We start from the raw sequence: 72089 nt of genomic DNA, 5'->3' as shown, positions 1-72089 counted from the left end.
AACTGCAGTGAAATCACTGAGAGATGTGCCGTTTTTAACTCGTGGGTACACAGTACGGACTTCGCAATTAACCGGCGAGTCCGGGCTCGAGAGTGCGAAGATCTATCGTTTTTGAAGAGAGCACGCGCTGGCCGAAGTTCGGTGGGATCAAATTCCTCGCTGAGAGCGTGTATCGAGCACGGTTTATAGAGGTCCTACCAAATTCAAGACACGCAGGAGTCTTTCGGATCACGATGGTTAACTTGGGGATTGGATTTCAAGAGCCTTGGACTCGTCACGAGAAGATGAGCAGAGGCCCTTCGATCTTCCCAATCCTTTTCCCTACTTATCTAGGAAGATCGAAGAGACTCTGCTTGCAGGGTAGAAGATGAGCCTTTTCTCTTCGATTCCCCAAGATCACGGGGGATATATAAATTCCAGCTGACTGGAAAGTGATCTGAAAGTGAGAGAATGTCATGCTATGCTTTTCTTTGCGAACCTGTTTGACCCGAAAATGGCTGTTAAGCCCCGTGCAAACGGACCCAACATTGTTGGATGTTACATGTTGCGTCCGTTTGCACACCCTGTTGCATGTTGTTGGATGTTGTTGCGTAAAGCATGAACCGGTCAGTTTTTTCAGCCAACAACTCCCAACATTTCTTTTGTTCCGTGATTGCCGAAGCGTAGCGCAACAATGTTGGATCCGTTTGCACAGCTCTTCCAACATTGTTGGGGCCAAGCACGCTCATTACGCATGGTTTACAAAGACTTATGGGTAGTATCCTTCCCACGATGCACTGCAGGTCCCAACATTGTTGCGAGTTGTTGCATCCGTTTGCACAGCACTGCCAACACGCACGCAACAACTCCCAACATTGTTGGCGCAACAATGTTGGGAGTTTTTGCGTCCGTTTGCACGCAGCTTCATGGAGCACTTTAGGTTTCCGGGAAACTGCCCACCTATCGCTCCCCTAAGCCAACAATTTGGCCTAAGTGAGAGGTAGGTGTTAATCTTAGCTTAAGGGAGGGGTAGGTGGGCAGTTTCCCAGAAACCTAAATTGATCTGATGTTATTTATTGACTATTAGCTTCAAAACAACAGCGGAAATCGAGATAAGAAAACACGCATTTTTTGCCGACTTCGCAAACGAGTTGTATCGGCTTTGTATGGCATATGTTCTTTCATTGCCATGAAATGCGCTTACGTTGTTTTTTTCTTTTTTACTGTCAATAGCCCGTTTCAATCGGTTAATACGGCTCCATCAGCTTTAAACGGCGTTTGCCGGCGGAAGTTCCACGGAAAAGGCATTAAATTAAAGAACCAAAGACAACTGCAAAGCTGATGAGAACAACGTGTTTTGTTTTTTCATAAAAATATTTTGGCTGGCCATATACCAGCCTTCTTTAGGTTTGCAGATGTTACTAAATTTATGATAGGAATTACAATATTACATATATAGAGGATGTCGCAATAAAAATTGTTTAGACGGGAGAGGCGGAAATAACGTACAACACAAAAAACTGAAAAAGACAAATAATAAGTATGGGGATTACAATAATTCGTCACGGCGGTTTAGGCCTTTAGGTTTAAGAGTCATGGCCTTGTGACTGTCTCGCCTTACGAACTGAGTCACGTGAAGAATGAATTTTCTCTAGTGAGATTAACTGCATGTCAGTATGAGAATGGTCAGAGTGAGAAAGAAAGTGTTCTGAAAAAATGTTACTTTTGTCGACTGGACGTCTATGTTCGTTAAGGGCCTGTTTACATGGAGGTGGGGGACCCCAGGTAGGTGAGGTAAAATATGGCGGGTCACCCCAGCTATCTTGTAAACGTGATCAATTTAAAATGAGAGATTATATGGACAAACGGGTTACCCCATTTAAGGGGGTTACCTCACCTACCTGGGGTTCCCCACCTCCATGTAAACAGGCCCTAAATCTGTCCTTGAGGCGTCGCTTAGTTACACCTATATATTGTAAATTACAACAGATGACAACGGTTACATTCAACCATGTAGATCACGTTTTTAATGTTACAAGTAATGTGTGAAGTGATGAAGCGTGTTTCACTCGTAGAATAAAAAGTATAACTTGTAAGACCGTGTATGGACAAGTGGCACAATTTTAATTGTCCACAGCGGAAGAAGCCTGGCGAAAAATGATTGTTAGAGATAACGGTTAATTGTGCTTTAACTAAAAGGTCACGAAGATTAGGGCTACTTCTGTAAGCAACAAAAGGCGGTTGCTTAAAGACGTCTTTGCTACGGTTAGAGAAGTGTAAGATGTTAAAATGTTTGGGTAAGATATTAGAAATGCGTGGAAGTGCTGGAAGAGCAAAGAGGCCGCGCACTGTGGACGTTTTAGGGCAATGGGAACTTAATTTTCAAAAAAGACGGCGTCCGGAAGCGTCCGGAAGGCATCGTTGATTTTCACCTGTTAAGTTTTTCATCTACTTTGTAAAGTTAGTAGCGATTATAGGTGGATAAATTCTAACTAAATCCAGAAATAAAACAAAACAAAACAAAACTATTCTGCTATTACAGTCCATGTATTTCAGTCTATGCTGTAAAACCAACCCGCTAAAAGTCTATCCCAATTTATTTCTTGACTTTTCTGCAGATTTGAAGTACGAAGTCGCTAGAAAGGTAGAAAATCTATTATGTTTTTTTTCACAGCAAACACATGCATCCACCGGGTCCCTATTTTCCAGCAAAGAGCATGGAGGCCGCGTATTGAGGACGTTTTAGCATTAGGGCACTGGTAACTAAACTTAACTGAAAAAATGATGGCGCACGGAGGGGTCCGGAAAGCATGGTTGATTTTCTCCTGTTAATTTTTTCATCTACTTTGCAAGGTTAGTAGCGATTATAGGTGCATAAAAAAGTAAGAAATGTATTATTTATCTTTCCCAACAGTTTTATAATTGCTTGTGATAGTGGTTTACTTTGCATTTGGTAAGATCTTTACCCTCACCCTCGAAGCTCATTATGCTTAAAATAAGCTTAATATTGCTTATCAGGCTAGATATGCGCAACTCTTTCAATAGTTCAATTTCCCGCTCGGAACGTTTTCAACGCTTTGATTTTTAACGGCAGTTCGGTGCGTTTCCAACGGCGTATGAAGGTTTTATTTGCCAATTGGCCTTTACTTAATTACAGTCTTATTATTCACCATTGATGTGAGGGCCATTCCATTTAATATCCAGCCCCCCGCCCCCTATTGATGAGATTGACCCCTTCAGAAAATCTCATCTATGGAGGGGGTGGCGGGGGGTTGGATATAAGTAGGGGGTGGAGGTAAGTATCATCGAACAAGGACCTTTAGCGAGGCTAAGACAGGAATTTGCCTTTGATGCCATCTTTAATAGGCATGGTACAGGAACAGAAGCATATAAACCTTGCTTCTGATGGTTGAACTGGAATGTAGGCCATTTTACCGTTATAAATAGAAACAAAACTGGAGTTGACCTTGTTTTGATGCAACAAACCCTTCCTGCTTTCTTATGTAAATCATATTGTTCTTATACAATCTAGTATTTTTTAAGCATAATTTTTATAAGAAAACAAAAGGGGTTTGTACCAAAACAAGGTCAACCTCAGCCTCACACTCACTCAAAGGCAAGGCTACTAAGTGCACAACTGTTAAATGGTCTGTAGGATATGTACATATTTAGATCTACCGTCCCCATCCCCCATGTCTGAATGATCGAGCAGCGCTCTGACTTTATTGCATGTGTTATGATGATTAGAATACACTAGTCTTGTGTGCAAGAGTTGGCAATGGTGTGTGTTAGTAGTTATATCCTGGTTAAATCCGAATCATCCTTGGTTAAATCCTTAAAGACACTACATTTTGGCGATGAGGATGGTCCTTTGCAGAATTTTATTTGAGCTGTCAAGTGTATATATTTAAGCAATGCACAAGGATTAAAGCCCTTTGACTGTTCAGAAACTGCTGGTGTTTCAGTATGCTGGGAAAGATGGCTTTGCACTTTTGAACTGTTTGCAATGGGAAAAGGGGTTGAAAATGTCGACCAGAATAAGGCTTTATTGCTGCATACTGTGGGATTAAATGTTCAAGATAATTTAGTTCACGTTGACTGTAGAAGGAGGATCAGATAGCTACCTGTAGCAGCTGACCTATTGGGTCCATTGCCGGCTGGCAATTATGTTTTTGTTGTGGTGGACTATTACATCTGATTCTTTTAGATGGAATTTACCAAATCTATACTACTTCTGAGTGGATTGTATCAATGCTGTCCAAGATTTTCATCACTCATGGCCTTCCTTTGTGCTTAAGAACCGACAATTGACCATAGTTTAGCAGTGAATGTTTTATGAATTACTTGGAGGAAGCACAGAATTGAACACAGACAAACCCCTCCCTTATGGCCACAGGCCAATGGTGAAATCAAAAGGCAAAACTGTATCCTGAAGCACCTGCATATCACTCAAGCAGAGGGTCGCCACTGGAAATCAGAGATAGACAACTTCTTAATGATTTTGATAGTATCCAACATTTTACTACTGGGTTTAGCCCACCAGAACTGTTGTTTGGAAAACGCATCAGGACCAAACTACCCATCTCCAAGAGTTCAGCATCCAAGATGAGGTGTGAGATCATGACAGTGAGAGAAAAGAAAAAGGGAAGGTGTATGCAGACTGCCAAAGGGATACATGTGAAGGCAAAATTCAAGAAGGTGATAAGGTGTTGAGACTGGAGAAAGAAAACAAACTGTAAAGTCGCCATACAAACAGCAAGGCAAATGGAATTTAGTCTCCCATTTAGTACAGAACTTGTGTACCTGAATTACATGTTTTTACGAATTGAATGTAATGATGATTGTTGCAACACTTGCATGTACATTCACGTGATTACCGTGACATCAGACGGACCTTAAACTCATCACTAGGGCCTTCGCGGCCACATACTATGCATATTAGTTGGTACAACATAGGCATCCCAAGAATGTGGACAGATTCGAGAAAAATCTCGCTATGCAGTTTATAGGGTGTCACTGACCAAGAATAGGCTGTGCGCTCCTCTTGTTGCCTGCAATTCTGGTATGCAAAAATAACTCAACTGTGAATATCTAGTTGTCAAATGAGTCTGGCTGTGATGCACGTATTCTAGTTGTTTTTCTCGCACTGTTTTTCTTTTGTTTTCACAAGAAAGCTAAAGTGAAGGCAATATAAAAAAGTTCAAATGCTGTCATCCATTAATTTGAAGGAAGAAAGTTGCAACTATGTGTGCTGAGTTATATAAAATCCAGCATAAATCATTCTATTCAAGCCATTGTGAAATTAATAGGGCTGGAAAACTATGAAGAAATGTGGCGACTCTTTGCAACTTGCATGTAATGTTTGTATCAGAAAAATTTTAACACTTTGCCAACTCTTTGAATTTCTGTTGAGATGAATTGGATCCAGTGAAGCATGCAAAAAAACAGTTGTAGCGGGGAAAGAAGAGCTGAACCTCCAATATCTGCAAAAAGGCTGCAATTAATTACTAAATTATAAGCTCCTGGTAGTTTTGTAACCTGCAAGAAGATTAAATTCTCAAACCGAAAATCGCTAAGGTTTATACATTGCTTCATCTTCAACAATATGGTTGTTGATGATGCTGGTCAAACAGCAGATAACAAGCACACAGGCAGAAACTCACTTCCTGCCCGCACTTCACGCTCATTCCCATCATCCCCCTTTAGTGCTTCTTGCTTGTCTCCAGCTCTCACAAATCGCATGTTCCCCACTGAGCCTTGGGAAAGCCTGCAGAGGTGGCAGAAAAGATGCTACAGTCTCAAAATTAGCAGTTCATGGGATATGACGCACTGATAATTAATCAGAGTTACCATCAACTGACGTGATACAACTCACTTTGACTCTGAAGATGACTACCGCACAGGTTGTCGAAACATCAGTCACTGTTAACAGCAACAGTCCTATTTAGCACTAGGTTCACCTGGACAATCAAACTCAACCTACCTCTTGAAATGACTCCTGGGTTCAGACCTTTCACAGTTTTAATAACAGTTTGGTAGTTATAATAGTGGCTTTTTAGTCGAGCTTGCTTTAGCAGAGCGAGACTCTAAAAATGCAGGCGTGTCTTTTTTTCTTTTTTTGTTGTTGTTGGGACCTAGTTTGTAGGCCACGCATTCCTAGTGGAGACCGTGGAATCTGGGACTAAGAATCATTGCGTGATCGAAGCCATGCATGTTTTTGGAAGAAAACTTAGTAAAGGTTAAATTTAGAGCTTTTCCGAAACGTGTTGGTCCACGACTTCTATCACTTGAAATAGACGATTACTATGGAACAAGTGAACACTACTGAGTGGTTGAAAAAAAAAATCTTAATCAGCGAAACTGCTATGGTCAGGTTTTGTAAACTTTCATTGTATGCAAATGGTCTTGTGATGTGCATGTGATTTATTTTCGGCGATGATTGAAATGACACGTCATGTAAATCACTTTTTTGATCTCCGGCAATGATGTAATTTCTCTGGAATCGAGGCCCTTGAAGTTTTGTGTATTTATACATGTGTATAGCCTACAAGCGCAGACGTATTTCTGGTCGTCGCTAACACACGTACTAAATCAATTCAGAAACAAGTAAGAAGTGTCATCGTCGATAAAGTAGGAATAAAAAACTTTTAGCGAGTAAATCCTGTTTCTTGTAGAATTAATCACCTCCTCATTTCTCAATCTAATCTAGTCCAAGCAAGCGAGACTGGAGGCCACTGTAAGCGCCTTCTTGTTATAAATAAAATTCAACCACATTACACCTAAAAAAAAAGAATTTGTCTGGGACTCAATATTGAAATATACCCTAAATGTAGAATTAAGTGACTGTGCATGTGTTATAGTCTTAATATGCCACGTTAATTCTTATTTTGCCATTTAAGCTTTGGCAAGTATTGAAAGTGCCGGATAGTATGAACCCTTGCTAGCATGCACTGGCATGCTATACTGGTTCATAAAATATTAAAGGTAAAAGTTAAGGGTAAAGATTAAGTCCTCTTTTACGGCATTAGCTTGAAAGCAGTCATCTGATAAACGAACCTGAGTCTGACGGTGTGCTCATTTTATCCAGTCTCTCCATCAGTGCTCTGTTTTATGAGTATTTATATCTACTTAAAGCTGCAATGAAAGGAAAGAAGTTGAAAGAGGGATTTGTGGATACACCTGGCAATCAAACTTGGGACTTTCCGCACAAAGACTGCACACTAAACAACTGTGCTAATCCTTTATCTTGCCCCAACTATCAAGACTCGTTGTACACTGTATAATAGTTTTGTTACAATATTTTACAAAAATGTTGTTCTTGTTGTTGTTTATTGAAACCAACCACTCTTTTATAATATACTAACAATAATTAGACCAACCATACCCCATAGATTTTAGTATCTCTGTTCTAAGAGCTGTTACTGAAACCAAATCAAACACTAACTTAATGGGTCATTTGAAATGTCAAAAAGAAAGTTAAGCCCCTTTTAAAACTTGTTTCATTAATAATTATTGATTAAATTAACCTTCAAGTAGTTTTCAACAAATTTGCCCAATGTAGGATGATAATTGACAAATAATACACCTTTGGATCTAATTAACCTAGTGTGGACCAAATTGACCTAGGTTGAAAACAGATTGACCTAAGAAACAAATTAATCTACAACATATATAATATGATTGTGTGACTGTGTGACTAATAGACTTATTGACTGACTGGCTGGCTCATTGACTTTATTAACTTGACTGGCTGGCTGACGTACTGAGATTCATGCTAAGGAAAGAAATGAATTTTAATACCTTCTGTTGCGTGATTCATTACTGATTGCTGATGAAAATGATCAATTTCTCATTTCAGATCACAGGTGTCACGACTTCAACAGCCGCTGGATTTAGTACTGTAAGTGCTGTGATATTGCTTTTTAATCCAGCTCTTGATCGGGTGAACCAGATAAACTAACTGATGGTACAGCTTGCTAAAGTAAGATTGAGATGGTCAGTTTTGTTCGATTTTTAGTGGCCATACCTGTCCTAATTTAACAAAAAATACAAAACTATTCCAAATTAAAGTAAAATTTTGTAAAATGAGAGATACACTTCACACCCTCAATGTGAGGCCTATCTCTCTCACATGCCAGCTCGCTAAAGTGCTGGAGGGCTTCACATTAGCTAGAGTATAGCCATCTTGGGGTGAAAAACTCAGTAGGGTAGGGAAGGGAGTCACAGACAAATACATTGTGTTTCGTTTTGGCACAAAATTAACCATTTAGAGGGAAAAATGGACTTGCTGGAGTAAAATGACAACCATCTGTTATAAAAATCTAATGGGCTATTAGCTTTGCATAGCGGTGTGATGGAGGGAGTTAGTGTGTGTGTGTGTGTGGGGTGTTTTCAGCGATACAGGTGTATTGGGTATGAATTCTTTTCCAAGACTATTACTGTGATCATATTTGATTCATAATTTTCTCTTTTTGTTTTAAAATCAGTTAAGTATAGATTTTTTTGGTTTTACGTAATAAAGAGGGAGTCTTCACTTTTAGCCTTGGCTAAATCTATATCTTATTTTGTGTTTTAAAATGGAAAGGTATGTCCATTAAAAAGCCTGAAGAAGTTTCTTATCACTGGGAATTCCTCTTGGATACATGAAAAGAATCAAATTCATTTTGAAATTAATTTTGTATCATTGACTGATAGCATTAAGCACTTTGAGTGTTTTTTTTCTCATGCTTTTAGGTTCAAATCATTTCATGCAGTTAAAATCAAATCTTTGAACTGACAAATGGTATTTTGTCCTAATGCAGTAGACACAAGCTGTACCACAATGATAGTTAAATGTCAAGTTCTGCTTTTAATCATAAGGATAGTTCTGCAATCTACATGATACCATTTAAGTGGACTGATTTATTGACTGATTGACAGTTTCCTCATGTGGTCCTTACGCTGTAGCTGATTGACCAACTAACTAAATGAGTGACTAACTGACTATAATTGGCTGATTGTTTGACTGATTTCCTGACTAACTTACTGATTAACTGACTGTCTGTCTGACTAACAGACCATCTGATTTTATTACTGGCTAACTGACTGATTAACTTCAGGACTGATTGACTGATGAACCGACTGACTGCATGACCCATTGTCTGATGAATGGCTGACTTGTTGTTGACTGTTGACTGTTGACTGATTAACTGACTTGTAGTTGGCTGACCAACCATCAGACCAATTGATAGTTTAGCTGACTTTAATACTGACTGACTGACTGGCTGGCTGGGTCGCTGGCTTGCTGACTGAGTGGCTGCCCTTGTAGAATCATGTATCTGACTTCCTGGCTGAATAACCTGCTGATCTAGATCTGCTGACTGACTTACCTATTGGTTAACTGACTGACTGGCTGACTTGCTGACTAACTGACTCATTGACTGACTTAATTGCAGACTTGTTGACTGACGACTGATTTACTCACTCACTAATTACTGTAGGACTACCTGACATACTCAGACTCGTTGACTGACTGAATGACCGACTTACAGTTGACCGACAAACCTGCCAGACTAATTGACTGATTAGCTGACTTGCTTTACCAAGTGACTGACTGACTGGTTGTCTTGCTGACTGAGTGGCTGAATATCTGACTGACTTACTGATGGACCAACTGTTTGGCTGGCTGACTGACTGACTGACTGACTGACTTGCTGACTGATGGACTCATTGACTTACTAAATTGCTGACTTGTTTGCTATGACCGACTTATCAACCTACTGACTAATTAACGGACTGACTGACTGACTGACTCATTGACTGAGTGGCACACTGACTGACTGGCTGACTTGCTGACTTTTGAATGAATTCAGTAGTTACGTTTCATGTGACTAATAGTTTTATTGCCTTACAAGAAGACTACATTGTAACTATTTGTTGAAATCAACTAGTTGATTAGATAACTGTCTTATGACTGAATGATTGACAAGATAAATGGCTGCTTGTTGACCAACTGATATAATATATTATGTGCTGTCTTACAATACAACTGACAGCTTCAAAAGGTGATGGACTACTTGTTGACCAGTGGAATTTGATAATATTGTGTTATGACTGACTGCTTCAAATTTTTTACGTTGACCAACTGAGTGATTAGATACATGTGACTGCATTACAGGTTTACACACTACTGGTTGATCAACTGATTGATTACTAGATAACTGTCTCATGGCTGGATGCAAGCCAACATAACTCACTACTTTATGACCAGTGTTACAGAATGAAAGACTGCCTCAGTCTGATAAACTGATAGAGTGACTCTCAAGGATTGATTGACTCTCTGACTGACTCATTGACTGTCTAAATGACTGACTTGTTGACTAACTGTTTGACTGACTGTCTTACTAACTGACATGACGGGCTTTGCTCACCAAAAAAAATTATGCAAATTAGGCTAAGGGTAGATTGAATCTACCCATGGCTTATGATTAACTGAAACAGGAGATCACAATTCGCACCTTCATACGACTGAGGTGTTACTCTGGAATCCTCGGTAATTACTTTTTTCGCACTTGCCGGCATCCACAAACACTCGGCGTGAGAATCACGAGACGTGTAAATAAGACATTTCTTGACATAATAAATAGGTTTTCCAGATACGGACACGCATTTGGTGGCTTTACTCGCGTAGAGACACGTCAACTGTTACTTCTCACGCGAAATAGTATTCAAGGCATGGCTCTACTGCAAAAAAAACCCCGCTCTTTATTGATCGCACAACCATAATTATAAAAGCCGATAACAAGAGAAATAATTATCACTCGAATGGGATAATCGAAGATCAAGAACCAAACCTTAACGAGAGCGGGGTTTATATCTTATTGAAAATGAAACATAAACTCTTTGCCGACTCAGAAAATATTACGAGAAGCTAAAGTTTACCACCCGAGAAACATTTTAATGACAGTCTAAAATCTATTCTTACGGGAGGAATGAAATTATTTGCAATTTTGTCGATCGAACGGTATACTCTATTCTGTCTATTACTGTGTAGTCGGCAGGAACATTACAGAAAGCGGCGTCAGCAACGAGGTTCGATGTGATAAATTAAGTACATTTACTTACCTGCCATAAATTAATGTTTACTCAATGAGAATGATTTAATCCCTGAGAAATTAAGATTCCCGAAACAGGAACATTTGGAATTCTTGGACATCAGTAACTACAACCGACTTATAACAGCTTCATTTTAATAGCGACTTGATTCTGAAATAATAAATCGTGAGATCTAACGCAAAGCTCAAAGGGCACGGCGAAGGGAAGGCAACCAGAGGGTTTGAAGTAATCTGGTGGCCCAATCTTTTCTCCGGCGCTAGCCACGGGAAGTTAACCCTAAGATTTTATTTTGCTAAAGTAATGCTTTGATTTATTTAACGTACGATAATTGACTCGGTTGTGTTTTACAAACACATTTTTTGCAACCCAAGCTTCTTAATTAAGCCACAGAAAGGAAATTTTTGTCGTCGATTTTCATTGACAAAATCATTTGTAAGAACTAATAGACATGTGAGTGTTATAACTTTTCATTTGACGTTTTACAGTACGGATAATAACAAGCGGCAAGATAATTTCATTTTTACATACATATATTGGCATCGTTTGAAACTAACAAAATTTAATAATACTAATAATAAAAAGGTTTTGATTGTGTTATCATGATTTTGGTTAAAACAATTTTGTCACACTGTGTCGCTGAAAGTTTATCTCAGTACCCAAGCAATAATTGTAACTAAAGTAAATTCTATGTGAATTTCTGAAAGAAAACTAAAGCAAATCAGTGTACACTCCATCACCTGCTGCATGTAGCCCTGTGTCAAAGAAAAATAATTATAAAACACTCAATAACGGTGATGTTGATAATAATAGTAATAATAATAATAATAATAATCCATCATCAGATAGCTATAGCCCATAAATGAACTGACTACCCAAGAGAAACAGAACCAGTTAGTGCTACAAAATAATAATGATAAAAATTAGGTTCTGTCATCAGATAACAACAGCCCATAAATGAACTGACGACCCAAGAGAAACAGAACCAGTTAGTACAAAATAATAATGATAAAAATTAGGTTTTGCCATCAGATAACAAGAGCCCATAAATGAACTGACTACCCAAGAGAAACAGAACCAGTTAGTACAAAATGAAAATGATAAAATTAGGTCCTCCCATCAGATAACAACAGCCCATAAATGAACTGACCACCCAAGAGAAACAGAACCATGCAGTTAGTACAAAATGAAAATGATAAAATTAGGTCCTCCCATCAGATAACAACAGCCCGTAAATGAACTGACTACCCAAGAGAAACAGAACCAGTTAGTACAAAATGAAAATGATAAAATTAGGTCCTGCCATCAGATAACAACAGCCCGTAAATGAACTGATTACCCAAGAGAAACAGAACCAGTTAGTACAAAATGAAAATGATAAAATTAGGTCCTGCCATCAGATAACAACAGCCCATACATGAACTGACTACCCAAGAGAAACAGAACCAGTTAGTACAAAATGAAAATGATAAAATTAGGTCCTGCCATCAGATAACCACAGCCCATAAATGAACTGACTACCCAAGAGAAACAGAACCAGTTAGTACAAAATGAAAATGATGAAAATTAGGTCCTGCCATCAGATAACCACAGCCCGTAAATGAACTGACTATACCCAAGAGAAACAGAACCAGTTAGTACAAAATGAAAATGATGAAAATTAGGTCCTGCCATCAGATAACAACAGCCCATACATGAACTGACTACCCAAGAGAAACAGAACCAATTAGTACAAAATGAAAATGATAAAATTAGGTCCTGCCATCAGATAACAACAGCCTGTAAATGAACTGACTACCCAAGAGAAACAGAACCAGTTAGTACAAAATGAAAATGATAAAATTAGGTCCTGCCATCAGATAACAGGAGTATTTAATATTTCCACATGAAATATGGGTCGCTCCTTCAAAAATTTTATCAAAGTGACAAAGGAAATATAAAATGCTTTCTCGTAATATCTTTTAAGCCTGGTGTGCCCGTCCAAATCACCGGCAGTCCGATCTGGATTTGTTTATGTTTTACAGACCAACATTAAGTCTAAATTCATGTAAATTACTTTCTATGGGTAGATGAAGCGAGCTTTTATTTTTAAGATACATTTCGAATGATCAAGATCTTTTTCATTTTAAACAAAAAGGTCACGTCGCAAAAAAAAAACGGTTGTGTTGGAGGCTGGCTCCTCGCCTTGCCTCGCGCTCAAATGACGCGTCTCTCGCGGATACTTGGTGTCTGGTTTACTTATTATGTTCCGGTCCTAATTAATTTTATGACACCAAGCAAACACCTTTCTATCGCATACCAGAGCATCAATTTACGGCGCCTGCTGAGATTTTTTTTCTTGAGCAAAGCTCCTCATGCCATTAACTGATGAACCAACATACTGACCTATTGATGGGCTAATTGACTGACTGACTGACTAGCTGACTTGCTGACTGGCTGACTGACTTGCCAACTAACTGACTCAGTGACTGTCTAAATTCTTGGCTTTTGGACTGATGGCTGATTTACTGACTTACTAATTGACTGACTAACTGACTTACTTACTGACTTATTAATTGACTGAACGACTGACTTATGGCTGACTGACAAACTGATGGACTGATTGACTGATTAGCTGACTTGCTTGACTGACTTAGTGGCTGACTATACAACTTGCTTACTGATGGAATGACTAATTGACTGGCTGACTGGCTAACTTGTTGACTTTCCTAATTGACTAACTTGCTGACTGGCTGACTGACTGACTCATTGACTGACTTTTTGAGTTACTGACTGATTAATGGATGAACTGACTAATTAACTTACTGTCTTACTGTCTCATTGACTGACTGTATGGCTTAACTGTTGACTGACTGACTGACCTTATAGCTGACTTACAATAACCAACCACCTGACTTATTGATAGACTCACTCTCTGCTAGTTGACTTGCTTAGTGACTATGTGGCTGGCTTGCTGACTGACTGACTCATTGACTAACTGACTGACTGGCAACTTGCTAAGTGTCTGACTGACTGTGTCATTGACTGAATGGCTGACCTGCAAAATGACTGCCGTATTGGCCAACTGACCGGTTTACAAGCTGAGCGGTGACTGATTGACTAACAAACTAACTGACTCATTGAATGACTGACAAACTGGCTGACCTGCTGACTGACTGACTGGCTAACTTACTGACTAGCTGAAATACTAAGTGATTGACTGGCGTACTGACAGACTGGCTGACTTGCTTACATGTACTTGCTGATTGACTAACTGACTGACGGGCAGACTGAGTGATCGACTGGCGGCCTTGCTGACTGGACTTACAGACTTACTTGCTTACCAACTTACTGACCAGTTGACTGGCTGACTTGCTCAATTACTGACTGACTGACAGTATGACTGATAGACTGATTGACCGACAGTCACACAGACTGATTGTTTGACTGGGTAACTCTTCAATTGACTAATTGGCTTGACAGGCTGGTCAACATACTGGAGATTCATGCTAAGAAAATAAATTTATTTTGATGCCCCCATAAATAATCGGTAGTATGAGGAATGAATCAGCTATGCGCACCCAATTTCGCACAAAACATAACTGTAATTTAGGATTAAAACAGTAGATTGCCAATACTGTTACACTGAAGCATTCAAAATAGCTGATGCGCTTAAAACATGCCTATTTTTTTGTCATGTCATCAAATTGTGTTTATTTTTGTTTAGATCTTGTATTAGTTGTTTCACTTTGTATTGAGTTTCCTTAACCATCGGTTCATCTAAGGGTCTATAGTGTTTTAAGTTGTCAAGTTGTGTTTGACCCTCGTTTATTTTGTGTTCTGTGTCCATGATAACATCACAGGAACCTTTGTCTGCTTTTTTCACATTAAGATCTTGGTTTCTTTTTAAAATGTGTAGTCTTCTTGTTCTTTTGATGACTGGTTGTTTTTTGGCTGTGACAGTTAACTTTGTCACACAATATCAACCATCAGTTCCTAGCCTTAAAAACATTCTTATGAAACACTGGCAACTGATAGAGAACCAAACTCTTCTTAGACAGATCTACAAAGAGCCTCCAATTATAATTATTGTACAAACGAGGAAGGTCTCTGAAAGATATACTCTTAAAAGCTAAACTCTGAGAATTAAAGGCTATAAACAAATGATCACATGCGCAAAGTTAAAATCAAGTCCTAAAATTAGAGTTTTTTCTGACAAATGCCGATTCATATATGAGTTGCTTTGAACGAGCTGTGCTACAATGTTGGTATAATAATGCCAAGTTCTTCTTTTGTCATTTATTATAGTTCTACAATCTATATGATGCCATTTGAGTGGACTGGTTTATTGACCGATTGACTGTTTCCTTAAATGAGTGGTTCTTAGCTGATTGACCAACTGACTAAATGAGTAACTAACTAATTGAATTTATGTCTGGCTTATTACATGACTGCCTACAGTAAAAACCATCAGGTCAGGCTGAACAGGTTCTTATATTTTAGGGTTGTTTTTCACAATTTAGGCTGATCAGGTTCTTAAAAGGTTCTCATTAATTTTCGAAGGTTGTTATTGTGTAACCATCAAAAAGGCAGAAATTTTGTATTACTAATACATAATGGCAAACATTCAAGGTCCAAGAAGAACATCAATACATTTCTGTATTTTTTGAATAAGATATTAAGATTTTTTAAATCATCTATTTTGCACAGTAGCTTTATGGAGAAGATACTTCTAGTGAAAATCCAAACAAATGTAAATCAAAGAAAACATATGCACAATACCCTTTGTCAAAAGCTTCTCGTACAATTAAAATCGAGAATTTTGACCATCAAAATTGGATTGATTGTTTTGTGTAACAACCTATTTTTCTTTGCCAGGCTGAACAGGCTCTTATATTTTTGGGTATTTCAATGCCAAAGTTCAGCCTTTAGGTTCTTAAATCACTAGGTTCTTATATGCAGGTTTTTACTGTACCTGATTTATTGACTGACTGTCTAACTGTCTTACTAACCAACTGACTGCTGATTATATTACTGATGAACTGATGGATTAACTGTCTGATTGACTGACTGACTTATTTGGTGACTGACTGACTCATTGACTGACAAAATGGCTGACTTGTTGACTGACTGACTGATGAACTGACTTTCTTATTGACTGACTGAATGACTGACTTACAGTTGACTGACAAACTGGCAAACTGATTGACTGATTAGCTGCCTTTCTTTTCTGACTGACTGGATGGCTTTCTTGCCAATTGAGTGGCTGTTAATTTGACTAGCTTACTGATGGACACGGGCTGAATGACTGACTGGCTAACGTGTTGACTGACTGACTCATTGATTGACTTGTTGAGTAACTGACTGATGTATCGACCTACTGACTAGTTAACTGACTGGCTGACTGATTGACCAAGTAACATACTGACTAACTGATTGGCTACTTGACTGACAGACTGACAAATCAAGTAAGTAACAGTTACTAACTGACTGGGTAAGCAACTGACTTACATGTACCAATTTACTGATTCACTTACAAACTGACATACTGAGTAACTGACCTTCTGACTAACTGACTCAGGACTAATAAAGTTTCAAGCAACTGCCTTACTAACTGAGACACTAGCTAATTAACTGTCTGACATACGAACTGACCTACTGACTGACTGAGAAACTGACTAATTTACTTACTAACTAATCAGCTGACTAGATAACTGAGCAACTCAGTAACTGGCTAACTGTCTAACTTACTGAATGACTGAGTAACTGAGTCACTGGCTGGTTGTTTACCTGATTGACTGACTGGCTGATGGAATGACTGATTGGATAACTAACAGGATGACTGACTGATTGAACACCTCACCAAGTGTCTGACTAACTTCAAGCAACCAACTGGCTAACTGAGCTGAAAAGGCCACTGACTAGCTGACTGGCTACCTGACTGACAGACTGGCTAACTGATTGAGTGACTGACTGTGTAGGGAGGGGAGGGGACTGTTATCAAAGGAGGAGTACCGTTTGCTAGTACAGTCAAGGGGTGGTTGTTAATTTATCATAATAATATTATAATAATGTGGTAAATTATTCCAACATGTTTGCTCACTGGTATTCATGAAAATGTGATGTAGTCGAACCTTTTTTACTATGGGCAGTAAGCGGACCATAAATTATTAACAAGTTGTCTGTATTGAGCAGGTTGAATTTAGAGAAAGATTAAGGCTTTCTTTCCTTAGGGACGAACCAAACTGTCTAATAATAAGCTTTCTGAACTAAGTGGGTGTCTGTAAAGAAATGTTTGACTTCAACGGTAAATTAGTCTGTTCTGAAAATAACTGATGAGCTTCATTGAATATTTTAAACTTTTGTTTCCAGATCAGATGCCACAGAAAGACTAAACATTGGAGGGCCTTCATGAGCCAAGAGCCTCTGTTATCTTCAGTAATGTAAGTGCTGTATGTTTTGTGTTTTAATCCAGCTCTTAAGTAAACCAGATAAACAGAACTGTTTGGTTTAAAGTTTCATAAAGTGATTGTTTGACCAACTGACTGATTGATACTTCTGATTGTTACAGATTAACTTCTAACTAATCAATTAACCATTTTGACTGACTGACTGAGCAACTTAGTTACTGGCTCACTGTTTACTTGTAACTGACTGACTGGCTGATGGAATGACTGATTGAGCAACCGACTGACTGATAGAGCAATAGGCCACTTGCACTAAGAGGTCACATAACCAATGCTTCCTTTAAGCAATTAGTTGGAATCTTGCTGATGCTGAAAATTGACAGAGCACATAAAAATTATCTTTCTTCCGAAATTTGAGAGGAAATGCATTTAAGGGAGATATTTTATGGCACTTTGATTTTTCAACAAAGTAGTATGATTTGTATTGGCCACCATGTTGGAGGGCATACTCTTGCCCTCCAACATGGCGGCCAAACTACTTTTTGCTTATATCTTGCTAAATGATTGACTGTTACGCTCAGATGTGCTGTAAACGTTACCACATGATCTTTTCAACATTTTCATTGAAGTTTAAGTGCAAAATTTTTGTTCCGAAAGAGGTATATAATTCATAATTATTTTAAAAATGACATTTTGGTCATGTGACCAGCTACGAACTTACTCATTTTAAGAAAATGGTGCAGGTTTGAGAAACTAAATCACTGTTATTTTGTTTGAGATATGACCCACTAATCGTTTTTCAAAGGTAAAAATTAATCATCTAACTGTCATTTTCATAAAAAACAATGTCACATGACCTCTTAGTGCAAATGGCCTATTGGGTACCTGACCAGCTGACAGAATGACTGATGAAGCAACTGACTGATTGATTGACTTACTGTGCAATTGGGTACCTGACTGGCTGACAGAGTGACTGATTGATCAACTGACTGAATGATTGACAAACTGGGTAACTCACCAAGTGACTGAATAACTGAAAGCAACTAATTGACTGACTTGGGGACTGACTGGGGTCCGCAAAGCAGGGGTCAATTTAAGAGAACTTTTATAAGTGTAATTTAAGTGTAAACCATTGTTTTAGAGTCTGTGTTAATCACATTCTGAACAAATGAACTTCTTTACTCCATTCCAATAAACTTCAAGTTTCTGTTTTCTCACACAGAGGTTTCTTGTAACAACAATTAAACCAAAAGAAAGCTATACATAATCAAACCAAATAATAAATACAAAACAAAGAAATGTACACAGAGGAAAACCTAAAGAAATAAACTAAAGGAATTAAAAACACACACATGTAACGGTGGAGGTATTATCCGAACATTGAAGGACAATACATAAACTATGGCAACAGTATACAAGCGATCCTCGAATAATAGTCACAAACCTTACACTAAACGGTAGGTTAAGTGACCAGAAACTTGAATTAAGCCCAAAAACCACTGGTCCTAAATCAATGGAAACAGTTTGAAATTATATTGCTGCATCTGTACACTTGTAAAATTATATTTGTAAAAGTTCTATAAAATTGATACCAGAAGTGATATTTGCTAGTACAGTCAAGGGGTGGGTGTTAGTTTATTATGATCGTGTTAATTTATTATAATCATACCTGGTATTCATGAAAATGTGATGCAGTCAAACCTTTTTAATATGGTCACCAAGGGGGGCATAGAAAGTGTCCATATTAACAGGATGTCTGTATTAAGCAGCTTGAATTTAGAGAGGGCTTTCTTTCCTCAAGGACAAAGCAAAGTGTCCATAACTATAAAGTTTCTGTATTAAGTGGGAGTCCAAAAAGCAAGGTTTGAATGTTAATGGGAAATTGGTCTGTTCTGAAAATAACTGAGGAGCTTCATTGAATATTCTAAACTTTTGTTTCCAGATCAGATGCCACAGAAAGACAGGACAAGGACTTTCACGAGTAGAACCTCTGTTATCTTCAGTATTGTATGTGCTCTTTGTTTTGCTTTGTAATCCAGCTCTTGAGTGAACCAGATAAACAGGATTGTTGGCCAGGTGATTTCAAAGTTTGATTAAGCTAATCCCGGAGAAAGCTGTTGTAACATAGTCATATTGTACCTAATTCTTTCATTTCACAGTTATTTCACCATCAAGTGTACCTCTTTTGGGAGTAGAAGTTTATCAATCTTACTTTTTCCAATAAAACAACAACTACAACAACAAAAAAACTAAAAAAACGTGCTAAATAAAACGCAATATAAAAGAGCGAAGTTCCAAAATAAATTAAATCAAACTACAGTTGTACAGCTTGGTCAACATTATTATGGTGAAAATAAAATAATTTAACCCAGGATCATCCAATTGAGTGTAGTTCTGAACAGCTACAGCCGTTGGGGATTGAGTGACTGGCATTTCAAAAGTGTATAAAAGAAATCAACACGATTGAACAAACATTTTATTATTGAAGGGAATCACAATACAAAGACAGCTGAAATGCATTAAAATCTTTTTGGTTTCAAGAACATAAATAATTTGATTGATTGCTAAAATTCCAAGAGACATGCACTTGTTGGTGAAGTACTCATGATCAGAAAAACGTAAATGCAAAAACTGTGGTCATTATATGTTTTCTCCTGGATTAGCATTTATCAACTTTGTTCAACTGTCTCACAACATTTGAACCAATAGCCAAGTTCTGCTGATATTATAATAATAATAATAATAATAATAATAATAATAATAATAATAATAATAATAATAATAATTACTATAATATATTATTATTATTATTATTATTGTTATTATTATTATTATTATTATTATTATTATTATTATTATTATTATAGTACCTGTTAGTGCAGATATGCAATCCATATTGTACCCTTCAAATTTCTTATGACGTTGATCTATTCAAATGACTGTCTGACTTAATAATTGAATGGGATGACTGTGATGACAAGGATAACTAGCATGACTACTATAACTGGGATGACTGGAATTACTGGAATAAATAACAAAACTGAGATTACTAGTATGACTACAATGACTCGGATGACCGGAATGACTGGGATGATACTGGTGACTGGGATGACAAAGATGACTGGGATTTTTGGGATTACTAACATGGCTAGGATGACTGGGATGACTAGGGTGACTCAGATGATAAGGATGACTGGGATGGATAAGGTGACTGGAATGACTGGGATGGCACTGCTGACTGGGATGACTGAGATGACAAAGATGACTGGAATTTTTTGGGGATTACTAACATGAATGGGATGACTAGGATGACTGGAATGACTAAGATGACTGGGACGACTAGGGGGACTAGGATGACTGGGATAACTGGGATGACTGGGACGACTAGGGTGACTGGAATGACTAGGATGACTGGAACGGCTAGGGTGACTGGGATGACTGGGATGACTAGGGTGACTGGAATGACTAGGATGACTGGGACGGCTAGGGTGACTGGGAGGAGTAGGGTGACTAGGATGACTAGGACTTTTTAAGTCACTTGCTTTGCTGATGGAAAAAATTTCTAAAGTTGTTACTGACTGACTTGTTTGAATACTGGCCGAACGGGGATTTGTCAAACTGAATAACTGACCGCCTGTTGATTTTTTTTCCTGACTGAACAGAATCAGTGCAGAATAATCTGACAGTTAACCCAACTGTTTCAAAAGCCAGGCCGATGTTTGAACTGACCTGTATGACACTGGAGGGTCTGAACAATTCACAGTTGCCTTATTTTGGATTTGTGTTATAATTGTATAGTTGGTAGACTGCATATCTGTGCTAACTCGTATATTCGTTTTCTTTGAACTTGATGAGTGCATTTCAAGTCTCCTTCTTCAACCAGCAATTTCCCAGCATGAAAATACCTCTTAGGAATGACTGAATGCACATTGATGATGTGCAGTTTAGTGCTTCTTGCTGGCTGCTAATTATTTCAACGATTACAACAGTTATACAACCAATCAAATCATCAGCCAACCTAAGACATCATTTGATGGGGGGTGGGGAGGGGGGAAGGGGGGTGGGAGGAGAGGAGAGGTTGTTCTTGGGTAAAACTGCAGTTGTGGCAAATTGGCAAATCTTAAAATCTGTTGCTTTGTTTTGGAGCTTGAATTTCTGACTGACATTCATCACTGCAACAACTTACCTTCCTACCCTTGAAGGTGATTTTTCGGTTCAAGTGAATAAAATGTCTAAATTCTTAAATTCAATTCCATTTTCATTTCCGCGTTCGGCGAAAGTTTATTCCACAGTTTTTATCACAAAAAAATAAGATTTGGCATGGGTGAACTAGATTATTCCTTTAATTTGTTTCAACTGATTGTGAATTTGAATTGCGTGCCTAACCTTCAAACTTCTTTGTGGAAAACAACAGTAAGTGCTTTGAGTATGAATCTTGTGGCTCTCATTCTGACATTCGTTGAATTAATTTTGCCAAAAAAATCAGTCTACTGCTTGCAAAATGGAATACGAATTACACAGCAACAACAACAGCAACAATGAAATTATTAAAGAAGAGTCGCTAAAATTTCTGCTGCGGTGTTTTAAAGTACGTTTGATAAGCTCCGAATAAAACTGGGCGTGGGAAATTTAGGGTACTTCTAAAGAGGTAAAGTGAGGAGATCTTGAAAATTTGCACTCATCTTTTTCAATTCCAGAGTGATCAACATGTTATTTCTCTTTACTTCTTTGAGTAAATTACCAAGCAGAAGGATGTTGAAAATAAGCATAATTATGGTGAGTGGAGAGACTTTGTCTTGATCAACTGTCAAATTCTCAGAACTGATGGTAAAGAAAATCCGCAGCAGTTAGTAAAGAAAATAACATGTTGTAACTTGGGACTGAAAGTTCACAGTAACCTAAAGGCCTTCGGATAAGCAGTTTGTTTTGCAATAACAATGCAATCCATAAATACATGTGCAAATTGAAATCCTGATTAACAGCAACTCGTATCAAACTTGGAGTCTTTTTTTCGGCCGTTATTTAGGCTCGTCACGCAAAGTCGTGAAGCCAAAAAACGACCGCGAAGAAGATCACACGCAAGTTTGACATCGGATTTAAAGCATAGTAAAGTTTCTCTGTTAGTTTTTTTTTTCTATGTGCATGTATTTTGTGAGATGCCGTTAAATGAAAAAAAAAGCCGCTTACTGAAAAAGTCGGAAATTTATTCCCTTGTTTTTCGAACTTTTGGAGCTCAAGCAATCACAAATGAAGACGGCAACAACAATGACTCCTAACAAAAGGCTTCAAATTGCACGCTCGCTTTCGTATGCAAAAAAGGAATGTAATAATCAGAAGTTGAAGGTTTTGAGAACACAAACATTTAGCCATGTAATAGGATGTAATATCAAATTCAAAACGCGCGCTTACAAAGTTCGAATTAATAGGTAAATTTAAAAAACTGAGAAAATTAAAACAACATAAGGCTTTCCTAGCTCGCTCGCTTTCATTTTTCTTTACATTTATTCGTTTTGGTACGCAAAGCAACAAGAAAAGTAATTAAAAAATTCAAGGATTTGAGACGGAACACAAACATTTAGCCATCAAATATCCAATTCAAAACGTGCGCGTACAAAGTTTAAATTAAAAGGTAAATCAGTTAAAATGCTGAGAAACTTTAAACAATAAATGATGTTCGCAAAACTCCTACCTATTTTTTCAAGTGCCGATCTTGCTGCCGTCGCTTTGTTGATTGCTTAAAGCTTTATAGTATGTGAAGCAGAACTTGGCTTATTGTAAGGCTCGGACAAACAGTGAAACATTACGCACAGTAACTTTGCACTGTGTTTCTACTCCAATAATGAGTTACAACGTAACATAACAACGCAGTATTTTTTTATTTTTGCTTTGGAACATTTCGGATAAGGTTTTTAGGGGTGGAAACACAGTGTAATTTTAAAGCTGGGTTTTACTAGCGGCGTACCACAGGCTTAAGTTTAGTGAGGTCATCAACGACTGAAGTTTATTAAAATGCAAAACTGAAGGTATGGGCAAAAAGATCTGGTGAACGGACGAACTTATTCTTGTTTGCTCGTCGTAAAAGATTAACACAACACGAGCTGAGCACAACAACAAACATGGTTTTGTTTTACCTTGCTTTTTCTTATGTTGTGCTAATTCATAGCGCGGAAAAATATAATAAGTGCGTTGGGTTCCTATGTTTGTGCTTATGCTTTTGTTGTTGATGTCTTCACTATTAACTGACGTTTGTGTTCATGTCGTTAGTGAAAACTAGTCTTTACTGCGCGTAATGTTTCACTGTGTTCGAGCCTTTAGGGTATTTATCTGGTTCACTCAAGTAGTTGGATTACAAAGTAAACAGCACAGGTACTGACGATAACAGTATTTTATTGAAGAATAAAGCTTGTCCCTGTTGTCCATTTATTGATAATAAAAAAAAAGAAAAAAAAAGTAATCTAGCCTCCCCCGTCCCTGCCGGGCTGCTTCCACTCTGCTCTGAGTCGGTGTTCATTCTTCTGTCCTCATTTGATATTCCAACTTTAAAACCCTGGTCTGTTTTATCTGATCCCTTCATTCAAGCTGGGGGCAGTTGGACACTTAGAAAACTCAGCCGTTTGTTCCCAAGTGGGGAGGGCAGCGTGAAGAAAAGTGAGAGTTTGCTCCTCATGCTATCAGGGTCTCATTCAACTTTGTCACAACACCACACCAAATTAATTTGGAATTCAAATTAGCCAAAATAATTTGTAGTGAAAATTATAATTTTGTTTTGAAAGTGCGTGTCTGCAAAGTCAATATATCGTGAAAAATATCCAGAGTCGTGGACAAGAAAAAAGAGGGCGCAAGACAGTGAAACTCAGTCTTCAGTGGGTCTCCGTCAACGATGCCCAGAAAACTGGACAAAGCATCGCGCTGGTCTGACCGACCTTCATCCCACAAACTTCACCAAAGAGCACAAGTCAATAATAATCTCTCCTCTGCGAAGCTACTGATATTGGATTTCTCGTGTCCTAGTTATTGTTTAGTGTTTAGTGTTTAGACCTACGTTAAACCAAATTTGGAAGTGAAAATTACGCGCACTGTTTACGCGTCGTTTATTATTGCTGTTATTCTAAAAAGTCGAAATTATCCGAAAGTAATAAAGCGAAAGATTAAGAAGCAAAATTTACGCAGTACTGCTACAATGCCACGTAAATTGCGCTTTAAATATTTCGTTTTATATCTTAAAATTGGCTGCCGTTATAATTTAATGTTGAATTCGTTTAAATCAGTGCCTCGTAGGTTTGCCGTCAAATTTCGCTAAACTGAAAGGATTAAAGCGATCTTGCAGACGATTTAAATTTTTGCTTGTTTTGCTTCCCGTAGAAATAATTCGATTAATTCTCTCATTGAAATAAAGGTTTATTTTTGCCGTAAGAAATTAGTGCGAAAGTAATGTGAAGCTAGTAAAATTTAATGTTTCAGTTCCTAAAAATATTTTGGATTCAATAGCAAGTCTTTATGTTTTTCTGTATAATATTTATTTAAATTGTCCTATCTTTTAGTTCCCAGGAGATTTGAAGCTTTAGTCACGATGGTCACGCTAACCGACTTTACCAGCATTGGGTGACGATCGTGACAATAGCCCAAATAGCGTGCAAATACGGTCGTGACTGGAATGGATACTTGAAATCGGGATTCCGATAAATGACTGGAACTAGCCCAATATATAATTTTTAATACAAACAAATGATCTTAAGTATATGGTTCCAGACCTATATCCGAAACCCTAATTTGAAGCATCAATTGAAGTCACCGCCGAGAAATTGTCTTACAGCGTGAAAAGTTAAGACTTAGCAAAAATGTTTATTCTGGCTGTTTACCTAAGGCTATCCGAAATTTGGGTCAAGTTAACCTGATTTTTCCTACAGCCTAAGGAAATCTATTCTATGTCCTTCTTAAAAATAAGGATATAGAGCAGATTACCAAAGCTGTCTGATTAATCAAGTATTTCCTTATTTCGAAAATGGTTTAGTATCTAAAGCTGATAATATTAGACTAACATCAACAGCCATGTTTGTTTGCCTATTGTTTTCAGTTGACCCAAAAACAACAGGTAAAAAAAAACAAATGTTGATGTAACCTAAACTTAGTTTTGACAAATTTGTTATAATCTGACGCAGGAAAAAGATGAAAATGAAATAAATTTGGACCTATTTATGAGCGATGTTTTTGTTTGTAAGGTTTAAGTTAAATCTTCAGCTAGTCAGGTAGGAAAAAGATGGAAATGAAATAAATTTGGACCTATTTATGAGCGTTACTTTGGTTTATGGTTTTGGTTAAATATTCAGCTATTCAAAAAAATATCAGTACAAAATTTGGCAATTTTGGAAATGATTTACATGCTATTTTTGTTTTTGTGCAATATTTTGGAAAGCTATTGATTGTTAGGCAATGAAAAGCTTTAGGTTTAGAAGAGACATCCTTAACCAGTTGTCCCCCATTAGAAAGATTCTTTTTGACTATTAGCTCAATTTGATGTCAGTTGTGAAAATCCACCCAAGCCAGACCAATGCGATTCAGTGCTCGGTTCTCTGCCCTCGAATCATCCGTCGACACACCTACTACGTGAGCCGGGGAGCACGTTCTTGCACCCCCGTTTTTCATCCTCAACAGTGAAACATTCCCAGACACATTGTTTGCAGACAAGCAACTTTCTCGATCGAAATGGTTATTTATTATTTTTTTTGGAAAAGGTGTGGTATTATAACAAAATGAATGAAACCCTAAGAACATGAGAAGCAAACTCTCACCTTCCTCCAAACTGTCCTCCCCACTTGGGAACAAACGGCCAAATCCTCCAAGTGTCCAACAGCCCCCAGCATGAATTACAGGATCAGATAGAGTTTCCCAGGATTTCTCAGTTGGAATATCGCGGAGGACATCAGAATTCACACCTTCTCAGAGGCAGAGCTTTCACAGCCCAGCAGGGACGAGGTTGGCTAGATTTAAACATGACCTTTCCCAAGTGATGGGCTCCTAATCTTGTGCGTGTGCCACCTGAGGTCTGAAATTAAATAAGAACTTAAAAAAACGTCCTAAGAAAACAACCAACAACTCTTGACGACACCACTGGTTTCCCCGTAAAATGACACAAAAATGAAGAATAAGTGAAGAAATTCTATACTAATGATGTGTCACTACCCAGATCTGTGTAGTGCTTCTGAATGGTTGTACCACAAGGATGTGTCTCAACCAATCAGAAGCCATTCCCAGATACGGCTAATGACATGTCATCAGTCATCATTTTGCGGGAAAACCAGTGATAGCATCTGAAAAAGTCAGCTGTTTTCAAATGCTTAGCTAACACAAGCCTAACAAAAAATTAATAATGTTAAGATAACTAATGCAAGCTCATTAGCATATTAAACAAAACTAGATATTTCTTGGTGCTACAAGTGCCCTCGTAATGTAAACATGTTTTCAACTAATGCTTTGATTATGTGCATAAAAATGGAAATGAAAAGAATCCCAAGGAGAAAATTCCTAAAACTAACATGCCAGACCTTTTGAAAACCTATGGAAATTGAAGGAAAAAATTACAGAGAGCAGATGCCAAACCAAGAAAACTAAAATATTTAGATAGAATATAAATGCAATCGAAAGTCTGCAGTCTGCATCGTGTGAGACCTGTGTAAAAAAGTAAGTTCTCAAAAGTTAATCAAAAAAATAGTTTTAGTTTCGAAATAATTAGCGATTTGGAAACAACATTCTACTTACTGCGATTTCCGTAGAAAATGAAAAGAAGCAGAAGCAGACCAGAGATTACATTAGACAAAATATTCGTGTGAAGTTATGAACAATCTACTTTGTGTTAAAATACTTAAGATCCTACTTTTCCTAGGATTTTTCCCAGGCTCACTGTTCTTAAGAATTTCCCGTTGCTATGGCGTTCTGTTTTAATTAATCTGAAGAATGGACACAATCCTTTGTGCACCAACCTCACTTTTCAAATCCCGACAAAGAATAAAATCAGTCATCAAAGTTATAAATAATCAAACAAAAATGAAACTCTACCCACTTGATACTTACATACATTCTTCTCCTTACCAGTACCATAAGAAAGGTAAGAAGGAACAGAAAGGAGAATTTGCCAATTGATATTGGGACTTCAAGGATCAAGGTTACTGTGGTTAAAATGCTTTCCTATTCCTATCCATACTATGCTTAGTAGACATGCAAATGTAGATGCAATTCCAGCTGTAGTTTCCTGGCCACTGATAGCTGGAGAGATGCCTTAGCTGACAAAGCTCAATCTTATCTTTTCCCTTAATGGAAGATCATCATAAGTTTTCTGATGGTCAAGGATTGTAGATTCTACCCATATAAATTATAGCCCATAGCTTATCTGTATTGGCATTTTGTTCTGAATATTAAAACGATGTATGCACAGTAATACTATTTCTTGCAGCCTGTATAGTGCCTGACTAAAGTAATTTATGTTACTTAAAAGGTTTAGAGCTAATATTTTGCTAATGAGCTTGCTCTAGACTGTTTAATTCTAGCATTAAATTAAAACTAATACTGTATAAGCGGAATCCTGGTTCTTTGAACCTCTTGATTATTCAAATTAAAACTTCTTTTCCTTCCCCTGAAGTCAATGTATTTTATTCATTTTGCCTTGGGCTTTCCCAAACAGAAAATGGCAAGAAAGCCCAAAGCCCAAGAACGAGGCTTAATATCTCCCTAATTCTTTGAACTCCGAGTTTTCTAAACCAATCTCCATTTTCACAAGAGATTCAAAGAAACATAGTTCCACTGTTTTAAGATGACACAGAAAGTGCAGCAACTCCTATAACGAAGAAGAGTTCTAATAGAAAAAAAGAATTGAGTGTATGGAAAACCTTAACAAATGGAATAAAATTAAAGCAACGTTGAAAAATCTTGCCTTTGTGAATAATGTTTGCCGTGATAAGGTTGTAATGCTTCCTGTGCCCCTAAAGATACAGGTAACATTGTGCTTCCCACTGTTCTAAGAAACTGAAAGTCAGTGAATAGCTAAGGCATTTTGACACGTAGTCCCAGACAATTACACGGAAAACTAGGCCACTCCCACCTACACTTGCAGCAGAATGTCATCAACTGTATATGTGGCAAAAGCTCTATAAGCCCCATCCTACCCCCTACCTATCATTGACCACGGCCTTTATTTCTTTAAGACTAGATTTGTATCCTGATGTCCCATAGCATCTATGACATCCTCCACAACTTACCTTGAAAGCCATTCCATTTGCAGGAAATTTTAGGAACTGATTTCCATCAAACCAATGTACGAACATTTTGCCAGTTTGTGGAAGATTATTGATCAAAAGACCACTTCTTCTCTAATTTCTCCCTTCCCTTTTGGGATAAAAAAAATAATCCCCCGCCCCACCTCTAACTTCTGCAACCCTCCTTAAAAGGCAGATAGGGGCTTAATTAAGCTTTTAAGGTTTACATGTAATGATCTATAAAATATGTAACCTTACCCACCCAACAACTATAACTTTATATTAAATACTATTATAATATCATGATCACTATTATTTTAGCAAGATTCCCTTTGAGCAGTGAAGCACTAGGCCCGAGGGTGGTACTTTATGAATTTTTGGGTGGGAATGTGTCACTGGGACCCTGAATCCTTAGCCCATACCAAAACTAATTCAGCTCAGTTTTGCTATTCTTTTACAGACTAAACTGGTCTTAAATTATTTTTTTAAACAATTTCTTTGTACTGCGTCCCATCTTTGATGAAATTGCCAATTCCTAAGAAAATTCATTTGTAATCACTAAGTAATATAACTATTCTTGGCTACAGAGTTTCATTCACTATTGTCTTGAAAGAATGAACCCTTTTCCCTTTTTTCCCAGCGGGAAATCTCCTTTGTAAAATTGAATGACGATGTACTACTCAAAGGAATCTTGTGTTTTAACTTAATTTGTAGTTAGTACAAATAAGCCTGGAGATTAAAATTTCAAATTTTGTTTAAATATGATCTTTTTTGGAACAAAATAATCCAATCTAAAAAAAAAACAATTGCTTAATTTAGGAAAACTTTGCCTAATTGATAGGTCCCCATCCAGTTGCTAAATTGAACTGGATGGTGATTCATTTACCTCAAAAAATAAAGAAACTGTTGATAAAGTTTTCTCAATGACACTTATTTGTACGAACATGGTGGCACACACACTGTACAATATATCATTATTCTTGTAATACAGATACCTTAAGTTTTCCCTCCAACAGTGAATTACAGAATTCCTCAGTACATATTCAGCAATCTACTCTATGGCTGAAATGTGCTGAAGATCCTACAGTGACTGAAGTTTGATTGGATAAATAAAAGTAGGTTTTCTTTGAATTTGGAAAGCTGTAAACGTCAGGTAGAATTCAAAGGAAAAATATTGCAAGTGAATCAATTCACTCCTGTTGGGAATACCTGATGGACCTGTATTGACTAATGCATGCCGTCCTATTAATTTTGTTGAAATAGTCAATATTCTTTTTTTGTTGTTTTTTTTTTCACCGCCAAACTAAATGAATTTGCCTAATTGCTGTTGAATGGGGGTTGTGGAACAACAGCTGGGTGAAAAACCTCCCTGTACGTCCACTTGCTCCTAGGAGGAAAACCCCGGGCCAGCTGTACCCCGCATTCAATGACCTCCCGGGCTGGGTCAGAAATATTCTAAAACCAAGTACCTGTGCTGAGGCAGGGTACTTGCTGTAACTGAAAGTAATAAATTAAATGATTATGTAAATACTAAACTAGGTATTAATAAAGAGTTGACTTGATACCAGCCTCTTCACTGTTGGCTTTTGAACTCCTGTATTGAGCTATTGATGAATCGCTGACCAGTTTGCCAAATCTGCTCTTCTTTTCAGCCTGAGAAAAAAAAGAATTCATTTTCACTCAATTGTTAACTTATTTGTGACTCATTGCTAACTCTTGGCTTGCAGGTTTTTATACGAACAGAGTTCAGCAAGGGATGTACCAATAATTCAATGTCTATATAAGACTGAGTCACAAATGTAAATGGCTTCATAGGAGGGGTGTAGCTACCTGAACACATGGTGCACATGTGCATCCCTAAGAAAGACTACAAGACTGACTAGAATGACTACGATGACTAATGAGGTAACTAGGGTGACTTGAATGACTTTGATAACTGGGGTGACTACGATGACTAAAGTAACTAGGATGAATGAGGTGACTAAAATGACGGAGGTGACTGGAATGACAAATGATACTAACTTATTATTATTACTGGGATGTGTGGGTAACTGGGGTGTCTAGGATGATTAGGATGGCAAGGGTGAATGGGATGACTGTGATGACTAGGATAACTAGAATGGCTGGGATGACTGGGATGACTAGGAGGACGGGGTTGACTGGGATAACTAGAAAAACTGTGATGACTAGGATGAATGAAATAAGTGGGATACTAGGATGACTTGCATGACCATGGTTAGTGGGATAACTGAGATAACTAGGATGACTGGGATGACTAGAATAACTAGGATGACACAGGTGACTGGGATGAAAAGAATAGGTAGAATAACTTAGATGAGGGATGACTAGGGTGACTGGCATGATTGGGATGATTGGGATAAGTGGGATGACTAGGATGGCTGGAATGACTTGCATGACTAGGATCAATAGGATGACTAGGATAACTGGGATGACTATTTTGACAAGGGTGACTGGGATGAATGTGATGAAGAGGATGAGTACAAGAACTGGGGTGACCAGGATGACTACAGTGATGAGATAACTGAGAAGACTAAGGTGTCTGGTATGACTGGGATTGATAGGATGACTGAGATTACTAGGGTGACAGGAATGAGTGGGATACTAGGATGTCTTGGATGACTTGGATGACTAGGGTTACTGGGATAACTGAGATAACCAACATGACTGGGGTGACTGGCATGACAGGGATAGCTAGAATGACCGGGATGACTAGGTTGCAGGGTTGTACCTTTTTTCGAACCAAAAAAAAAAAAATTCAATGACTTTCAAGGACACATTTCCAGTTTTCAAGGATTCCAATCAGAGCTTTGAGTTTATATCTTTTTGAGTTCCCTCAACATGACTGCAATTGTCTTTCTGTGTTTGCTCCTTTTGGGCACTTAAGAATCTGGGTTCAACAAAGTAAGCACTGAAATTCAAAGACCTTCCAGCACCGACTGCAATTTTCTACGACCTTCAAGGCCTTGAATTTTTATTTTAACATTCAAGGACTCTCAAGATGCATGTGAACCCCGAGGTGGACTGGGGTGACTGGGATTACTGGTGTTATTATTGTGGATGACTGGAGTTACTGGAGTGACTGGGATGGCTGGGATAACTAGGATGACTGGGATGACTAGGATTACTGGGATGACTAGGAGGACTGGGTTGACTGAGATAACTGGGGTGACAGGAATGATAGGAGTGACTTAGATGATTAGGATGACTTAGCTAGGTGACTGGGATGACTGTGATGACAGGGATAACTAGAAAAACTGTGGATGACTAGGATGACAAGGTAACTGAGATGACAAGGGTGTCTGGTATGACTGAGATGACTAGGATGACTGGAAGGACAAGGATGAAGGGAATGACTAGGGTTACTGGGATCAATGGGGCGACTGAGATGACTAGGATACCTGGGATCACTGGGGCCACTAAGATGACTAGGATGAATGGAATGGGTGAGATCCTAGGATGACTTGGATGACTGGGGTTACTGGGATAACTGAGATAACCAGGATGACTGGGATGACTAAAATAACTAGGATGAGAGGATGACTGGGATGACAAGGATCAATAAAATGACTGGAATAACATTGGTGACTGGGATGATTTGGATGACTGGGACAACTTGCATGATCAGGATGAATAGAATGACTTCTAATGAGATGAGTTAGATGGCTGGGAAGACTGGGATAACTGGGATTACTGACTAAAAAAAGATTACTGGAGTAACTGGGATGAATGAGATGACTGATGCAACTGAGGTGACTGGGATGACTGGGATGATTAAGATGGCAAGGGTGAAAGGGATGACCGTGATGACTACGATAACTAGGATGGCTGAGATGATGACTGCAATGACTAGGAGTACTAAGATTACTAGGAGGACTGGGTTGACTGGGAAGACTGGCGTGATACGGATGACTGGGATGACTAGAGCGACTAGGATGATCCGGATAACTTGGGTGACTGGAACCACTGGGGTGACTGGGATAACCGTGATGACAGGGATAACTAGAAAAACTGTGATGACTAAGATGCCTCGCGTGACTGGGATACTAGGATGACTGGGATAACTAGGGATGACTTGGATGATTGGCATGACTGATGCTGCTGGGATGACGAGAATAACTAGGATGACTGGGATGAAAAGGATAGCTGGAATAACTGAGTTGACTAGGGTAACCGGGATGATTGAGATAAGTGGAAAGACTAGGAAGGCTGGAATGACTTGCATGAGTAGGATCAATAGGATGACTAGTATAACTTGGATGACTATGTTGACAGGGGTGACTGGGATGAATGTGATGAAAAGGATGAGTAGAAGAATTGAGGTGACCAGGATAGAGGGTGTCTGGTATGACTGGGATGAATAGGATTACTGGGATGGTTGCGGGGATAACTAGGGTGACTGAGCATGACTGGGATGACTAAGGCCAATTCTGTCCTTTACTGAGCCTCCTGGGTGACTGGAGTAAGTGGGATACTAGGATGACTCAGACAACTAGGGTTACTGGGATAACTGAGATAACCAGGATGACTGGGATGACTAGACTAACTAAGATGACAGGATGACTGGGATGACAGGGGTGACAGGGATGATTACGATAAGTGGGATGACTAGGATGGCTGGAATGATTTGCATGACTAGGATCAATAGGGTGACGAGTATTACTGGAATGACTAGGATAACTGGGATGACTATGTTGACAGGGGTGACTGGGATGACTGTGTCGAAAAGGATGAGTAGAAGAACTGGGGTGACTAGGATGACTACAGTGATGAGATAACTGAGATGACTAAGGTGTTACAGGGCTGTCAAAAAGTTTTAAAGTAGCAGGCTGATAATGAATAGTAGGCGGCTCTGGAACTCGCACCAAAGGCACAAGTTCTTGAGGGCCGAGGCATCTAGGGACATTTTGATAATTAGACTCTTGGAAATGGCATTTCCAGGGCTTTTCAAGAGGTGTTTCCCACTGCAGACGCCATGATCTTTCGTCAGAATACATGCAAGACTGGGAATAATGCTGTCAAAATGTCCCTGGTGTTCCAAGACATCGCATGGTTCAAATGTTTCACAGGTCTAAACCTGTTAGAATATGTGTTCAATGTCATTCAAAACTGGGAAACAGATGCTTTACAATTTTATTCAATAGTGTTTATTCTGTGTTAGAAGTTATGGTAGAAGGAGATGAAAGTAGCCGGCTAAGGATGGCTAACTAGCCAGCGGTTTTGGCCGGCTACCGGCCCTTATTCACAGCCCTGGTACGGTGTTTGGTATGACTAGGATGAATAGGGTGACTGGGATGACTGGCGTAACTGGGGTGACTGAGACGACTGAGATGACTGGAATGAGTGGGATACTAGAATGACTCAAATGACTAGGGTTACTGGGATAACTGAGATAACCAGGATGACTGGGATGATTAGAATACTAGCGCAAGAAGATGACTGGGATGACAGGGTTCACTGGGATGACTGGGGTGATAGGGATAGCTAGAATGACCGGGATGACAAGGTTGCTGGGTTCGTCCTTTTCAAGGATTCCAATCAGAGCCTTGAGTCTATGTCTTTTTTAGTTCTTCCACAACATGACTACAATTTTAATTTGTATCCTGAAGGTCTTTTGGTGTTTGCTCCTTTTAGGCACTAGAGAATCTTGGTCAGATAAAGCTAGCACCTTTTTTAAACCTTTATTTAAGTGTCAGAGTATTTAGCCCCAAGGGATTAATTGGGGACACTAAATAGACTATACATACTTAAAGAAAATGCTAAAAATGAGTATTTACAATAAAATCTACATCCTCAATAAAATGCAACGGAAAGTAGGCAATTACAATACTGTGATACTTAATGATAAAGTAAACAAATAAAAATAATAAATGATAATAAAAAATAAATTGTTGTCTATTCACTGCAGAGTTTAAGAACAGTTTCTATTATTAGAAATGTACTCTGAAAAGTTCAATTTTCTAATTTTGTTCCTAAAACTGGCTAAGCTAGAAGCCTGTCATTGTAAAATTGTAAATTGTAATTTGTTTACCCACGGATCACTAAGGAGTTCATAAGAACTCGTTGAGACGTGTCCGTGCGTTCCAGATCGAATTGGAATTTGGAAGTGTTGGTTTTTAAGGAGAGGGGAAAACCGGAGTACCCAGAGAAAAACCTCTCGGAGCAAAGGAGAGAAACAACAACAAACTCAACCCACATATGGCGTCGACGCCAGGATTCGAACCCGGGCCACATTGGTGGGAGGCGAGTGCTCTCACCACTGCGCCACCCTTGCTCCCGTTAGACCATAAGAAGGGACCTATATATCTGATTGAATGTTTTCCACAGCAAATGATGCTGAAATGTGGTATGACAAAGTCATTATTTTGGAATGAATGCTCAGAATCCGTACAGACGAATAAGTTGGAAACATTATCTAGCACAAGACCATAATTGACTCTATACATCAGTACTACGATGTCTTGAAGACGTCTATTATACAACGTGTTAAGGTTAGCTCTCTCTAAGAGTTCTTCATTCATATCTGAGTGGGATTTATATATGGCTCTCAATGCCCGTTCTTGTATTCGTTTCACCTTCCTTTTGTCTGACGACTTACAAAAATGCCACATTAGGTGGTAATATGTTAGGTGGGGTAAAATAAAAGCTTAGCCTTATATGGTATTAAATTTCTTAAATTAATGAGAGATAATACTGACGTTTTAGGTCTTCATACAGTTACATATAGCTCACTTATAATTATGCTTCTTGAAATCGAGGTCTCCATGGATGTGGACTCCTTGTAGTTTTATGTCCTCTGATTAGTCAATGGGTAGGCCATCCAGGCTTAACATTGCATCACTCATATCTCCATTGATTTTTCTTGGGTTGATACATTTAGGAATTGGAACTTCTCTGGGTTAGCTGATAAAAAGTTATCATGTCAGAACTTGCTTGCTGCTTGTTTTCAGTTGCTGTCTAACTATTTCGTGATTTGTTCCCTTCACCTGCAATTGGTGGTCATCTGCATAAGTTATATTTTCATTTTCAACATGTAATGGTAAATCATTCTGGAACATGTTCCAGAGCAAGGGCCCAAAGGATGATCCTTGTGGACATCCGTGTTTCATAGGTTTCCAATCGCTTGTAATTTCACCCAGTTTTACCGTTATGTCTGTTTTCGAAAAATGATTGTATCAAATCGAGAGATCCACTTCCAAAGCCATAAGCCTCCAACTTCTTTATTGTCAGAGTGACTCAAACAGTGAAAGGCCTTACTCATATCAATAGATAGAACATAAACAAGTTGTTTTGAGTCGACAACCTGTTTCCAGTCCTCTATCAGTCCAAGCAAGGCCATCTCACAGCTGTGTGACTTTCTGTGCACTGTCATTTTCAAGTACAGGGTTTTATCATAGTGGCATGTTATCTGATGACTTAATAACTGCTCGAATATCTTGTTGACTGCTATAAGTGAAGTAACAGGGTGATAGTTTTTTGCATCTTTTCTGTCCGCTCCCTTAACAAATGGTGACCATTCACCCATTTTCCACAATACCGGCCTTTCACTCTTCTCTATATAATGATTATAAAGGTTGGTTAGCCATATTGCTGTTCCATTAGCCGCATTCTTAAGAAGCTTTGGTGAGACCGCAGAATCCCAGCCACTAGATTTCTTAGGATTGATGTTTTCAAGTGCCCATATTGCACTTCATTTGGGGAGAGTAATTTCAAATCAAAACAGTTTTCTTCGTAGGCCTCTTGTATACTCTTTACACTGTCATTCTCGCTATGATCTTCCTCAGTCAGACGGCTGATGTGATCTCCTCCAATATTTAATGCTGCATTGGTAAAGTATCTGGCCAACGTTTCTGCGACTTCACTTTGATTCTTTTTGTTGTTGTTTTCCTTAGTTTTTAGATGTATTGCTGTAGATCCCTTACCTTTGTTACTAATGAAAGGTTTGAAAGTATCAAAAAACTTGTCTGGTCTGTCTTTATGTTCTTCCATCATTTTGTACCAATATGTTCTGATTGCTTTTTGACACTTCTGTGTGGCTAGATTTCAGTACTTCCTCTTGAGTTCGAAGTTCTTGACCATACGTTCTTTTGAAAACATTCTAGCATACTTTTTTTTCCCTCTCAAAGCATTTTTCCATTCCCAAGTCATATAAGGGATGTCCTGTTCTCTCACCCTCTACAGTCTCTCCAGTATTCATACTTGTCATCTGTGCAAGTGAAAATTTCACCGACATGCCAAGCACATAGCTTAGTTCTTGATTAAGTAACTTAAAGTATGTGTTTTTAGTCTGCCTAAATGTTATGATCTTGGGCTTATATACTTTCTTTCTTCATTTCCCAGTTTAACATAGTGGTCACACTAAAATTCAAGGACTTTTCAGCACTGACTTCATTTTTCAAGAACTTCCAAGGCCATGAATTTTTATTAATTTTTAAAATTCAAGGACTTTCAAGGTGTCTGCAAACTCTAAGGTTGACTAGGGTGACTGGGATGACTAGGGTTATTTGGATGAATGAAGTAACTAGACGGACTGGGATGCTGGGATAACTGGGATGGCTGGGATTACTGGGATGACTAGGAGGACTGGGTTGACTGGGGATAACTGGAGTGACAGAGATGACTATGATGACAGGGATAACAAGAAAAACTGGGATGACAAGGATGATGAGACAACTGAGATGATGAGGGTGTCATGTATGACTGAGATGAATAGGATGACAAGGATGAAGGGAATGACTACGATCACTGGGATCACTGGGGCGACTAAGATGAATGGAATGAGTGGGATACTAGGATGACTTGGATGTCTGGGGTTACTGGGATAACTGACATGGCCAGGATGACTGGGATGACTATTAATGAGATGACTTGGATGGCTTGGATGACTAAGACGACTAGGACAATTGGGATTACTAGGATGACTGGCATGACTAGGAAAACAAGGACAACTGGTGTGACTAGGATGAATAGGATGACTTCTTTTAGCGTGATAACAGGGGTAACAGGATGGTTATGATGAAAAGGAGAAGCAGAGTAACTAGGGTGACTAGGATGAATGGGGTGATGAGATAACAGAGATGACTGGGGTGACTGGGGTAACTGTGATGACAGAGATATCTAGAATGACAGGGATGATTAGGATGACTAGGGTGACTGGGATGACTGGGGGAACTAGGATGACTGAGTCGATAGGCCACTTGCACTAAGAGGTCACGTGACCAATGCTTCCTTTAAACAATGAGTTGGAATCTTGCTGATGCCAAAAATTGTTAGAGCACACAAAAATTATCTTACACCCGAAATTTGAGAGGAAAAGCACTTAAGGGAGATATTTTATGGCACTGTGATTTTTCAGCAAAGTAGTATGATTTGTATTGGCCGCCATGTTGGAGGGCATGCTTTTGCCCTCCAACATGGCGGCCAAAACTACTTTTTGCTTATATCTTGTTCAACGTTTCATAGTTACGCTCAGATGTGCTGTAAACGTTATCACATCATCTTTTCAACATTTTCCTTGAAGTTTAACCCATTTGCTCCTGGAGATTTTGCGGAAAAACACGTTTTGAAGCTAGTCAAGTGGTTTTCTGGTCACTGTCGTGCTATAAAGGGCTAAAATTTACCACAAACCGGTTTACAGGTCGTACACTTGGCGGCCTTCTGATCCAGACGCAAAACATCAGCTTGCAAAGTTCGGGCATGCGCAGAAAGCAAAATTTCGAGATAGTTTTTAGGTTTAAAAGTGACACAGCAGTCTTGACTTTTACTTTTCGCTTTTTCTCCTCCCTTCTTTTTTCGCTTTTCTTGCCTCATTTTTTTTTTCTCTTGCTGGGCATTTAGTAGGCTTCACTTTGGTGGGAAGTGTTTTTAGGAAAGCTTTTAGGATCTTAGGATTAGGTGAAAGGAAAGGTAGGTGGGCAATGGAGATTTTCATGGAGATTTTCAGGTCAATGTCACATGGTTTTTTTCTTCTTTCTCCAGTGTCCTTGACTGAATTGCGCTCATTCTGGTATGGTTTGAAAGATCTCTTCACTCTACACAAGTTAGCAAAGAAAGTTGTCCTTGACCGTTAAAACTGAAAAACGCACGGGCGGTTACGGAGCGAATGGGTTAAGTGCAAAATTTGTGTTCAGAGAGAGGTAATTCATAATTTTAAAAAATCACATTTTGGTCACGTGACCATTTACAAACTGATTCATTTTAAGAAAATGGTGCGGGTTTGAAAAACCAAATCACTGTTATTTTGTTTAAGATATGACCCACTAATCGTTTTTCGAAGGCAAAATCATGTAAGTTTCATTTCAAAAAACGACGTCACATGCCTCTTAGTGCAAATGGCCTATTAGGATAACTAGGATGACTGGGGTGGTTGGGAAGAATGGAATATCTGAGATGACAGGGATAACTACGATGACTACAGAGACTGAGATGACAGGGATGAATGGGTTGACTCGGATTAGCCTACATGTAGCCACCCCCCCCCCTCCCCGACAAAGGAGGATGGACAGAGGGTGTGGCTAGACATAGGCTAATCCAAGGAATAGGGTAACGGACATGACAGTGGTGACTTCGTTGACTATGACGACTGGGATGGGTGGGATAACTAGAATGACTAAGATGCAAGGAGGACTAGGATGACTGGGTTGACTGGGATAACTAGGATGACAGGTGAGACTAGATTGACTAGGAAGACTAGGATGACTGGGATAACTGGAGTGGCTAGGGTCACTGGGATGACAGAAGTGACTTTGATGACGGAAATGACTGGGACGACTGGGACTACTGGGTTGACTAGGACGATTGGGTTGGCTTGGATAACTAGGATGAAGAGGATGACTGGAATAAGTTGGATAAGTAGGATGAGTGGGATAACCACATATTTAATGAAGGAGCCTGAAAAAGATTTGATACTTTAATGGGGGGAGTCAGTGGGATTTGGAAAATTGTGTGTACCTCTGAAAAAATTCTAAACAAAATGCAGTAGCTTTATAGCAGTTAAGAAAGTTTTAAAAAAAATGAAAAAACTGATACCTGAAATGCCTGAAATCACCAACGGGGGACCACGATCCTTCTGCTTCTTGAGATGTCATCCCTTTAATTGAAGAAATGTGTTTGATATCCAACTTGTGATGGGCAAAGAATCTTCCAGAACATCATGAAATGGGAGGGGTTCTGTTAAATGGCAAGAGATGAAAGAAATTATAGAGGTAAATTTGACTGTCAGGTAGAAAGGAAGAATTAGTCTCTCTACATATATACGAACGTCCATTTTTCTGCAAAAATGTCTCCTACCAGAATAAATAAATAAAAAAATAAAAATGAACTCTTGCTGATTCTTTTCAAAATTCATTGAAGATTTTAGCAAAAACATTTGCCTGCAATATTAACTTTCTATACTTAAGTAATTTTAAAATTTGTGATCTGACAACCGCTTTACATTGGCTTGTGAAGACTATCTCAAGAAACATTAATTTTTTAAGTAAATAAGATAAGCAGTTACTTATAAAAAATGGCTGTACAACAACAGCTGGGTGGTTAAAACCAACGCAAATGTCCACTTCATCATCATAGAAAAACCCTGAACCAGCTATAAAGCCCACACTCAAGGTACTTTCCAAAAGTCAGAACTGCCCTGCTAGACCATGGCCAGACTGGTCATTTTGACAATGAAATAGGCTCTTACCAAGAGTTTTAGCAGAAAAACCATTCCTTCATGCATACTATTTAGGATATGTCTGACTTAGTTGTTTTGATTAAAAGTGAAATTCTCATTGGGACGGGAGTGGTCTGGTCAGTCGGTTCTGACAAATGCAAAGGGCCCTCAGTGATCTCCCGCGCTGGTCACTGACAGAGGGTAACAACAAGTCTCTGTAATGAAGTAGGGTAACTATTATCATTATTCATTCAAATCTCCGATTCTGATTGGCTTAAAGCACATGCAAAATTCCCCATAACCAGTTACTGATGACCAAATTTGGAAGAATTTTGTGTTTAACAAGGAAATGACTTCAAAAATGCAGCGTTCTTGCAGGTTAAGGCACCGTTAACCAAGAAGACCTCAGGACCAGGTTGAGTTGTTTTGGTTGTGAAAACAAAAAATGGCGGACATTTCACTCATTTCAACAGTAAGAACTAGGCGAAATTAGAGCTAAAAACATGGCAAGAACAGCAAGAACACAACTCTAAGGGCGACATCTGCTATTTAGAGAATATTAATTTGCGGAGCTGAACAACCCTAAACGTGCACTATCGAAGGCGAACTTAACATCGATGGAAGTAAGCATGGTTTAGCTTTATTTTTAAACTAGGAATTATTTTGAATGAATAATAAAACAATTATTGAATTCAGCTTTTGTATCATATGAAGAATTACGGAGATCTCAGAGGGTGTTATCCGCCTCTGCCTATGGCCTCGATGGATAAAACCCTCCTCAATCTCCATAGTTATTCTTCATAAGATACTCAGCCTCATTCATTAATTGTTAAGTAATAAATAAAGACAGCATACAAACCAAACCACTGAGTTGTAATTCCCAGAATATGATGCTGTTGTCCTCTAATTAATACAAACTCACCTCCAAAGAATGCAGTCCATTTCTATTAACCTCTGACCAGGTAATGCCTCCTTTGTTCTCTTTTTCTGCCTGAAAAAATACATGTAAACAAACCATTTTTATCAGCACATAAATTGGTGACAATATGAATCTGTCAATTCTTGTTAAAAATCGCAGCACTCCTTGCAATCCATATAAAAACACTGAATAAAGTATAGTAACCTTTCCTAGATGGAGAAGATCAACAATTTAGATTTTTTGGGAACACTTTGACAGTAAATGAGCTTGAAAATGTTTTGAAATAATATTGTAAGGACTTAAGTGGGATAACGTTCCATTCAACGGCACCATAGCTTAAAAAACTTAGCCATCACTCATTTCTTAAACCTACTTATAGGTGTTTGGATATCACATATAATATCTGCTTAATGCCTAAAGACCATACCCAAACAATTCTTGTTTTTAAACCATTAACTCTACGCTAGAGAATTAACTCTCATCTCAAGTATGATAATAAACATCAATACACATCAGCAATAAAACACAGGAGCATAGCAAGGATTTTTGTAGAAAGAGGGGTGCACAATTTTCCAAATCCCACTCCCCACATCCTTAAAGCCCAAATCTTTTTCAGGTTTCTTGATTAAAGGAGAGCTTACATTCTAAGCTGAAACATTATTAAACTGTACATGAAATTGTAAAAATCATAAATTTATTGGTTGTCATTTATCACACCAACAAGCCACTATCTTGTTTAACATTTATTGTTTTACACTAACAAAAGCGCTCTACATTTGCAGAATTGTACCCTACTTCATCTACTGCATCTCAGTCATCCTTGTCACCACAGTAATCCCATTCATCACAGTCATCCCAGTCATTCCTAGTAATCCCATTCCTCCAGCATGCAAAGAAAGTAGTGTCCGATAGCCTGGGGCTAGTGGATTTTGTTATCGGGCTAGTGAATTCTGTTATTAACTTGCCCGATGGGCAAGTGAATTTTTTTGAGGAATTCAAATTACAGAAGAACTGTGAAATCAATCAGCTCATCAAAATGTTTTTTGGGCTAGTTGAAATGATATTTGGGCTAGTAAATGTTAGCTTCAGCTTGCCCGAATGGCAAGCTGTAAAAATGACTTTCTTTGCACCCTGTTCCTCACAGTCATCCTAGCCATCCAATAGACCATTTTCGCCATATTAAAATTCATACTTGGCTCCAAGGCTTGGGGCAATAAAACAAAAGAAATGTATCATTCATTGTTGAGCCTCAAGATGATTTCTTTTGTTTTATCCCCGCAAACCTTGCAGCCAAGTATGAATTTTAATATAATATTACCAATGGGTCAATTCATGCCAGTCATCTTAGTCATCTAAGTCATCCTTAGTAGTCATCCGTGTTGTCCCAGTAATCCTATTCGTCCAATTCATCTCAGTCATCCCAGTAATCCTAGTCATTCTAGTTATCCCAGTCATCCTAGTAATACCAGTCAACCTGCAGTACCGTTCAAAAGTAAGTTGACACTCGATTCTCGATCCTCGCAAGAATCGAGAATCAAGACTCGATTCTTGATTGTTGATTCTTGATTCTCGATTCTCAATTCCTGAAAGACTCATCAAACCGGAACAGCCTTTGTTTACAAATGATTATAAAGGGTTTTTGTTTCAAGTAATTTGCTCTCTACTCCTGATACTCAATTGCTGTGAGAATCTACAACCTTCCTTCAAGTTTTGAGCAATCTTCTAACTTCTCTCAGATCAAAACATCTCTCTACTCTATAAAAACTCAGCATTTGATTCTTGCAAGAAATTCCTGAACTATGCAAATTATACAATAGCAGTTTGCATTTGCATTCACTCGCATGGCTAGGGTGACACTTTGCGTCAACATCTAAAAAATGTTTGAACGGCATCTTCCATCATTTAAATAGCACTAATAGTTGAACTTGAAAAGTAACCAATGACTTTTTCTGTGGGATGCCTGTGGCAGACTACAGTAAAAAAATGCGGTTTCATTGTACGAACAATGGCAAAGCCCCCCAATAGAATTGCGGAAAATCTATATCAATTATTTCTTCTTCCAAGCTGACCAATGGGATTGTACAAAATCTTCATTGATTTTCAATCGATTTGCTTCCTCTGAACAACCAGAACATGCCAAATTTGTTGCTAGTCAGTTTCCGAACTCGAAGTTTAGGATGGCTTGTTCACTATGGTCGGCGATTTGTTTCCAAATTAGGACACGATATATGTGTGGTTTTTTCCGATGTATACTTGCAATCATTCCTGCTTCACGATATACATGATGCATTTTTTTGCCACGTATACTTGCGTTCTTTCCTGCTTTGTCGGGTTTTATTCCCAAGTATATGACCATTAATTTTTCTTACAAACGATATATGCGCACAAAAAAGCCCATATATACGGGTTTCAAACAAGCATGTGTATATGGGGTCACAGAAAGTTGTTGTATAAGAGGCACCAAATTATACCGTTCAGCAAAAAACTCCTTCATGTGCGATGGAGCTGAAAAGTAACTTCAGTTTGAATTAAGCATAGCTGCAATTTCGAGCAAGGTTTGGTTCTTATTCATTGCCTTCACAGTAGTGGTGGTTGTTGGCTCCCTGACAATGGATTTGTTGGAATCTGTGGATTGTCTCTTGAGAGACTGTGTACACTATTTCATGAATGCTGACCGAAACAACGATCGATTCAGTTCGAGATGAGCGTCTGACAGGCCAAACACGGCTCATAAGCTCGCGTGATAATTGAACAGATCGGTTTTTCTTCTTTACTCTCTCTCGTGCGAATTATCACTTTTTCTCCTCCATGAACACGTTCTAAACCTCCTAGTCTTGAAGCTTTGTATTCTTTCCCTCCATTGACTCTATAAATTCCACATTTCTTGTTTTGTATTCTCACACTTTAATAGCCTTCCACCTGCCTCTCTTTCCTTGCTCCTCCACTTTAATTGTGATTTCATAGTTATCTAACTTGTCTCGTTCAATGTGGCTAAATATCATTTAGGCAAAGTTAAACTCGAGCGAGTTGGCCAGCAGTCTTCTCCCACTTCAGTATGTGACCTACGGGGCGGCCCGCGGGGAATTGCAGGGCTCCTTGTGTGCCCTTTTGCTAGTGTTGCTTTGCATTGTAGCTTTGCTTGCTGATCGTAGCGGATCATTTTTAGCCCTCTTGCGAATCATTGCGGATTCTTGCTGATCGTAGCGGATCAATGTTTGCCTTCTTGCGAATCATTGCGGATTCTTGCCGTCTTCGCTGTTGCTTACTGATCGTAGCGGATCAATTTTTGCCTACTTGCGAATCATTGCGGACTCTTGCTGATCGTAGCGGATCAATGTTTGCCTACTTGCAAATCATTGCGGATTCTTGCCGTCTTCGCCGTTACACACCGTTTTTACTCACAGCATGTCTCTACGTAACACAAACAGCCGCCTTGCTGCCGGTTTTTGCCGCTGGATTCACGACTGCCCACTTTGACAACGAGTGCCATTCCAGAAGTTCCTCCTTCTTCTGCGAACGATTTTTGGGAGCCCATCGCATCTGACTAGCGTTCCGGACGTGCCGTCCTTTGCCTTTTGGCCGCGCCTCCGTGGTCGCAGCCGTTAAATCAGCGCTCTCAGCCGAACAAACTACATCTACAACAAGCGTTCCGGCAGCCTCAAGCGTGGCTGGGGGCGTACCCACGACATTCGTTTGCGTTCTCAAGCTTTGGATCTGGCTGCGTCTAGTCTTGGTTTCCCACCAATTTCTGCTACCAGCATCGGATCGGTTAACCAATTGCAAGGTAGGCCAAACTTTGTTGTCCCTTCTTTGTGTCAACTTTTTCGCCGCCGGTATCGCCCGTTGCTCCTTCGCCCCGAGCGTCTAAAAAGCCAAAACCGGCATATGGACGATATTGGCGGTTGGCTGGAGGCCTTTTTAGTGTATTGTCTCGTGCTGACGTCATTTTTCCCCACCGCTGGAAGGATCTCTTACTTTATTAGCTGTTGATCTTGCAGACCTATGGCCAGTTCACCGGCCGCGTACGGTTAGCGTACGATTGGGCCTCCAGCAAGCACGCAGCCGCAACAAATTTGAGACTGGTAAGCTTTTCATGTCCAAGCGTTCTACCCCTTGCTCTTTAACTCAATTGCATTGCATCATTATTTAGATAATAAATGCGTATCTTGCAATTACCCTCGCGAAACTCAATGTTTTAGTAGCTCCCCTTCAAGTTAAGCCCCGTCGGGCGAGGTTAGGAACTGGTTGGGCGACCCACTGCCAACATCATCGTGAAGGTCTGTGCTTTGTTCTTTCTCTTATTTTTCTGCTTTTTTACAATTTGTATGGTGTTATTTAAAAGTGTATTAGGAAACATATTTAGCATTATGTTGGCGGCCATATGAAAAAAAAAAAAAAAACTGCAACCTGACAACAGTACAATTTGCTTGGAAATTATTGTTCCTTTGCCGCAGTACAGAGCAGGAACTTTGATCTATCTGCGAGGAAACCAGGACACCAATACACTTGGGTTGGCCACAGTGTGAATTGAATTCCAAACTAGATTTCAAAAAAAAAAAGACGAGGTTTCGACGGTAAAAAGCCAAACTGATCAAAACACTCTGGAGAACCATATCGCAGGACATCCACAAACTCGTCTGCGAAGTGAGATGCACTGAAAAATGCTCTTGTATCTCGATTTTTGCTCTTATTTTGAAGCTACTGGCCCAAATTGCTTCAATGTTTCTGCAGTCAATATTTCTAGCCAAAATCATTTCTTGGCGGCCAAAACAGGCAAAAAAAAAAAAAAAAAAAAAGTCAGTCAGTTGGAGCGTAGTTGCCACATCGTTGCTAGGCAATCTTGGATTCCAAACCAAAAGAAAGAAAGACTTATGACAGAAGCAAAATTGCAGCGGTGCAGCCTGCTGACAATGACATCACGCTACTGAGCTCAATTGGGACGCTGTCATGACTGTTGCTAGGCAAGTGCGGATACCAAACCAATAGAAAGAAAGAGTTATGACCAAAGCCAAATGACTCTGCTTACGATCCTCGAGTGTTCCGGGCGACATCACGTGACTAAATTATCAATTCTCTTTCGCGAGGGCGCTTTGTGTCTTGCTTTGCTCTGAATGACTTCGTGGCCGCTGTCTCCCCCTCCCCACACTGTGTGCACAACATGAGTACCGCGCTAGCAGTTTGCAAATGGCCAGGCCTAGCTCTCCATTTGAGAACCGTGAGGGCCCTGCAACGTTGCTTGTAGTACTGGGAATTGAATTTGATTCTATCAATCACGCTGCCCGCTTGCCAGCAGACAAACTATCGGCCTTGCAGGGCCTGATAAGCTCGTGGCTTCCGCGTAGGTGGTGCAACAGATGCAAACTGGAGCCCCTCTTTGGCCATCTACATTATGCTGCCAATGTGGTGTGGCCAGGAAGCGCCTTCCTACATTGCATGATCGACCTTTTGTGCTGCTTCCACAAGAAGGATCACCTGATTAGCCTCAACAGGAAGTGTCATCTGAACTCGCTTTGGTAGCATCAGTTCTTGTCACAGTGGAATGGGGTTAGTTTTTGGCTCCTTCCAGGCTTGCTCCCTAAAGCTGATGTGGCAGTTCCTTTGGATGCAGCTGGATCACTGGGCTATTAAACGTCCTAAAGGGCTTCTGGGTCCCCGGTTCCTGCTCAGCAGCAGCAATCTATCGCTTATCAGGAGCTGTTCCTAGCAGAAATTGCTTCCCATGTTTTTTGGTGCCACCACTGGGACTGAAAGCATGTACTCTTTCGCTCTGACCACGATGCTGTCGTCCACATCTCGAATGCTAGGACTTCTAAAGTTCCCTGCTTAATGCGGTTGCTTCGCATTTTGCTGCTCGTGGTGGTACGTCATAGCTTCTCCCAACATGTGCAAGGCGTTATGAATCAGAGTGCTGATGCTCGCTCTCATTGTCCTTGGCAGGAATCCAGGCAGCTGGCTCCAAATACTCAGCCTTGTCCAGCTTCGATGCGGAGTCCTCTCGTCCTGCTTACCGACTTGACTTCCCTGATTTAGAACAGCAGTGCTACTCCTTTTGTACTCGTGGCCTGGCTCCCTTGATTCGGCATTCCTATGCGTCAGGCCAAGTGAAATTCATTTCCTTCTGCTGACAGCTTGGCAACTTGCACCCATCAAGGTCTTCATGCTTAATGGACGAATGGACTCCTTGTCTAATTGTTGTGTTTCTGGCCAGGACTCTCCAGCATTTGTTGATTAAGGTTAATTTATCAGGCTTTAGAGCTCTCCACATGGATCAGGGGTGCTCGCATCTGCTTGCAGATTTTCTCCGCCTGCAAAGGGACATTCATGGCATCAAGCGCTGTCAGGATACTCCTTCGTCCATGCGGCTGCTTATAATGGATGAGATTAATTGATGCTAGTTATCTCGCAGTCTTTGGATCTCAGCCCTCCAGATCATCAGATGTTCGGGGCAGCTCGTTTCTGGGGTACTTAGGCTTCCTGTGTGCCTCTGAGTTCATGGTACCTACCCTATCTAGCTACTCGTCATCCCTCCACTTGAGTGTCCCGGACTTCGCAGTGGATTCTTCATCGGCCGCATCATCCTTGCGCATACGAATCAAGGGCTCCAAGACAGACCCGTCCCGGAAAGGCTCTTTTCATTCACATTGGCCTTGACAAGCATCCTCTCTTTGCAGTGCACGCTATCATGATACTCCCTGCTTCTAGGGGGTATTCTTCTGGCCCCTTGTTTTTGTTTGCGAATGGCAGCCTCTCACCCGCACTATTATTACAGATTGGCTTAGGCAGATCATAACTTCAGCTCAGATACCGGGCAATTCCTTCTCCCCTAGCTTTCGTATTGGAGCTGCCACTGTCGCTGCTGGCAGTGGGATTCTGAATCAATGGGCCATTGGCCCAATAACGCTTATCAGCTTTGTATTAGGACACTGGCTGACTCGTTAGCTGCACTCTCGCAAAAACTAGCTTCATGTTCCACAGTTCCATGCAGAATCCCTTCACGGCACAGTCCTCACTGCTTCCCGGGGTAGCTTTCTTGGCAGCCATCTGTCCTGGTTCAGGACCTTTTGCCTATTTCAGCTGGCGGATCAGCTAGATTATTGGAGCGTAGTCGCCACATTGTTGCTAGGCAACCTTGGATACCCAACCAAAAGAAAGAAAGATTTATTACAGAAGCAAAATTGCAGTGGTGCAGCCTGCTTACAATGACATCACTAGCTGACTCGCTAGTTGCATTCTCACAAAAACTAGCTTCAGCGCGTTCCACAGTTCCATGCAGAATCCCGTCACTGCACAATCCTCACTGCTTCCCGGGGTAGCTTGCTTGGCAGCCATCTGTCCTGGTTCAGGACTTTTTGCCTATTTCAGCTTGCGGATCAGCTACAAAATTGTAGGTTAGTGCCTTCGTAATTTGCGCAGCTGTGGGAGTTGTTTGGTGCTTGGGGATTTGTTTGGGTGATCGGAGGTACCAAGTCACCCTGTTGACGGGTCCCTCCGTTCTCCAAGCACCTGGAGACGGGTTTCTTTGGGTGGTTCCCGCTTCCAGGGTTGCCATGGATACCTCCTCTCTTCTTATCGCATTTGGCCCCCCACTAACCTTTAAGGCACCAGCTCCCAAGCTCATCATTAGCGATGAGTTTAAATGTGGCTAAATATCATTTAGGCAAAGTTAAACTCGAGCGAGTTGGCCAGCAGTCTTCTCCCACTTCAGTATGTGACCTACGGGGCGGCCCGCGGGGAATTGCAGGGCTCCTTGTGTGCCCTTTTGCTAGTGTTGCTTTGCATTGTAGCTTTGCTTGCTGATCGTAGCGGATCATTTTTAGCCCTCTTGCGAATCATTGCGGATTCTTGCTGATCGTAGCGGATCAATGTTTGCCTTCTTGCGAATCATTGCGGATTCTTGCCGTCTTCGCTGTTGCTTACTGATCGTAGCGGATCATTTTTAGCCTTCTTGCGAATCATTGCGGATTCTTGCTGATCGTAGCGGATCAATGTTTGCCTTCTTGCGAATCATTGCGGATTCTTGCTCCCTCTCCTCCCTCCCTGCCTGGTGGTTTGGTAAGTATTCTCTTAGGTAAGTATCTCCACTGAATTTATTCAGTGTGACGGTGCCGGTTAGTGGCTGCTCTTGGGGTGGTTCCCGCTTCCAGGGTTGCCATGGATACCTCCTCTCTGCTTATTGCATTTGGCCCCTCACTAACCTTTAAGGTACCAGCTCCCAAGCTCATCATTAGCGATGAGTTTAAACTTGCATAAAATGTCCCTCAGGTAAGGGACCATTCATGGCCGGTATAAGGCAAAAAATATGTGCCAGAGGCACAATCTCATGGTGGAGTGAGGGACATGGCCCTGCCCTTGCTGGGAAATTTACGAGCTAAGTTCTCTGAAACGTCATTCCCTCATTTTAAGACCTATTTTAAGCAAATTGGCCATTGTCATATTAAGACAACAATTTAATTAAATATCTAATTCCAATAATGTCTTCAATGTTTTTCCAAAATGCGTGGCCCAGAAAAAGAAAAGCTGTGTATACTTTAGTACTTTTCCCCATATTCATTCATTTTCTTGTGAGAATCAGATCACATCACAACTTGCGTATTTTTTAAAATTACTCATTTAATTTAAGTAAACCTTCAAGCGGTTGCAGGCGGTAAGAAGTGTTGCTTTAGGCGGTAAATTTTACCAGTTACCTCCTGATGAGGAGAACACTGCCTTAGGCATCACTTCACTTCACTTAGTCATCCTACTCATCGATCCTAGTCATCGTAGTTATTGTAGTCATCCTAATCATCCAGTCATCCCAGTCAACCCAATTACATGTATATCAGTCACACATTATTGAAAAGCAACCATTGAAAAATATTCTAGTCACCTCAGTCATTTTAGCCTTCATACATGTATACATCCCACAATAATAATTTGGTCCTAGTCATTCCTGTCATTCCAGTCACTCTAGTCACCTCAGCCTCTCATTCCAGTCATCGTAGTCATCCTGGTAATCCCAGTAATACCAGCCATCCAAGTCACCCTAGTAATCCTACACTGTAGTAATACCAGCCATCCCAGTCATCCTAGTCACCCTAGTCATCCTGGTGATACCAGCCATCCCAGTCACCCTAGTCATCCTCAATCATCCTAGTTATTGTAGTCTCCCCAATCACCTTAGCCCTCTCAGGCATATTTATTTGCTTTGCTTTGCTATACTTTTCTTTATTGTACTGCATATCATTTCAGTACTTTCATTTCGTTTAGTTATGTACATGCGTAGCATCTGAACAGGTTGCTACGCCCCAGAAACAATTTTAACAAGCCTCAAGAAATTATTACAATGTATGAGGAACAACTGTCAGGAAGGATGTAATCTAAAACTTACATTTTGATTCTGTCTTCTCTTTGTTACTCTTCAGGGTAACAACTGTCAGCCATCAGTCCATTACACTTTTGACTGCAACAAATCAAAAAGTCACTTAAAGACCAAAAAATCAAGGGGACACAGCCATGTGTCAGCTATAAAGGGATTAAAAAAGAACGGGGGTGGGGGATTAGTGGTGAATGAAATAACGGAATTCACTTCACTAGTCAGCTGAAGTCCCAGACTTCACAACAATAGTCATGTTAAAGGGTTCACCAGCCCAAACTAACACTGAAAGGTAATTATTTAAAAAGTCTAAATGGTGGTTTAAGAGGCTCAGTAAGAATTTAGATCTGTTTAGAAGGTGTTCATTTCAAGTATATAACTGTCTCTCTAGTCTAGGCTGTACTAGCCTTCTTGATGCTATTAACAGCAAAGTTAAAATGATTTACATTTACATGTAGAGGGTGGTTTGCCAAACAGCGCCTAATTAATCTGTTTTAATAACTGGGCCTTAGAATTAACTGACAAGAAAGTGCTGCTTTTTTTCTGACATCTGCAAATGGTTAGATGCTCCAGTCTTCTCAGATGATGACAACTGTAGGCCAGGGGCAGCACACTACACTTTCACTGATCTGACTCTCGTTAGGCAAAAATGAACAACTAAGTGGCTAGCAAGGTACCTAACAATCTCTAGCAATGACCAACCAAAGTGTTTATCTTTTCAGAATGGTGGAAGGGTAGAAAGGGAAGGGCACCTCACCTGAGACCTTAGAGTCTTGCACGTTTCTATTTTCATTGGGCTAAGGTCTGTGCACAGAAAAACTAGCAAATGAGGGAAACAGGAGGAACAAAGGAGAAGGAAAGAAGAACTGGGGAAGGAGAGGCATGAGAGGGAGAGAATATTGGTGATAGGACAAAACAGACAGGCAGTAAAAGGTATAGGGTAGAGCTAGGATAGATAGAAGTGGTACAGACAATGCAAAGTCGACATGAGTGAGGCAGCATTGGACAGTGGGATAAAAATAAATGAAACAAGGAAAGGGTAAAAAGGTGGTACAGCTGATGACAAATCTAACAAAACAGGATAAAAATTGAACAAAAGGGGAAAATAACAAGGGCAAATAAGTGGTGCATGGAATAATTATTACAACAAAATTGAGAAGGGAAACAAGGTAAAAAAGAAAGAGGGGGTACTAGTCAAAGGAATATATTTATGGAAACAACAAAGCCAGGAACAAAATGGGGACAGGAAATCTGAAGGGGTCTATTAGAGAAAGCAAAGGTTTATAGGTACAAGCTGTTGAATGAAAATAATGGCTACAAGATAATGGAACGGGAACAATGTGAGTGGCATACACAGAGATAAAAGCACATAAAGGCAAAATAAATATTGGAAACAAAAGACACATAGGGAAGGATGAAGGGAGACAAGGGAGTTGCTTAGGGAAAGAAGGCTAGGACACATAAATTCACTGGAGTAATAGAAATACAGTGGAAGCGGACACTGTCTTAAGTGAACAGTTCTACTTATGGCTGCCTTTACAAAAAGCATGTTTCAACTCCCATAAAAACTCTCTATTTTTACATTCCCATAAGTGGACAATCTCTGTGCCAGACAGCTGTGGACACTTTCAGGGTTTATGAGTTAGATTTTAGCTTCGTTTTAAGCTACTGTAAGCAGACACCTGAACAAATGGAATCTTATTATGTCAACTTTATAACACTGTTCGTGGTGACAATGAATTTATGTCAGCCTTGCTGTTTTTTTTTTCTTTGTATACACTCCAGTTATACTTCAAAACACCCCTTGAATTTTATGCTTGTGACTGAATTACAACATTGTCAGAACAACAGCATAGCCAAACACTAACTAACAGGATTTTTGCATTTTCTATGCTTATTTGTAGTCGGGCAAGCTCCCATACTGAGCACCGTTCTTGTAAATGGCCAGCTCCAGAAATGGAAACTTTTTTCATGTCCAGAGGGTGTCCCCATAGAGTTTCCACTGTGGTGATAGTAATGGCAACAAACAAAGACAGGGAACAGGAGGAGAGAAGGAGAAATGGCCATTAAGAGAATATTGGTGAATGAAAAATGGAAACAAAATACAAATTAAAGCAGAGACATGTCGACTTCCCTGCTGTAATTTGTATTTTGTAAAATGTGACAACAGATCTCACTAACAGGTCCTTATTACATAAAATACATAAAATACAGCTTACTGTATTTACTTTGCTTGTCTTTGCTTGCTGTGCGGTTATTTTCCCGATGCACTGTGATTTAAGCGATTTCCTTTAACCCCAAGTGTGGAAACTACACAGCAAGCAAAAACAAGCAAAGTAAATACGGTAAGCTGCATTTTATTGAACATTCTAGCGAGTATTTATCTACTTGAATCTTTTACCTGAATTCCCATACAAATCCTTTATATTCACGGCCATTTTAAATTATGCAAATATGAAACTACATGTATTAATGATTAAACTCACACACTGAGCTTGGGCAACCTGTGCTACCATGAGGAAAAATTAGATTCTGGTCACTGTTAGGGGTAACAGGATGGAGACCACAAAAAAATGGACAAAAAATTAATCGCTCTGTAGCTTTCCATTTCTACCAGCACTAGCTAAGAAATTGGGCACGTGACTTAGGAAATGTAAAGTATACCAACACACAACATTTTGACTACCCACCTATCCCTAGCTGACCCCTCTTAACCCAAACAATTCTGACAATACATAATTTAAAATTCGTAGCTAAGCTACTACTATGAAGTTTCGTTAGCTCTAAAACTTCCTTGTAAGCGTAATTAAAGCGTTACATCTTACCTGTACTTTGATCAACATTCTCCATGCAGTGCAAGATCAGTGCTTTGTCACCATAGACTAGGGTTTGTGCACGGACTTGAGCCTTTCTGTTCAGAATAAAGTACTTTCTTTTCATCACAGTTAAATGATCCAGAAGTTAATAAACCACTGAACTGAAAGACCAAGCCGCTTTGTTGCAAAATCCTTGCGCATTCCGATTCGATTTGAAGTTGAACAAAAAAGGCGCCATTATCAGGCGCCATCTTGGTCTCCCCTGGTCCCAAGCTCCACTCGGTCAAAACTTGGGTAACTGCCATGCCTGGCGGAGGGGTGAGGTCAGGAGGTGGGGAGTTGCCAAGAAACAGAGGTGTAAAAGCCTTTTTTTACAAGGATCATGACATTATAAGAAAAAAAAGGAAGCCCGTAAGAATAGATAACCTCACGTTCAGCAAAGGCAGATATGGTCAAAACGGCAAAAGCGGTCTTAACTTTGGAAGTTAGTGGAGTAAATATCTATCAACAACTATTGGCCAGTAAACTACCTCTCCCGTCACGGGCCTTCGGTCACGCGCGTGGTCATTTGCGTGTCTCGCGCGTTTTGCTCGATGGACCAAGAAAAAAGACTGCTCGTGGAAATAAAGAACCAAATTTAATAATTAAGCACAGAATACAACAAAATAAGCACTGAACTATACTGAGAAAAGCATCTAACAAGATGAATTTAATACCGAATACAAAACGTTTAACACCAAATATAATCAAGAAAGTGCCTAACATATTGAATTAAAAACACCATGTATAATAAGCAAGCGCCAAATATAAAGACAAAAAGAACCATAGGGCGGTTATGATGTTCCATAATAAATGTCGCAGTATGTCAGATATGAAGACGAAGAATTGAGGTGTTAGTTAATGTCCTAAAATGTCACAGTATCAAGACGAAGAATTAAGCCGTCAAAGAGTGTTGAAGAAATGAAACACGAATTTCCGTTTGGAACAAGAGGACTACCTTTTCAGATGTTCCGTTGCTCCAGGAAAGTTTCCCTGGTACGATGGAAAGCGTCGTGATCCATTTACAGTTACTTTCACAACGGGATTTTCCGGAACCTTTTTGTAAATGGTAAGCAACCTAAACGTCAGTTGATTCACGTGCAGCTGGTACTTGCTTATTCTTGCCCTCAATTGTTTTGCATTTTGAAAAAGAGCGGGAAACTGAAATTGCTGCATCAGCATTTCAAAACTACATATGGCGTCATTTCTTAAACGTGTCTCACACTTTTGATATCAGTCGCTGATCGATTGAACATAATAGAAGAGAGGTTGGAAACGCGAGATCTCGAGTCAATAACAGCACGTTTTATAACAAAGCTTCTATGACCTCTTCTATTGCAGGGAAAATTCCCATTTGCGGTTTCGTTGAGGGTTGTTGGCATCTCAAGGAAGGACGGGAAACCCCCTTGACCTATGTTCAGGTGATTGCGGCGGCAAATGCTTTATTTTATTGCATCAGACAGGAGCGTGATAGGCTCCTGATCAGAAAATGTTGATCCGGGGGAAGAATGATTTTCTTAATTTCTGTTTTGTCCTTGGAAAGTTGGAGTATAGGCAGGTGAGCGAGAGGCTTAAAACGGGTGAAATAGTGGATAACTTCCGCGCTTTTTTATTATCTTGATGTTTTAATAAAATGATAAAGCCCTTTCGCATTCTTGGAAAGTCGCTTCCGATTGGTTTAAAAGCAATCGGCTGATGCTTAAAATGTAACTGAATTATCACAGAGAGGTTTGCTCAACCTTGCCCTCTAAAGTTTTGTTGTCTATTTAGAAAAGAGCGAAAAACATACGTTACATCAGCTTTTCTGAAGAAAGTTTAATTTCTATTGAACTACAATAAAAATACATTAAAATATATTGAAGCCGTAAGCGATATAGAGATATCCGCCTTGCCTTATACACTCTTGCTTATAGACAGCGAACTAGATTTTTCCATCATCATGATTAACCAAGGGTCAATTTAATAAAACTTTTGCACGTGTAATTTACAATTGTAGTTATTGTTCTCAGACTCTACAACAATGGCTACACTTGTAAATTACACGTGTAAAAGTTTATTCATTAAATTGACCCCAGCAAGTGTTATTTATGGAGCATTTTTATCGCAGGGAAATATCCCTTTTTTTATTTTTGAAATATTTTTAGTCCTTTTGAAGCCTGGTTGTGATTGGTCAGAATCGAAGGAAACGATTACGTCATGAAGCCTATAAATTTTCACTCCAAACGGCGGGCAATTCAAATTCAAATCGTCAATTACATAGCCGGATTTTCTGAGGTAAGGTTGATATTCTCTACAAAGCTTATTTTTCTATTTGCTACTCTGTACGTCATAAGAAATTTTATTTCACTTCCTGTCTTATTGTAAAAACTTTCTGGGCTCCTTCTTGAAGACCGAGAGAAAGCAAATTCTGAAGAGGGTCAAATTCTATTATTAGTGAATTTCTATGCCCCTGAAGCCAGCTCGCGCGCCATTTTCATTTTCACGCCCTTAAACAGACTTCAGTATGTGACATATTGCAAATTTTCCACCCCATTAGCGGTTTAACGACAGTTACTGTTATATCGGACGAAGATACCATTATATAAGAACTATTCCGATTTTTTTTGACCCATTATTTTCTTTTCAGATTTACAGAGCGCTTAGAAAGCAGACGTGGGACGTCTTAGGTTTGTTTGCTCATTGTACACAGTATAAAGGTAATGAGAAACACCTCAGTCTCTGCTTTTGTATAAAATGAAGTTTTTGACAAGTATAAGGCCAACGTGGGAATACAATGCATTAAACATTATGCTTCCATACGGCGGGTCAATGTTGTGCCTGAGTTTTGTGTTTATCGAAACGTTTCGATCAATCTCTTGAGAAGAAACGGTGCTCGAGGTCTTGGACCTTCATCTGCTTAAATTAATGAAGTATAATCATCTTGGCATCATACGTTAGGCTAGTCGCTGCAACTTTGGTTGAAATGAAAAGTACAATAACAATAATTTTCTTGGAATCTTTATAAGTAATTAAAGAAGTGGCTTTCTTGGAAAGTCACGCAAGATTGATTTCATTTTGTGTTTTTTTTCCCTTATTCGCAAACTGGAGCATTTTGATCATGTACCTCTACCTGGATGCCGATCTATACATGTAATGATTTTTCAAATGAAATCGGTAGGACAGGTTTTCTTTGGCTCGCTAAAAAACACAGTTATTTTTTTCTAGAAAGGCGCTATTGATCCCTGGTATATGTTTCAGTTTCAGGCCTGAAAATGGAAAACATATGCACACGATTGCTGAAGAAAAGTTGGAGTAACTACAACGTAGGCCAAATTCCTCACATAGAGGGGATCTATGTTATAGGGACCACCCATCCCCGCACCAGTACAGAGGTAGTGTATGTTGGTAGAAGCAACGATATTCATCGGAGGATGGTCGAACACAAAAGACAAGACTTGGCCATAGACAAGTTCGTCAAGAAGAATTTCGCAGAAAATGGTGGAATTCATTTGCGTGTAAAATGGATTGAGGAACATGACCAGAGGAGAAACGAAAGTGATTATATCCGCTGTGTAGCCAATAAATTGGGGTACTGGCCAAGGTTCAATATAAATGGCTGAATCAGGTTTCGTTATTACTGAACATAAGGAGTCTGTAAAAAAATGTTCTAAGACAAGAAGATAGCTTGTAGTGTAGAGTAACAGTCATCGTGCATGATACTATTTTCAGTAGTCAACCATAGAGCCATCATGAAAGGTTAAGAAAAAAAAAACTGCGTGAATGAAATGCGTTAGAAGGTGTAAAATATAACTCTTAAAATCTTTGCTTTGCGATGCAAAATTGAATAAACTGCAGTTCCTCATTGGCTTAGTAAGTTGTTGTTTTTCTTTTCAGATAAATCACAACTTCAAACAAACTAGACTAGACTTTTTTTCACCGGATAAGGGACTGTACAATAATTACCTGGAGGGGGGGGGGGGGGAGTTGGGAAATGGGTGAAATATGCCCTAAAACTAAGTCATACTCCCCTCTCGTTAAGCAAAAATTAATTTCAACCCCCTCTCGCATAATGATAATATTAAGGCTTACCCCCCCCCCCCCCTAAAAAAAGTCTCCTCCCATCGATTCCCTCATACCTCGTTTACTTGTTGGATTTCTTCCTCCGGTACAAACATCACTTCAAATAACTCTTCGACGTATGTCGAAGAGTCATTTGAAGAGTCATCAGAATCACTGGATTCTGAGCTTGTGTCGCGATCGTCTTCGCATGAATTGGGAGATACCTCATCTTCAGTACACCATCTCTGGCACTAAGGTTCCCGCGTGCGTGGGTGAGAACTCAGGAATTCCTGTCTGATTGAACTGTTTTTTTGAAGCTCGATTTAATCATACTGTGTTTTAATTACCATACTTTAAATTTGTATCGCTATTAAAATTTCAACAGTTGGGTTTTTCATTCTGCTAAATTATGATGCCATGTGTGCTAACATTGGCATGTTTCTTTTTCATTGAATAACATTATAGTGCTACTTTTGCAACTTTTGATTAACGTTTCCTGTTTTATTAAATCCTAGTGCTAATAAAGTAGCACTGTTTTAACATATATAACAGAGGCATTCCTTTCCTACTGCATGACAGATAGGAAAATAACAGTTCATAGATCAGAACACCTTAGAGTTGATAAATTTGTCAGTTTTATTCCAATGTTAGTATTTATATTTGAACTCTAATAACTCTTCTACTACTTTTCTAGTTTGCAAAAAGGAATGAAAAAGTAATGCCCTCCCCAGTATGTATTAAATTTTCCATCCAACCCCCCCTCTCTCTTGTTGTCATTTTCTCCTATAGCCCCCCCTCTAATTTTTCAACCTCCCCCCCCCCTCCAGGTAATTATTGCACAGTCCCTAATAAGGACAGCTGTAACGTTTGTTTTGTCTCAACCTAACGTATCACGCCTCACGTCTTGTTGAAGTAGCCTGTGCATGTTGTTAGTTTCTAGTGAATTTGCAAACTTTCTTGATTCCCCTTGTTAACAGAGAACTAAAATCAACAGAAAGGGTGGTCTTTGGCAGATAAAAGCGACGAGCATAAGCAAGGCCATGTAAGCAATTTATTTATTAATGTATTTACTTTTTATGTGCATGTGCTCTTTACTGCTCGCTTTCCATTATGTCAAAATTTCCTGCAATTTCGGTGTAAATATATAAATGGAACGTTTAGGGCAAGGAGGAAAAAGTGGTTGGTCAGTCCACCTCCAGAGGTAGTCCATTGTTATACGTAGTTTCACGAGCGGTTCGACCAGTGAAATTTGAGACAATTTTGAAATATTACGAGTGGTATTTATGCTAAATATCACGTACAAATCATGCTATTATTTGGGAGCTCTCGCGCGCGCGAAGTGCGCGTAGCGGAGCACCACGGGTAAGAAAATTTGGCAATCTCTGCATCCAAGAAATTTTGGTTCTGAGAAAAAGATCCATCCCGGATTTGACTTGGAATTGATGTACTTAGCCGTCCAGCGTTCGTTCTGACAACTCATGTTTTGATTTCTGTTAATCCGGAATTAAAGCTTACCATGTTTCGAACAACTTTGGCTAGGATATTTAATTGTTTCTAAACAGTCCCTGCTACCCCCATAATTTTTTTAATAAAAATTACTTTCGTCAGAGGAACAGGATGTTTAATCAGTAACAAAAAGGGATCATTTTACGTTTCTGGGAAACTGCCCACCTACCCCTCCCCTAAACCAACGTTAACACTTAGTTCTTACTTAGGGCAAAATGTTGGCTTAGGTGAGGGGTAGCTAGGTGGGCAGTTTCACAAAAACGTAAAATTATCCTGAAAAAGCTTGGGACCAGGTTCCGCAAAGGGGGAAAAAGGCGAAAAAAAAATCTGCGAGGGCCGGAAGCTCCTGGCGAGGGAGGAAAAAAAAGTAAGCGAGCGAAGCGAGAAGAGCGGTAGTCTGGGAAGCGGAAAGGGTCCTTCACTCGGCTCGCTTCCCTCGCCAATTTTTGCTGTTTCATCCCCGCCGTTTTTCGCCTTTCTGATCCTTTCTTCCCACTACGGAGCCTGGAATGGGCAGGTACCAGGCCCGGGGGGGGGGGGGTACTCCCATACATTACCTATACAGGTATGTGCCGCCCAAAGGGGTCGTGATTTTGAAGCTCCTGATTTAGAACGGGGTATCCATTTCAGAGGCGTTTTCTAGAACGGGGTATAAAATTTCGAACGCACGAAAGCTCCACTTTTGTAAGCAGCCACTTGAAAGTATTCAAGGACAGATTGCTTTTAAAAAAACGGTTCAATGCGTTAACAAGCAAACTGTTGTACTCTTGTTGCACCCCAGAACGGAGTATAAAAAATTGGCCAATTTCTAGAAGGGGGTATCAGTTTTAGGGCGAATACTAGAACGGGGTATAAAAAATTGGCCCATTTTTAGAACGGGGTATCAATTTTAGGGGAAATTTTTTCTAGAACGGGGTGCCAATTTGGAGTCCGGGGCGGCACATACCCACCCAAAAAATACCCAAGTGCCCCCCCCCCCCCGGGGTACCAGGCCAGAAATGAAACGTTACACCTTTCAAGTGTAGTCAGATGACTTCATCTTGAGTCCATCCTCGATTGTTCCAGGTCATAACATAATAATCCTCGAGGATTTTGATTTCCTCTTTTCCTTTCAATTTCTCGGATACAACTGACGAGTCTGTGAGCCATCTGTTGTTAACAGCGATACTTTTTCTCTTTCTGGGTATAAAAAGGTTTGTATGAAGCGTAAATGTGATAACATGACGTATAAATACGATATTTTTGTAAGTATAGGCAATATCGTAACTCTTCTGTCTGCAGAGCTCGTAAAATTCATGTTTCGACAAAGCCTCTTGAAAATGCATCTAGAAGGTTCTTGCAGATATCTCTCCTGTGATTCTCCCTATGAACCTAAGTAATTCAGCGACGACCAGAAATAAGTCTTCATTCGCAGTCTAAACAAGCCATGACCGATTATGAACGCTTTTCGTGACATTCAAGCTACAATGTAGTTCATTTCTCTTTTGAATTGCGTTACAGGGTGCTCCCATCCAGCATTCGACCGGAGATAGAGAGAACAAGAGCCATTAAGGCTCTTGAGAGAAGAAAAAGGACTAAAAATATGAGGTTTGCGGGTGAAAGAGAAGCTTATAGGCAGGAGGGCTAAAAATGGATTTTTTTTGTTTGCTTGCATATTAGTCTGCTATACAGCCGTTTTTAGTGTCGTCACGCAAACTGTTGTTGGGAGGAGCGTTGCGTGACGACCCTAAAAACGGCTGTGTAGCAGACTACTTGCATATCGGCCTCCCATAAACCATTACTAGAATAAAAAAGTAGTCCTTTTAAACCTTATAGACACATAATGGTGAAGCTACATAATTGTCTAGTGGAAATCACCAATGAAACGCAATTCCCTATGACGTATGTGCTGGATTGGTATGACAGTGGACGAGTCGCGGATGGTTTCACATGGCCTCCGACTATTAACGCAAACGATCATCAAACAGTCCTCAGCTATGAAAGAGACGGCGCTTTGGCGGGATGTTCAGGGTACGTTACCTATAACATGAATGACACCGAGGTCACAATTGCCTTCTCCAATCCAGACATAGGATCCAATAAGCTTGGAGTGGGGAGCGGAGGAAAGGAGGTCTGGGATGAGATGGAAAGCCATGAGTACGAAGATTTTACTCAAACCATAGTTTGCGATAATGGGGTGATCTTGTTGTGCTACTGCAAGTGCACCGGTGGAACAACCAACACTTGTACTGTCAACCTGACTCGAATAAAACAATAGAGAATGTTCACGGACGTGAATAGGGAGCTTTTATTGGATCAACAACGGCGACGGTAACGAGAACGACAAAACATCAACTTGCTTTGTACGTGAATAACGTTTTTTGTTCATTTCTTTGCTGTCGTTGCGCGACTACTACGTGAAACTTTCCAAATTCACGTTTTATGAAGGACGTGAACACAAGAAAACGACTTGTTTTTTCTTTTTCCTAACTTAGATAAAACCTTTAGAATTCAACTTCAGAAAAATTGGCCAACATTTGACACTGAAATAACAGGAGATGGAATAATAGCGAAGAAGCCAAAGCAGCGGGAATTCACTCTTTGCGTGACGTTTTCCCTGCCATCGCCGTTGTAGATGCTAAAGCTCCCCCATTTTGGGCGACACCAATAGACCTTTGTACATTTTCGAACATTTTAGTGGCATTTGTCTTGACAAATATGTTTTCTTCTCATTGTGTAAAAAATTAAAACAATTTTTCATGAGAAAATGACGACTTGAACTCGAAATTCCAAAAAAATATTGAAATGTTTTCGCGCCTTAATACAGCCCTATACATGTAAAAAGTGTTACGAAGTAATTGTTGTTAGTTTTGTTTTTGAGATTGGTATTTTAAGCTTTCTCTTATGTTTAGGGTATCCGAGTGATTGTTTTGTAGCACGTGCTAGTTTATTAATAAACAGTTGATAATCCAATGAAATTCAATGTATAACCCACATGGTTATAGTTCCTATCTTTTTGGAAAGTATCGTCTATTTGAAGGATTTAATTTGTTAACATTAGTCGTAGTTCTTTGAAGTAGGCATGTTCAGGGATAATTGAAAGCTGACCTTGAGTTTTACCTACGCTGATGTTCCTGTTTTGTATGCTTGGTCCAAGCAGGTAGTTTTACCGCTAGCATTCAATAGGTTCTTTAATTGGTACTTGTCAATTTCGACAGCATAGACTATTCTATTCTCCCCAATCTTGAAGCTCAAGAGAGTGTTCAGTTAGAACAATTCCCCTATCTCCAAGTTAAACTGATTAGCTCTTGGGCACATCAGTTTGCCAGCCTTAGACTTAGTGACTCTTAAGTCACTTAAAGCTCGTCAAGAGTCCATTAACCCTTCCACGACTGCTTTGGTTGTTTCCGTTCCATATGGAACGATGCATATTTTTCTTCCTGGACCCATTTAGCTTTCCTTTTAAGTTAATAAATTGGTGAGCATTAAGGTCAGCAAAGACAGATCTTTTCAGCAATGCCTTGTCATGGATATTCTGACTAACCCTGACATAGTTACTCCCAAGAAAAAAAGGTAACATTTTGGGGAGAAATCCACTGCCAATTTTGCTGTTTACCTACGACTCTTTGAATATTAAATTTGTTCCTTTCCTAAAAAGTTGGCCAGCCACAATTCCGAGCAAAAAAGACGATACTTGAAGTGGGCAACAAAACTGCTAATGAGAAGAAAGGCAAAGGAAAAAAAGAGACTGTTTCCCGTCACCTTTATGCGAAATTCTGAGAACAGTCCATCAAAACAAATAGTCAGAATAAAAGCAAACCAAAGACACAACGCTCTTGAAAGGTCATAAAACAGTAGAATCGGGTAAATCCTTGGGTAAACCCTAGAATGTCCTGTAATCCTCTTTTTTGGCTGCCTGCCTTGTTTGTTTGCAAATTTGACTTTGACTTTCCTTTAAACTAGACATTTGTACCATTTAACCTGAGTGCTCTCGGCCAAGCACAGAATTTCTTCGTATACGTATTGAAAAACTCCGAGTTTTGCACAATTAACTGGGCTAACTCCACGCGCGTGCGTGATCGATTGTTATGCTTTTCCTAATTTGTGTCTCTGCCAATTCAATAAGCATGATTGATGTTAGCATAAGCGGGTTTCGATAACCCTTGAAAGTTCACAGTTCGCTTAAACATGAGCACCTTTTTATGCAAACAACAGGAGTTTTACTGAAAGAAACACTGATGTGAGGGGGGAAAGTAAAGTCTATCAAGTATACAATGTGATGTTTTAACTGTGAAAACGGGTCAATTTTTGAGCTTCGAGATGATATGATGAATAACATGAACCGAAACAATTTAAGTTCGTGTCATTAGCACTTTGACCCTGTATAAAATTACGGTAAAGAAATGTTATCCACCTTTTGATCTATTAATGTTTGTTTGAGTACTCGATGGAAAGAAGAGGCCATCGATAAAACCAGGAACACGGAACATTCCGGAGCATCCCGGAACATGAAAAAATAAAAATAATTTTCATGAAAAAAAATATATATAATAAAATAATAATAATAAAATAATTTTTGTAAAAATTAATAATAACGTAAAATAACAAAAGAAAAACGAAAAATAATGAAATAATCAAGAAAAAGAAACTGGTATCCTCCCTGAGTATGAGAAAACAATATTTTGTGGCAACAAATTAAAATTTGTTGGGCGAGTGAGGGTTCATGCAAAAGACAGTAACGAGTGAAGGCTTGCTTCTAAATTAATTAAAATGGGTCGCGAGGAGGGGGGGGGGGGGGGTGGGGGGTTTAAGCTTTCCTCACACAGCTACCTCTTGTAATTGTTTGCCGTGAGTTAATCATTTGGCGGTTATTCATTTACGGTTCTGCGATGGTCTAAAATGTCGGTGCAGTATTTCATGTCAAGCCAAGTCGGTAAGTAGCTCATTTCAAGCCAACATATAGTTTCCTTATATATAACCGACATTTGCTTACTTGAGGTGCTTTGCTTTACTTGAACATGAATTACTTACAGACTAGGTGGCTCTGTGAACTTAAGAAAAGTAAAGAGGCTCCTGTCTTTGGATTTTAGTGGACAATACTCACATTCGTAGTAGTTTCTATACTGTTTACAGTCAACATGATATTTCGGACGTCTCCTCGAGTCGCAAGAGGAGTTTGCGGGGAGACGGCTAAAATTCAGGCTAACTGATAACAGTTAGAAACTACCGCTGCGCTACCACTGCCACTGCAACTATCCAGCGAATGTGATTCTTTAATTTAATTGGCGTTATTTCCTGGCTTCGAATACAGCTTTCGTTTGCTATTTTAAGAACTGTACACAGATGCGTCAGAGGTTCTAGATATCCATTCAAATCACGTGAGGTCTCAGAAGATTTCACTCTCGCTGTAGCTGGTCTACAACTGTATTCATAATTTTATGGCCTAGATTTTTGATGGTTTTTTATTTTTTTTTTTATTTTTAATTTGAAATGAAATGTCTTTATTTCGAATAAATTTTTCTTAGTTAAATTAACTTCTTTCTAAATTTTTAAAAAATTATTATTATTATTATTATTATTTTTATTATATTATAATTATTATTAAATGAGTTTTTATTTTTATTATTATGAAATGAGTTTTTTTTTTAATTGAAATGAACAGGGGCTTATGAAATGAAATGACTTGTAAATAGGTTTAATAGTTAGTTTTGTTATCATTATTTTTTCATAAAAAAATATTTTAATTTTTTCATGTTCCGGGATGTTCCGAAATGTTCCGGAATGTTCCGGGATGTTCCATGTTCCTGGTTTTATCGACGCCTGAAAAAAAACTGTGAGTAATCTTTAAACTCATCGAGGTCGCAAATTGCAAACAAACTAATTCCTTTTTAAAAGGTTATAGAAGGACAAGAAATTAAAAAGAATGAATCTTGAAACGTATAAATATTTTTATCTTGTGGCACAATGTGTTTTCGTGGTGACCATAAATTATATCATCTACTGATCATCTCTATCGGCCGAGCTATAAAATGGGAAGGGTTTATTGGGATCGAGAGATATGAGCAAATCGCTGGGGAAGACAGACCCGTTTTCTCTTTTTACCGTCCCAAATACTTTGCAGTTAAGTATGGATATACCTAGATTTACGATATACGTAGCCTTTCAGGACTGTCATTTCTTAGGTGAAGTTTGTTCATTTAAACTTTTTTATTCGGAAGCCCGAGCTCACGCAGTTTATGTATAACGGGTTTCCGACAAATAATCTCTATATGGTTGTCCACAGATTTGCTTGGGATTTTAAGGTCACAGAATTCCTAGGATTCTTGTCACGCAATGGTCGGCGACAAGGTTATTTTATAGGCTGTGTAGAACCGCTTTCTCCCCTCAGAAAAAAATGGAGAAGGGGCAATTTTTTTCTGAGAGTAGGGGGGCGGCTGTACAGTATTATGGCAGCCCATTTAAAATCGCCTTTCGGCAAGTCTAGTTAAGGTATCGCAACGACAACATTTTAACATTTTTTTCGTCCTCAAAATCCATCTTCAATAAGATTAGGTCATGAAATATGCATATCTAGCTTTATTTTTTCAATTTACGGGTCTCTGTATCAAAGAAAAATCGCCTCAAAAGTTGCTAACACTGCTTATCTTATTGTTTAAGTTAAAGTTTCTTTTTGTGTGTGTGTTTGCTTGATATGGGACTCATACAACAGGGGCACCCAACGTCAATTTTCGGAAAATATCTGTTCGGAAGACGATTTCAGGTCTACAATTTTCGGAACATTTGTTGCAAAATTTCTTGCTTACCTGCCTCTCCTAGGGTTTTCGAACATCTGAAAAATCGTATAATTGCCCATTTTTAACGGATTTTTACCCTAAAAAGGTCACCTAGAATTTTCGGGAGCCTTTTCCTGGCTGAAATTTTCGAAAAGGCGACTTTTGATCTCTAGACTTTCAACTAGGAAATCCGAACAGATAAAAAAAACTTTTAGGGGATAAAAATAGGCCTTTATCTACCGTTTAAATACTAAATTACGTTTAACAATGCTATGTTTAAGTGGTTTTGAACTATATTCTCGTGGGGTGCGCCTGATATAAGTGAAGCCGAGGACACCCTATGAGCAGAATCCTTTAAACTTTGCAGGCACATAATGGTGAAGGGGCACAATTGTCTAGTGGAAATCACCAATGACACGCCCATTCCTTATGACGTACAGGCGAGATTGGTACGACTGTCGACGAGTCGCGGATGGTTTCAGCTGGCCGCGTGTAATTGAGGCGAACGGTAGTGGTAAAGTTCTCAGCTATGAAAAAGACTGGGCTACTATGATAGGATGTTCAGGGTACGTTACCTATGTGATCCAACAAGCTCAGAGTAGGCACCGGAGAAGAGAGCTTCTGGAAAAACATGGTTCACGGCAAAGAGTTTACTGAAACCATAGTTTGCAATAATGGGCAGCGCTTGTTGTGCTACTGCAAGTGCACCGGTGGAGACACCAACACTTGTACTGTCATCCTGAGAAAATTATAGGTGAGAACTGAGTAATTGCACATTGTTGTGATAAGAGCTATTCTCTTTCTCTTAGAAAAAAGGAACCAAACTTGATGTATAGGATTTTAAAATAGAGGACGTTGTTGTAGAATCTCAGTGGTAGAGCTCAGATTAGTGTTACTGTAGGTGTATGAAAACACAGATTCATTGTGGAGTTGTCATTTTACAAAACATCATGCGTGAAGAAAAGCTTGAAAGTTATCTTTTATTGCGAAGTTGTGTTTTTCTCGTCCTTTAAAGACAGCACGTAAAAAAATATTTCTGGTCATAAAACGGGTACTCTACTTTTAACCAAACAAAATTACTGTTTAACAAATAGATTCCATGTTGCCGTGCGTCTGTTCAGTAATAGATCACAGATGACGTCAAAATGTCGTAAAAACAAAGAAGTGGCACACGAGCCGCAGGCGAGTGTGTCACTGTTGTTTTTACCACATTTTGACGTCCTCTGTGATCTATTACTGAACAGATCCACGGCAACATGGAATCTATTTGTTTTATACAATGATCAGAAAAGAAAAAGACCGATACACATACCTGCCTCGAACCGCTTGACCTTTTGAGGATTTGTGCTAGTTTAGGCATTTTTTAAGTCCCAAACCCAACTTTTCATCTTAGCTTCTTTTTTATCTTACTTGTGTACAGTTTCTTCGAAAAGTTTTTCACCGTCTTTTCTTGCTCAAAGAAGAATAATAGCGAAAACATTTTGCAAACAGCGAGTCTCTCGTAGCGAAGACACACGATGGCAACTGTTGTGAAGATTTCTTGTAGTTTAGGCATTGTCAAGTAGTCAATAGCTTTTTTGGTCTCCGTTTCTCCATTTTTCTTCTTTGTAAATAGCTCCTGCTAAACTTTTTCCGAAGCTTTCACTTGCCTCAATCCGTAATAATGTCACAAACATTTTCAAAACCGCGTGCCATGTTGAACATAACAAAGAAAACAAGTTTCCCGTGACGTCATCCATGTATCTGTACTCTAATAGATCATGGGCAACGACCAATCACAGCGCGCGTGGCATTCACATCATTGTATAAATTCAGATAGAAAATACAGTGGAAACGGGTCAATACGGACACGAAGGGGGCATGCCATAATCTCCGTATTATCCCAGTGCTCGATATTAAACGGGATGTCAGAAAAAAAAACGTCTCGGATACATGTCATTTTAAAGATATAAAGAAACAGACATTTTTACGTGAAAACTAGTTTTTTTTAAAATGTTGAGAAACATAAAATTCTATAAAAGCCCCATGGGCCGTTTAAACATCATTGGCTCACCCTTAGTGACGTATGGCTCGCCAGGAGTCCCCTTAACATTTCATAACTTGACAATCTGTGAGAAAAAGCATGATGGCCACAAGGAATTCACAGATGGCAGATTGAAAATAATACCTGAATACCGCTGTGGATATAAAGTAAATAGCTGTAAGACAAGATGAAAACATGCCCTGATTGCCACAAGATCTCTTTGTGCTATCCGTAAGATACAAAGTAGGTAGGAGTTTATAGGCTGACCCCTACACAACTTGAAACTACTGATTACTAGGCCAACAAAATCAACGAAAACGGGAGAGGGAGCGAACAGCGATCACGCGGTCGAAAATACATTGATTGGTCAAGTTAATTAGTGAGTGAAACTAATCAGATATTACATGCAATGCGACTGAAAAAGCTAAATAAAAACGAATAGTGATATTCCGTGGGGTTATTATTTTTCTTCGAAAATAGATTTGCAGAGGATCTTTGTGGATATGCAACAAAGCAACTTAAAGAATTGTTGATAGCAATTGTGGGAGCAAATCATTAAACCATTTCATGCCCCAGTTTTTATTGTGTTTTTCCTATAGTGAAAAGTCTTACCATATTAAAGAATGAGCTTTAAAATTCAAAGAAGACACTCACACTAAACAATCAACCCTCGAATAAATGAGCAAAAAATAATTTAAGGAAACAATAGTTCTTTAATAAAAGATAATCTATTTCAAACTACACGGTGAAAAAGGGATGAACCCTTTCAATGTCAAACTTAATGAGTGGGCTGTATATGCTTGATATCCAGATTCCACACTGTTTCTTTTGGTTAGTGTATAACTAGCCATATCGGTAGCTGAAGATAATCTACTGTTAGGTAAGGGAAATGTCTCAATATTTTCCGAAAATTTAGTACTCATTTTAAAGTAACTTAATTGAACTTTTTGAACATGTAAGTTCTTCTATATTCTCTTTTCAACGAGTTAACTGATAAAATAATAATAGAAAGATAACAAAATGTTTAGAGAAAATTTGCTCTCCATCTTTCTCATGTTAAATATAACTTATTTTATTCATTTATTCGCTTTCTCAAGCAATTTTTTCCTAACTCAAATGAAAACGCGTACTATAGAGAAAAAAAGAAGAAAATTTTTAAGAACAAGATTTTTTATGTAATATTTCAACACTAAAAAGCCTGTGCTTCATCAAGATTTCCCTTTAATTACATGGTACGGGTGAAAAACGTAAGACAAAAACAAAACTGAATTCAGTGGTACCTCGATATAACGAAGGGCTAAGGGACTGGCAAAATTTGTTAACTTTAACGAGGTTTCGTTATATCGACGTTCTTTTCCATATATTTTACTCTGGGTACTCTGGTTTTCTGGTTTTTCAAAAGAGATATAAGACAATTAAATTAAGAGGCGAATATTTTGTTTGTTTTTTGTTTTCAAGATATTCTTTTCAAACTTTTAACTTAAGGAACATTGTACGATAGGCCATCGTTTAGAAACCGCCAGTCGCTGTTAGCTTGTTTGTTTAAGTACCGAGATCATATCTTGAATTACATTTTAATATGTTTATTTATCAGATCAAGAGGGTCTTATGTATTTTTGAAATTACAGGAACGTAGAACTCTCTCCAGTTGCAATGTATTTTAAAGTGCTCTGTATGGTTTGTATATTCGTTTTCAAATGGAGGTGCCGCGGCGAAACAGTTGACCAATGCCCGGCACAGGAAACAATTTCCAACCACGCCCTAAAAGGTTATACGTTCAAGACGATAAAAGTCTCGAGTCCGTTTGAATGTCTATATCATTGCCATTACGAAGACAGATGCCAGAGTTATAACTACTTGAATGCCGAGGATATTTGCGAGATGAATAACCGAACCAAGGAAGCAAAAGCAAATCAATTTGTGCCTGACCAACGGCGGCTCTACAAGAAACGCAGGGCTCACAGAGGTGATGTGATCATTTATCTCCGATAACTTTTGTTCTGCGCAAATAAATAAACGATTTTAAGTAAGAAATAGTTTAATTATTGAAAAAACTAGTATTCGAGGACCAAATTTTAAACTTAAAACAGTACTGACTTATCCTTACGGAGAGTGATAGAAAAAATAAAGTACGAAAACAAAAATCAAGTGGCGAATTACATTATTCACCACTTGATTTTCAAAATTTGATATTTTTAAAGGATTTTACTGATCCAGGTCTACTAAAAATCCGGCGGACCCTCACTAGTTTGTCGTTGTGGTTTTGCCTTCACAAGTGTTTCTAGTATTCGAGAGTGACTTCTTTTTTGGAACACTCTAGCATTTATGACACTGATCGGAGTTAAGCAACATAGTTGGTGACAGTTGTGCCAGCCTTGCCTTGTCCCTAGGCCTCATTATTCCGCGTAGCCTATGCGTTTCGGGTCACGTGGTCCTAGCTTGTTTTTGGCTTCGTCTCGGATGTACCAACCGAGAAGGCCTGGGAAGCCCTACACGGACAGGGAAAGTGACAGCCAAGTCCATAGGCGTTCTCGGCTCGGTCAAACCTGGAAACTACCGTGGTCTGTGACGTCACCGAGAGAGACTCGACTCGACTCGATGTCGACTCAATCTCTCTCCCACCTTTTCCCAAACTTCGCGCGGACAAAGGGCAAGAGAGAATGCCTAAGAACTAGGTTGAATTAGTGAGTATTTTAGATGAAGATCTCCCCCCCCCCCCCCCCCCTCCTATGTTGCTCTTCACAGTTGTCCTCGGCTCCACTCCCTTGCTGCCTGGTGAATCGTGCCGGGAAATCAAAGCAAATGAAGCGGGAGAAGTTGTCAGTGGTAGTTTCTGGTTGGATCCCAGGAGTTCAGGAGAGGCTGTACTGGCTTATTGTGACATGAACACAGAAGGTTTGAGACTCCTTATTTTCTTTGTGTGTGTGATGTTCATGAAATTTCACACAAAACATTCTGGCCAGGGGTATTAGTTCCAAATAGTAACGGTAAAAAAGGAATGAAAGTTCCGGTCATAAATTAGCCGAAATTTGAATTGGTTTTCCCCAGTCAAATTTTGCTCGTAGTCAAGAAAAACCTTCGATTATAATTGTAAAACTTAGCATGCGAGGTTTCCTAGACGAGACCATGGAAAAACGTCTTAAAGAAACCTTGCTTATGTAGATATGATGCCCCGTTAACTTTCATTATCAAAATGCTTTATCGTTAGTTGCAGATTTCTGCTTCCGACATCAATGCCAGAATGGTGCATCATGCATTAATACGTCCAAAAGCTACAGGTGTTTGTGTGACAGATTGTGGACTGGTAGCTACTGTGAAACAATTATTGTAACAGGTAACAAACGTTCTTCGTCCGTAAATTTAAAAAGTTACTTTTGCTACTTTTTCTACCACTCAATTACTCAGTGATGCTTAAATTTTTTAATAGTCTGAGGACAAACTTCTTTTCCAGCTATTATTTGAATTCTCTGCCATAGCCGACATTCAGTTAAAAGACACTGGTCAATTGTTTCAAAGTGTTAGAATCCATGTTCCGTTAATAATATTATTTTCCATCACCCCTATGAACTGGATTTTTAGGTCGCTTTTCGGTTCGGATTTTGAGACAAATGAGGTCTGACTAGAGCAAAAGGCACCTTCTATTCAACAGAAGGCTTTTATAATGAAGGAAAGTCTATTAGCAAGTCGTGCGAAGCGAACAAGGCCACTTTTGTAGACGCATCATCTTTTCGTTGCTCTATAACAAGTTTTTATGACCTAATTGTCAATGCCGACTCCGGCCAAGTTTATTTCCATTCCGTCTTCTGCTTTGGTCGCAAACGTCCAGCTTTTCTACAAAAACTAAATAGATATCTACCCTTGCGGCAAAATCCCCGTCGAAATCTACCTTAGCTCCAACGCGTGGGACACCTACAATGGTCGTAACCGCTCAATTAACATTTACAGCTAACCCTACTAACTGGATATCTACCCCGGCTGCAAAAACCCAGATGTTACCTACCGTGGCTCCCACGCAGGTGAAAACGGTCTTAGCTGCTCAACTGACGCCTTCAGCGGTCTCAACCACACAATTGACAGCTACCGCCACTCCAGGCATCCAGTCGACTGGAACTCCGGGCTTCAGGGTGACTGTTGTCACCAGCGCTGTTTTTGGAGCAGGTACAGACGCCTTATTGTACATCGAGCTCAAGGGCACTGACGGAAGAAAATCGGGGATGACTGAGATAGTTAGCAAGCAGAAAGATTTCGAAAGAGGCAGGTAAGTTCAATAGGCC

General features: G+C 39.3%; 2 long non-coding RNA genes across 2 annotated transcripts; one reads left to right on the top strand and one right to left on the bottom strand.

The window, feature by feature from the left end:
- Positions 1 to 29985: 29985 nt before the first annotated feature.
- Positions 29986 to 41357, bottom strand: LOC140942400 (uncharacterized). The gene is made up of 3 exons (XR_012166541.1): positions 41293 to 41357; positions 39749 to 39889; positions 29986 to 30355 (listed from the first exon to the last, which is right to left on the bottom strand). It is a non-coding gene; the product is annotated as an uncharacterized lncRNA (long non-coding RNA).
- A 14372-nt stretch (positions 41358 to 55729) lies between these two features.
- On the top strand, positions 55730 to 57387 carry LOC140941321 (uncharacterized). Its single transcript, XR_012166446.1, has 3 exons — positions 55730 to 55770; positions 56123 to 56192; positions 56734 to 57387. It is a non-coding gene; the product is annotated as an uncharacterized lncRNA (long non-coding RNA).
- Positions 57388 to 72089: the final 14702 nt, after the last annotated feature.

This window comes from Porites lutea, chromosome 6 (genome assembly GCF_958299795.1).
Source record: "Porites lutea chromosome 6, jaPorLute2.1, whole genome shotgun sequence".
Classification (NCBI taxonomy): Eukaryota; Metazoa; Cnidaria; class Anthozoa; order Scleractinia; family Poritidae; genus Porites; species Porites lutea.
This window is presented reverse-complemented; position numbering and strand designations above follow the sequence as displayed.